Here is a 52,090-nt window from a genome sequence, read left to right as displayed (position 1 = left end):
AATGGTATCATTTGGCATATTTTGTGTGTTTAAGTATTTCAGGCTAGAAAAATAGCTTCAATATTATTCTAAATGCATCTTTTGTGCTTTGTATCTGTCTGAGCTAGGCTTCAAGGAAATAACAGGAACATTAACAACACAGACAAAGGAAATGTTACTCCTATTTGAGCCTTTCACGTTTGAAACCACATTTTCAGACAGATTTTTCACCTCTTCCAAAAATTCATCTAAGGTTTTTGAAATCAAAGTGACAATGAAATACAAAAGCATAAATGGTAAAGAGGATATTTATTTATCATCACAAATAAAAAGAACCATGCTTACTCATCACAGAAAGAAAAAAAGAGAGAGAAGCGCTCAGTCTTTGTATCTTTGCCGACCTTACTGTCGGATGGTTTTTTGAGAATGTGAGTAATAGCACTCTATGAAGTTTGAAATTCATTAAAAAAAAAAAAATCCAAGCCTATACCCATACATTAAAGCCCCCAACCCACACCTCCCATAGTCTGTGCCCCCCACCTCTGACACCCCAGAACAATAATCACAGCATTTTTTAAATCAGTCAGTCTGAGGGTCCTCAGTCTCCAGAAGTCTTAATAACCTGGAAGAGTGTGACATTGTACAGCACCTGGTGTCCGTTGTTCCAGGTATAAAGGACCCTCTCCCTGGGGTTATAGTCCATCATGGAAATATGGGAGTATTGATTGTGGAAGGGGATGTCTGTGTACTCATAGCTTGATGTGTTGGTGTAATAAGCAAAATAGATCTTGGCACCAGCCAGGTGGGAGTTGGTGACATATAGTGTGCCGCAGATCATAAAAGACTCTCCAGCACTGCGCTTAGGAAAGCCTGTGTCCCAAGTCTGCAGCACCTCCAGACTCTGAGGCTCCAGGCGGCTGATGACAATGTTTCCAGCATTAGGGATGGTGGTGTAAACAGCCCATAGGCCATTCTCGTCCGCCATCAGGTCGATGTCAGAGGAGCCACCCCAGGAGTAGGGAAAAGTGTTGTTATAGCCGGCCCCACTCAAACTGCGCTGCACCAGCACACTTCGAGAACGGAAGTGGTACTTGATGATAATGTTGCTCTGGTACTTGTTGTAGTACAGTGAACCATTGTAGACCACATGACCAGTGCCAGCCCAAGGGTGTGGCAGCAAGTGTTGCACAAAGTTCTGGCCCTTCATGAAATCATTCATTGTGCGATATTCCAAGACCCGACGTCCCTTGAAGTAACCGTCCATGGACCACACCTGTGGAAAAAGGAAAAATGAATAACATCGGAAAAAAAGGTCAGAAAAATAAGTTAATGAGAAGGTCTCGAGATTACTGGAGAAAAATATTGTTGTGTTAAACTTGACCTTTCTGTAAGAAAATGTAAGTCACAGTTCATTATCAGTAGCTGCAATGGCCTAAAATAAGAATGTTTAGTGTGCTTGTTTGAGTGTGTGTGTATATCGATTCTCTGAGTTGTGCATGCATCGATGTGTGTGCAGAGCTACTGATCTGCCAGGCATGTGGGAGTGAAGATGTTGCCTGCGCTTTGCAGTCAACCACTGCTTGTGCTCCTTGCCCTTTCCAGTCCAAATTTACAGAAAATCAATCCATTTAGCAACTCTATCTTTTTCCTCAAGCACTCTCAGCGGATCTCTCCACTGACATGGCCCCTCTCTGGCTGCATTTCCCATCTCATTCCCTCAGTGCTCTCACTGAGGCACAGTTCAGCTTTTAATTGATTCAATTAAACTGCAGTTGGCTTAGATGGTTATTTTTCTCTTGAACATTTGAAGGAAAGCTTTGCTACGATCTACTGCTTTTTCTGATTCTCTTTTTTTTTTTTTTTTTTTTTTTGGCCTGTCCCGTTTGGCTCTTTTGCCATCAGAATTGTTGTCTAAAGGCAAAGAAAGATGCCCAACGGATTTACTTTACCAAACTGACCATCCCAGCCTTGCCGTAATGGTCCATTTGATTCACCTTTTATTGTTTATTTTATTTTCACTTACTGAATACGGGACAGACTTGACTGGGGGAAAGAAGGGGAGAAAGAAAGAGGGAAAGAGAAACAGCTGAGAAGAGGGACAGGGGAGAAGGGCAAAAGACAAAAACCAACAGAACGGGCAGAGAAAAAAATGCATATATCAATCACCTGGATCACCTGCTGAGAAAGAAAAAAGAAAGCAAGCAGAAGAGAACAAGAGTAATAGAATAAACAACATCACAATGATATATGGGAATATGACAGTAAATACTAAATGTTAAACATTATTGTGCAGCACATAAGATCAACAGAACACAGTGTGCTTTGAGGTAGGAGCCAAAAAGGGTGTAGTTTGTGGGTGTGATCACCCGTGTGTACACCTGTGAGCATGGACGCGCTTGTTTTTTGTTTTTTTAAAAGGTTCCTTCATGTAATAATCTGCTAGAGGGTGTGGGGGGGGCACAGCCCCGTCCTCCAGGGCGTGAAGCAGGTGTGGAGGAGATCAAAACTCCAGACATCCAGAGGCCCCCAGAACACAAGAGACCAAGGAAGACCAACAGAGGGGCAGCTGCGCCACTGTCCCGGAAAGAGCTGAGGAGAGTCCCAGATGAGGGCTCACTCAGCAGCCGCGGAGCAGAAGCCAGGGGGAGTTGCAGTGACGCGCCCGTGAGCTCCGCCGGCAGCCAGCTGCGCCTGAGTGACCGAGCCCCAGGCCGAGAGGCCGGGGGCACCCCACCTCCGAAGTGGCCCGAGCGAGCCCCAGGCTCCAGGCCCCGATAAGCGGCCGCCAAGGAGTGAGCCGGTGTGTACCTGGACGCCCATCCCCGGACACAAAGAACCACCAACGCACCGATGTCTGAGGGGGTCCGCCACTGGCAGGGGAAGTGGTGGTAGGGGGAGATAGGCCTCCAAACCTTGGAGGGCCTGAGATGTCCCCAGAGAGGACTGATTCTCTTACTGCAATTTTTCTTTCTTGTCCCACTTTTGCTTGCTTCTCCATTGTAGAGTAAGTATTTTCAAATGCACAGAGGAGAAAGGAAGGGTATGGGAGGAGCTGATGGTGAAGAGACACAGCGGCTGAATTATGTAGGAGGGGAGATTATAGAGCATTAAGCGTTGTTTCTCCTATGCCTGCTAATTTGGGTCTCTAGAATAGAATAGGAGACAGAAATTGAGTAAAGCAAAGCTCTTGCACATTCCGATTTTTTCCTCCTTTGCCTTTGGCTCATGAGCAACAATGAAATTTCCCCAGAATGATTATGATTATTGCTGCGGATCTTAATGTGGCATTGCTGATGTATCTGCCTATTAATACTCGGAGAGATTGAAGTGATTGAGCCAGGTGATTAAAGACAAAGATCAGGACATTCAGTCACAAAAATTGACCTTTTCTGTCCACAACACCTATTTAGGCTGTTATGATTCATTGCAGGAAAGAAAAAGGCCAAGCTCATCTCTCCTCTTAAACTTAATCAGTTTCCCTTCTCTTCTACACATGGCTAATAATGCAGTCTTCCACTTTTCCAACACCACCATTTCATCTCAGTCACCATAGACCACCCTTAATCTTCTATATTATTCTTCCCTTGTCTCTTTCCTGCTGCTTCTTGCCATGTGCCTGGCCGTACAAAACTGCATGTCATGTCTGATCAGCTGAACCCATTACTATATCATTTGGGTCCAGAGCACACTCCTGGTAATTACCCAAGTGATTTGGAAAACTTTTGCCCAAACATCTCATTCATTTCTCCACTGATGATGAAGTGATTAATCAGCTGGAGTTGTAGTGACAGAGGAAGACAGGGAGGAGGGAAAGATACGCTATCCATCAGTGGCACAGCTTTGGATTCCCATTTTTCTCACTCTCTCTCCCCCTTGAAAGCTCATGAGAAGTCATTTTCATGGAAAACAGTGCATCAGTCACTGAAGTGCCGTATAGTGGCACTGCCCTGACACATATTTTCTTCTTTTTTTTCCTCACTGAGAAGGTTGACTGTGGTTATCCTCTTTGCTTGGTTATCCTAATAATAACAATAATAATAATAATAATAATAATCCTGTGTTCCTGTATTTGTGAAATGCAGCAGTTGAGAAACTCACTCTGTTGTCGGAACTGGGTATCATAGTATCTGTCATCCAGGAGCCGAACCTTGACCCTGATGCACGTACTGTGATGGGATTACTGACGCCAGTGAGCTTCCCACAGCCTGGAGGTCAAAGAGGCAGAAGAATTAAGAAAGCATGTATGCCTACATACCTAAGAGGCCACACAGACGCATATGCACTCAGGTGATTTCTCTATCAGATCACACTAGTTTTCTTTTATAATTCATCTGAAATATGGCATTTCATTTGTTTTGGTTCAGATTGTTCAGTTCAATTGTTTTCACTGTAGAAGTTTAAATTTTTGTACACTAAGAAAATGTACTATTTGTATCATTATCTCAGATAAATGCGTAGATAAATATTTTGTGCAGTCATCTTCTGTTGTCTTGTTTTCATTTGTGATTCTCCACAATGCGATCTTGTGTTTGCTTTTTGAAATCTGTAATACACAAAAACTGGTTCACCGACTGACTTTGCGGCATCATTTTTATATTTCCATTGTTGTTTTACTGTCCTGGTTTTTACCCAGTACTCAAAAAGTGAGCATTATTTTTTTTTTTTAATTCTCTTGGTTCATTTTCAAATGTAAAACTATAATAAAACGCAAATTAGCTAAGGGCTAAACTGTAACTGCAGTCTTTTTTGTTAACTCATCAGTTTATATGTGTGGGTTTTTGTAAAATCATCAGTTTAAGCTAACATATTACACACAAATGCAATCTATTATTCATTCCATTTTTCTAGGCCAGTTTTTCTCAATTTATGCAGATCATTTGAGATCAGAGCAACGTGGAAATGTTAACTACATGCTACAGAGTTTTGACCAGCGATGATCCTAGTGTAATCATTAATTCTGTTCTGTGCAACTGTTGTCAAATTGATTAAATGCTGCAATGATATATGGTAATACATTTTTAATTGGGTAACAATGACCACATACAAACACCCACAATCGTTTCCATATATACCAAGTTTCTGCATGCAGGAGTGGAGTCTGGTTTCAAGTAGCAGGACTCTCTGTCGCAGCTCCTCATAATCGTAGGCCCCCATCTCCTCTTGGATAGCCATAAGCACCAAGGACAGATTCCTTACTTCCTCCCGAAGACGCAGGATCATCTTGGCATCAGTCTTGTACTGTTCCAGCACTGGCAACAGGGGGAGCAGCTGGGTCACCTTGTCTTTTAACTCCTGTGATAGTTATCACAAAAAAGGGGGAAGAGGATTACACCCTTAGAGAATAGTCAAGATAGGGGACACAACTGCCCTGTGATAGTCAGTACATGGGAGTGAGTGCAATCTTCCCTTGGTGTTTGTGGTTCATAAAGCTTATGTCTCCATTAGGTTCTGGTTTATCTGTTCAAAACTATAGACCTTTGATTTTTAATGAGATGTACAACGTCTATTCTTAATATTTTATGTCAATACCCTGAAATTAGATGTCCTTTTATCTTCTTTCAAGGACAAAAGGAATATTTTATCTATTTAAAAAGCAAATATTTTGTTTTTCCATGTCTGTAAATACAGTTTTACTTCCTTTGAAAATATTTTGGATTGGAAAGCCACCTATATGAGAAACACTATTCAAATTGGCCAAACGCCTGTGATCTGTTTTGGGTGATGAAACTTGCAGAGCTAGTTGTAAATAAACTTGGACTGTGACTCATCGTGTGTTTAGAAGTTAAAAGAACAACATGTCCGTAGGAGTACAGGAAGCTGCAGGAGAACCTGGCTGCCTACGTGGAGAGAAGTGGGTTCAAGAGAGAATTGGGCGTATCAATAAAGTGTGGCCGCCACAGGAGGGACTGTTTCCTCCTTGTTAAGGTTTATCGTAAATCTGGTGATGGAGCAGCTCTCAGCCCTGTGGCGCCACATCATAAATCTCATTTTCACTTTTTCAAGAAGAGAAAATTCACTCTCGTTAATCTCCCGCACTCTGCCATCGGCAACTTTAAGCTGCACGCATTCATCAGCCAACCTGGTCTGGACAAATCCAGCTTTTTCCCCTCTTTGTTGAATTAAGATAGATCAGAAGATATAACTCATTTCGTTCTGCATATTTTAGTCATCTCAGGCAGTGCTGATGAATTGGTTAATTTTATAAACATCTTCATTACCTTCTTTGGAATGGCTTTCATAAAACACACTGAAAGCAAAACACAGGCATTCGTGCTTGTCCTTGTGCTGCAGTATGGACCCAGCAGTAAAGCACACTTATCATTTATCAAGCCATCTTTTAATCAAACTATTTTATGGTCCATCTAATATCTGTAAGAGTGTGAGAAATGTTAAAAAACCCCAGTAGGACAGCCTGCTGACAGGAAGACAAAAAGGCTTACTAATAATGGCAGCTAAGCCCTAGCTTGTAGACAGATAAGGTAGAGATAAATGTGAATGTATGTGCCTGTTATCTAAAGGCAGACAGCAGAATGTTAAGTATATCAAGTAGTAAGCTCACTGAAGATAGAGAACAAATGGATACAAAGAGACAAATGCAACCCCCCTCCCCCCCATAAAAAAACCCCATACTTTTTCTAGGTCCAAGAATTTAATCACTCATGAGTGTGCGATTTACTTGGATTTCTCTGTGCATGACAAAAGAACTCATATAAGACTGGAAATGAATTTGTGTACCTATGTTTATGCTGCAGTGCATCGCGAGTCATACAAAATTTTATTGTCTGTGAAGAGCAAAAGAGATTGCAATGCATAAGTTTGGCGAGCAGTGCCAAATCAACAGTGTCTGCATTCACTTGACAATAATATACACACATATAAACACCAACACACACACTGTACATGAGGAGACACAGAGCCAATTACCTGAAAGCCCTTTGGATTGAGGCTGCGGGGATTTTCAGAGGCCACCTTCAGCTTTCCATCTACCACTTTCATTAGACTCTCTGTGTTTCTGACATACTGTAGATCCCTGTACGTCCTTAGGTCCAGCACCTCCATTGACTGGCTGATGTTCTGAACCTGCGTCACAAAAACAAACCCACAATGACACTAATGATCGCGGGTTATCTTAGAGGAGGAGTTTTTTTTTCTCATTTTACACCTCAATCACAGATCATTTATTGTAAGTTTCATTTTTGCAGTTGTTCATTATTTAGTTTAAATTGCAGTAAATGAGTCAGGCAAGAAAAAAAGTCCTGCTGTAATCCTGCCTTCGTAGTTTGGGGTTGGCATGGGTTTTCCAGATACACAGGTGGGGTGAACTGAAAACTTTGTGGCCTCAGCTGTGAATGTGAAATGTCTATAAACTTGTCCTTTACTTGTCTGTAGGCATCTTTTTTGTAGTACTCGTGTGCAGATACTAAAAAAAAAAACTAAAAAAAAACTTCTGCTCCCATTTCGTTCATATTCCAAGTTAAATATTACAGCCAAAGAAGAATGTGGAGGTGGCTCTGTTTTTGAATTTAAATATGTTAAGTTAAAGAAGTTGGTTGAAACTACATAATCTGTACTGTTTCATTCATAAGCTGTAAAAATTACTGAAATAAAGAATGGGATTTAAAATGTACACTAATCACACTGAATATAGAATTAGGCATACAACTCTCAGTTTAAATAATTATGATGACAGGAATATTCAACAGTGATGACAATATTATTTCTATGGTTAAGAAATACAACTTCACAATCTATGAAATTTAAGAACATTCTTGAAGAGGTAGCTGCATCATTGTCACATTCTACAATCAAGAAATGCCTTCACGATAGGAAATACAGAGGGTTTACAAAATGTTACAAAATTGGTACAATCAAACACAGGAAGGCTCGACTTGGCTTTATCAGAAAACATTTCAAAGAGCCTACAAAGGTCTGCAAAGAAAAAGAAATCTACCTACCGTCTGTCAAACATGGTGGAGGCAATGTTGTGACATGGGTATGCGTGCTGACCAGTGGAACAAGGCAACTAGTGTTTATTGATGATGTGACTGCTGATAAAAGTAGTAGGATGTATTGCAAAATTTAAAGGGCTATATGCTCAGCTCAGATTCAACCAAATGGTGCAAAATTGTCAGATAGCACTTCCTAATGCAAGACCCAAAACATATTGGAAAAGAAACCCAGGAGTTTCTCCAGGTTAAGAAATAGGATATTCTTTACTGGCCAAATTATTAACCTGAAATCAATCCAACAGAGCTTGCTTTTCAGTTACTCAAGACAAGCCTGATTGCAGAAAGGCACATAAAGAAATGGCTAATGAAGGTGGCTGCAGTAAATGCCTAGTGGGGCATCTCAAGGGAGGGAATGTAGCTTTTCAGCTGAGTCTCTGAAAGTGGGGGACTATGTGCAGCTAATCTAATAAAACTAATCAAAATTAAAGCTGAATGTCTCTACTTTAATCACATTTTCACTATCTGGTCTATAATCCATGGCAATGGTGTGCAGAGGCAAAATTACATTAAAATGTGTCATTTTTCAAAAGAAGTGATATAGGGGTAGGATTTAGTCTATAACTGCTAACTGTGTGATTTGTGGACTTTAATACATTTAATGTGCTGCTAAACATTTTTAAATGTGCGTTTTGGCAATTTGAGCACCACAAGGTCTTTTCCATTTCTTTTATTTATTTTCAAGGGAAGGCAGGCATTTCTACAGCTGAAGGTGTGCAAATCGCACATAAAAAACACTACAGGTCAGAAGAAAGTTATATATGCTTTTATTTACTGTCAATCTATATATATATATATATATATATATATATATATATATATATATATATATATATATATATTAATAAAAATAAGTACGGTAATGAAAAAGAAAGTTGGCAGCATGGGGAGGTTAAAAAGCAGCACAGTCCTATCAAATCTGTCGAGATAATAAACAAACAACGCAGCTATACATGACTTTCAACATGCAATGAAAGTCAACAAGTTTCACTCATATAAAAATGCTACAGCTATGAAAATAAGGATAGTAAGCTCATGATCATGACAGCGTGCAAAAGGTAATGGATGCCTATGAAATGTTACTAAACGAACCTCGTGGAGGAGCAAACATGCTGTTAAGTAGGCGTTTATTGAACACTCAGTTTTGCACTATGTTTAATTTTTACTAAGTACTCAGCTTATTCACTTTTGACAGCCCACTCTGTTTCTGCATAACCAACCTACTGATTCATGCACCCCCTCATCTCCTGCACGATGCACTGAACTGGCCAGAAATCAGTTGAACATTGATAAATATTACTGGGCTGTCGTGTATACTGGAGGCGTATGGGTACATATGTACAACTCCCCACAGCAACAGACGCCCACCCACAATGACATGCGCAATCAAAACTCCAAGCAAGCAAAATATACTTATTCATATCACTCCTAACATAAACAAAAAACAGGCCAAGCTCTCAAAGGTCAGCGTTTGGAACAAATTCTACTTTGCACCAAATGCTTTGCTTGCCTACTCTCTGACAACCCACTCAATTACTTTGTGTCCCTTGTTTTCTACAACCAGTTCATTCCTCATGTGCTTCATGAACCGTTCTGGTTATATTTGGTCAGAAAATATATCCCTTCACTAATTAAAAGTTGCTTTACAGCACTACATGTGCATTAGATGGAAGAATGTGGAAGGGTAAAATGTTCCAGCAGGATGGACTCTAAACAAATGCAGTGTCACCACCCTCCAGGGCAGTTGACAGCTGGGACCACTCAGTCCTCTGAGTTGTGGCATTTCATGCTTACCTTTGGTCACATAAGATTCTCTCTACACTCACCAGCTCAGATGAATCAGTCACAGGTGTATCTGCTTCTTGTCCAGCGCGATGATTCACTTTGTAACAAATCCTAAAAACTGTCTTTATGTGTATGGCTGACTTTGGCCTCATATCACTTTTTTTTTTTTTTTTACCTCAACACAGTTACATAGAGAGGTTAAAAGAGTCCATAAGGTGTTTAAAAGTATGTTGTGAGCACTCTTGCACAGTATTCTTCAGGTCAGCTCTGCATTAAATGGCATTTTGTCTGGCTTTACAGAAAGCTGAATAGAGATTTTGCACAAGGCTACTTTAAATTCTTTGAACAGAGGGGCTGTTTTGACATTGTTATTGTATCCTTGGCTTTCTTTGTCAGAGAGAGATTTTGTGGATCTGGTCCAATCAAACATTTCACCCGCATGCTCTGAGTTCAAATGAGGATGCTTGGTGGGCATGGAACTATAATGTGCTTATACACAGAGAATAACACGTAGTCTTTAAACTAACGTCTTGTGTGCAGCTGAAACAGCATTGACCCCAGGTGTCCTCAAGCTGGGCTGTGGACAGTAGTAGATGGGAGTGTTTGGTTCTAATAACTAGTGTCTTACAAGTAGTGTGCATGCAAGAAATTTAGTTTTTTCTTTTTTTTCTTTTTACAATGTTGCATAATTCCATTTGAGCATTTCACCCACCACAGCAATTCAATCAGGTCGATGTCTGGACTTTGACTTGACCACTGCAAAACACTGATTCTTTCAGTTTTTAGTTGTTCTGCTGTAGATTTGCTGCTGGGTGTCTTGTTGCATGGACACATTTTGGACAAGGTTTAGCTTTCAGACAGGTGGCCTTACATGAGCGTTAATATTTAACATGCTAACTGATGCCTGTAGAGTCTGAAATGTAGCTCTCGGGTTTTTTTGCCATTTCACTGAACATCACATTGGGTGAATTTGTTGTGATATCCACTTGAGGGAAGATTGGCAACTATCTTTTCCACTCATGCATAATCTTTCTCATTGTAGAATAATGGACTTTAAATAGTTTAGAAAGAGCCTTAGAGCCATTCTCACCAATATTTGCTTCTTTGAGATCATTCCTTTGTCTTTTCTCCATGGCATTGTGTTAACACACACCTGGCCAGGAAACTACCTCTGCCGTTATAGAGGTGTCCACATTAGATGGTCAATTAATCAAGTGCATTTGATTAGAAGGACTTGTCTGCTACTTACCCTCTTCATTTCTAAAGAAGCAATGTACTTAGTTTTTCAGAAGACTGCATTTATATATGATTGTATGACTCATTTGAATCACTAAGGGGAAAAAAATGGCAAAGTACTGTAAGCCATTTATTTATTTTAATTTAATCAATCGCTTACTGTTAATCAATGCAGGCTGCTTTGTTACAACAGTGAAAAATAAAAATCTGGAGACGGGCAATAAACAAACTGACTTGATCAATCCATGCAACACTACTCCAGCCAGTCAGCAACAAAGGGGTGTTTGTACTTGTATGCAGGGCAGGAGGCCAGCGGGGAAAAAAGCTGACACCTTGCTTATACTGAACTCCAGGACATATTTGGAAACAATCAAAAAATAAAAGGTCAAAAGGGAAACCACTGAAAGAAACCACACTGGGATCTATGTCGGAAATGCTAATTATAATTTTACAATGGCATGCTACTGAAGAAAAAAAATGTATAAGAAACTACAAGCTTATTTTAATAAAATGTGTCATCCTCCAACCTGGATTAACAACACCGGTGCAACTGGCTGTGAGATAAGTGCTCAAGAACTGTATGCAAAGTACAACACCAAAAATTATATGTCGAAAATGACTTCACTTTCGTTAAATGGGTGGCACCAAAATCGAGCAGCCCTCTACATGCCGGAACATGGAATTAAAGGAATTAAAGGAAAAAACTCAGACAAAAGAGGGGGATGAGGAAATAGTATTAATGTGCACTTGCTTTGCATTCAGAATTAATCTAAAGTTTTCCAAATATAAACAGTATTTTATAATATGCACTTTTCATATACATTTTACCAGGTTATTTTTTTCCCAAAGGTTCAGAATGAAAATGAACTGAATCCTGTCAGTTCCCAAAGAATTATATTTACCAAAAATGAGGGGGAAAAAACATCAACATGCAAACAGACTAGTGCATTTTTATAGTGCATTATTATAAAACTGAACTTGCAGTCTTTTAATATATATAAAAATCTATTCTTTACACACACACACACACACTGTAAGAGCAAATATGGAGACTATAAAGGAATATATACTTTGCATCGCACAAATGTGTAGGTGAACTTCTCTCACCAGTTTTACTGAGTTTGTCTCTTTATGTTCAAGGCTCTTCCTTTTCTGTCGGAATATGCTTCGTTTCAAGTGTGGATGAGTGTGGATTTTGTTAGTGTGAACATGTGCTTTAAACAGGAGCAGACAGAGACTGTCAGGGGAAAAGGGAAACTTCAATGAGAATGAATGCAATATGTGAATTCAGGTGTCTCATTGATCCATCAGGGCCTCGGAGCTTATTCAGCATCTCAATTTACCACCACCTCTCCTCACAAGACCACATCAATGTCAACCCCTCCTGTCTTTCCTCTCCTCTATTCTGCTTCTTTGCTCCTAGGCTTTCAGTTACTCGGTGAAGCCAGCCTCTCTTTCACCTACTCACTGGTTTTGATTGTCCAAGAAAAAAAATCAACTGTACTATGAATGAACTGGAGAGCAGACCGGAGATACTCTGCCATAGCCCATCAAGTACTTGAAAGGTGTTTAACATCATTTCTCTGGTTTCTACTGTTTAAACAGACATGAATACAAATTAAATGAATTAAATAAATAAAAAGAGACAGGTGTGCTGCCTGTAGATCTGGATATTTAACAAGCCTCTGCGGGTCATTTATGAACCTACCTGTTGCCTGACCTTAGTTGTGTGTTTGTGTTTGTGCACTAGGTATTAGCATGCTCTACGTGTCAGTCAGTAATGCTTTACTGCATCTAAATAATGCCTAGATTTATTCTCTGCCTGTTGAAAACTGCATTCATAATACACACTACATCATTAAATGCTATCAATATCACAAGTAAGCACAAAAGCTCTAATGAAATGTCCTAATCAACCCAGATTTGGTGACACAGTATTTAATTTACAAGTCTCCACCTAAAGTACTTGTAATCTTCACTGACTTGTTAAAAGTTAATTTTATTAGTTTCTATCTCATAAATTTATATTTATAATAGAAACATTGTAAGGCTAAGGTTCAGTGAATTCAATTACATGGGTTGGTTTTTGGATATTTTTCATTAGCAATTCATAATTCATTAATTTTCAGGTACTCAGCTGCTCAACAACAGTCTTCTGACTGGTGTCGTGTTCATATGCACAACTGATCAACTGCGGCGTAAAGGAAAACCGTTCACTTCAGCAGCCTTTATGTGACAGACGGCGTCAGACACGAGCCCAGTGTGGCAGTTTGTGCTTGCATGTCTGTGTGGGTAATACTCGTGTCCCAGTGTGGGTGTGTTATTGACAGCTGTCACCTTCTCCATGAGCTGGCGAAGCTGCCTGCTGCGTGGGTCGCGGTTACACATGTTCTGGGCTGGTGCAACGACGGTACAGATACACTTCCCATCTGCGTCCTGCGCTGAACTGTAGATCTCCCAGCCCTCCTCTGGTCTTGGGTATAGAGCCTGCAGAAATACAGAGACACATATATCTTACAGGCATAAAATAAAAAATAAAATATGGTTGTTTATGTCTGCAGTTGTTTATCTGTGCTACTACCAAATTGGCTTTTCAAAATGCATGAGGGCAGACAAGATATTTTATTCTGCCAGCACGCATCAACGGTAATCTGAAAAGTGTTCCACCCTTATAAAACGTGTCTAAGACAATAAATTTATCTAATACTTAAAAGTGTTGCATAAAGCCTTTTGAAGAAAATAAAAGACTCTTTTATACATCCTATATCATGATTGGTTGAGCCTATTCTGTCACCATAAATTAGCTGCAAAGTCATAATTTCTCTATTACATTACTTTTTTCTTTGTGACTCTTTCAGAAATGAATCCTCTCCTAAGAAAATTAATGACAATTGCTCACCCCAACTATTCAAAACCATTTGCAGTTTAATTTCAGTTTTAACTGGAGATGAAGAGACTGACAGAGCTGGTAGTCACAGTAGTAAAAGACACCAGCAGGGAGAGATAGAGGATAGAAGAGTCATCTAGAAGATAATGGAGAGGGTGAAAGCTGAAATGGGTGTCGATTAAGATAAGACAAGACAGACTGGTGGAAAATACACAAATGGATGGAGAACACATTGACGTGACAAAGACAGAGCAAGAATTTTGTGGAGGATGAAGAAAGACAAAGATAAATTGGTGGAAAATGGGGATTTCAAAGAAAAGAGGAAGGAAAAGGGATCAGAACAGGCTGTACAAAAGCACAGCATCTAATAAGTTTGGACACAGAAAGGAAATGGAGCTGTTCACGATCGATAATGCAGCCCCTTACCAGTGAAGGAGGGGAGAGGCTAAAAGGATGGATGTTTCTCTCTCTGTCTAATCCAATCAAAAGCAGCGCTGTGCGCTTGCAATCACACATGTATGCATTACACAATTTACGCAAAGGTTTTTCTATTCTGATTTGCTCATTTACATTGCATCTAGCATAGCCAGCATATGACGCAAGCTGTAATAAGACAAGAAAGAGCCGTTTTGGAGATGCAATTAAGACCCATCCATATAAGAGGTCGGAAAAGTCTAGAAATAAAATGTTATGTCTCAGCTCTGTGCCTGTCTCCTGCTTTCCTCTGAGCAGTGTTATGCTGTGATCTCGTCTCCTTGGGTCGGGGGATCAGATTAAAATGTCTTGGGGGACAGGGGGACTGTGTGATTGGAGTGTAAAGTAGCAACCACCCTGCGAGCCAATGTGCTCACTGTCACATCTTGTCATTCCTGCCAATCCCTTGGCACGCCACCCCCTCTCCACTCGTTCTGTTCCCTCTTTCACTGCCTTCTTCTTCCCTTGCAGTTGCAGAAAGAGCGTATCTTAAATCTGACTTACTTTAAATCGAGGGATGGCAAACAGACTATAGCTATGTGAGAGACTTAAATATCCTGTGCCAATAGCAACAATAAAGTTCTACGCGTAATTCTTATCACATTTTCTCTTTTTCATTATATTCAATGCATATTAAATAGACTCATGAATTATTTATATGACTGCATCTAAATTTAATTAAGCTAAGTAAGGAGAAATATTCTATTCATATAGTATTAAATAGATATATTAGCTATATTTCAGGATGACTGAATTTCTACTTTCCATGTGAAAGACTCACCGTTGAACGTATTGGCACACTGGTTAAAATATCTTTACAGTATTATCAGTTTTGCTGCATATTTTCCAGTCCCTGCAGTGACTTGCACTTTTTTCTGTCACTCAGTGCCTTTCTTATCATTAGTCTTCCTTCTCCGAGGCAATCGACCATCAAAAGTCTATAATATGGTGATACAGAGGCACAATAGCCAAAGCCAGAGTTAAGACAAAAGAGCCAGTCGCCACAGCAGAACCTTTCATCTTTGTCTGATGGTCTGTTTCATTCTGCCATTGCCTTGGCATGAGGGAGTTTGTATGTATGTGTGTGGGTGTGTTTGGTGGGGGGTGCATCTTTTTCAGCATCTACTTCCCTGCTCACGTCTCACTCACTGTCAGGTTTCTGTATGTGCTGAAGTCTGTGGCTATTCTCGCGTGTGAGAGCGGTCATCTGTGCTAAAACTTGTTCTGTCATAATGTCTATGTATATCAGTATGAGTATGCTTCAACATACAGTACTTACATACATTCTTGTGGAATAATACATACATTGTGGGATCACACTGAAATGCAACTACACATCTGATCCACACCCTCAAGATGCTATGTTTGGAAATTCCTGCAGCTGTAATGCATGCTTACTTCACAACTATAGAGTCTATGTAATGGCTGATATAATACTGTGAATGTGTGTAAAATACTAGAATGTGAAGTCACAGCTGGTTACAAGCACTTTCATTAAAACTGGTACCCTGCAGTGTGAACAGGTGGAGGTTTTCTAGATACAAACGGCAAAATCTACTTAAGCTGCTAATTCTTAAGGTGTCTGCAGTCTTCGGTAAAATAATTCTGCATATCCACACACCTAGGGCTTGTCCGCTTATGCACGAGATATTCACTTTGGGCTTAGCTAGATTTTTGCCAGTGGATGCAGAAGTGTGCATTAATTTTTCATATTGCTATCAGCTTCAAAGGGAGCCACGGTCGGTGTCGCACCAACTTTTTTTTCTTTCCCAAATGAAATCTTACGTAGCGGGCAGTAGAAATTCAGCAAAATAAAATCAGAGGCACGTTGGGTTTCGTCAGAAAGGCATCTACTGTAAAAACTTTGCCAAATAAAACATGTGGAGCTACTTGCTGTGGCGACCCCTTGCGAGTAAGGGAGCAGCTGAAAGTAGCTTCTTTTAATATCAGAGCCATGTCAGCCTATTATCATGCTTTCTTCATTTTCCAACATGTTTAATATCACGCTGTGCTCTTCCTGTGCTTTTCCAAGCCAGAGAGCTTTCACAGCAACCAATCTTCTCTTCTGTTCATTAAAGTTTCATAAATGTTGAGCTGAAATGAAGAGCTTATTTGAATCACTTCCAGTTTCATTACCACCCACCTATCCGTTCAGCACTAACTTCACCGTTCTCATCACAGTGACAGTTTAGGGAGCAGGAGAGAAAAGGTAATTCTTAAATGCAAATGTGCCTTGTCCTTATATGCTTTGTGCCCAGACGGATCTTTATATCAGAGCTAGTGATCTCTCACATTGAACATAGCGTCATAAACTTAAATATGTTTTGGAATGTATTAATATGATATTAATATGAGGCATCTCTACAGAATGGGTCATTGACATTGGTTCATTTAAGACAGTCAAAACTATGTAGTCTAGCAAACATCTCATTAGTAATGAAAAAGGCTAATTTCTCAATATCTTCCTTTATCCATAATTATGTTCAAGATATGCAGAGTGAAAACGAGTGTGAGTAATGTTTGCATACTGTATGCAGCTCGTGTATTAGTTTGCTACACTTGAGTAGTGACGATAACATAACCTGAGCTGTCGCCGTGCTATCAGTGCGGCTATCTGGAGTACCTAAGGTTTAAAGGATGATCCTTTTCTCCCAGACACAGATGGTGGTTTCAGCAGAGGGAAGGCGTTTAGCTCCCTATACCAGAAATTTATCCATTAGATGTATGGGATGAAATAAAATATGTAATGGACAGGTTTGAAACTGTAACATGGCTGCTATGTAAAAGCCCATTAATGGCGAAGACAGCAGCAATGAAAACAACAGGAAACCACAAAGGGTTGGAGAAATTAAAAATCAATTGGGTTTGCTCACTAAAATGAAAATTACTCGTTAATATTTCTGGATTTCCCACTTTGTGCCAACTCAGAGTCTCCTCCATTTCCATGACCTCATATCAGATAGCCTGGATGCATGACGTCCCATCACCATCAGCTGCAAACATATCTTCAAACCACAAACTTCCATCCTCCCAAGGGAAAACTGATTAAAGGAGGAACTGCTTACTTTCATAAGCAGAAAAGGAGAAGTTGTGCTTTCAGAAAGGCTGACGGAGAAGAGAGAAGTGGCTCTAATTTCCTCTAGCTTGGTTTAAACGGTATTCAGTTACAATGCTGATTGACAACTTTAGGGGAATCTGTGCTGAGATAAGTGAAGATTAGATGCTTCTCCACTGTTTCCTGCTGCAGAGAAATCAGAGCTGATTCCACCAAAAAAAAACTTACTAAGTTAAACCATTATCTGAGTGATTCTCTGTAGCACAAAGAAACTAAGACTGCTTGGTTTTGTTAATGATTAGCAAAGTTTAGAGGTATTATCCAATTAGACATTTGAGCTGGTGGTATCACTGCTGATTTGCAGGATGGACTTCCTCTGGCGTTTCATTAAACCAACCCTGGAGCTTGCTGCTGTAAAGCCAGAGTTAAATGAGATCATAAATCTACAGCTCCCTACTTTATGAGCATGACGGGAAGTCTATTATAACTTTCATAAGCAGCAGGCAGAAGGGGCAAACAGGCAGAGGCAGGCACAAGTTGTGAGATATGGAAGAGAGCTGACCACTACACTGTGAACTGTCAACACGGCTGAGAAATTGCAACACTACCGAGGATGGACAGGTTAAGAAGAGGAGGAGAGGTCGAGCTGTACACGGAGAAAGACAGAAGACATAGAAGAAGATGAAATCTAGACGTCATTGAGAAGGGGAATTCTTATTCAGGAAATAAAATATGAAGTTCTACCTAAATAATCTTTTTCTTTCCTTCATTGTCATCCAGCAGTGCCAGCTTTCATAAAAAATGCTTTACTTTCCTTTCCTCTCTGTCAGCAGAATGATGCTTTATGCCAGGCATTAACATCCATCAGTACTTGTCCCCAAAAAACTAGACATCTGTCTCTGTTGCACAGTGTTCGATTTTATCTATATTATACCCAAACAATCGGTTCTCATTTTCAGATTTGCCAGTTATTGCTATAATTGAGTGTATATAGATAAACATGTCAATGCACACATTCACTCTTCAAATGAACAATCAGTAAATCCCTAATGCCAAAGCCAGCTGCTGGGCTTTAAAATAATAAAGACACCAAGTGAAGTCCCAGGTCTCCTCTGCTCCCAAGGAAAGTGATTAACACAATCAGCTCAGCATGGTTGCCAGTCAATAATATGAGTCATAAACTCATCATGGCCCTGTCCCTACTGCCTCATTTTGGCTCCCTACTGCCTTTCTCTCCGTCTTTCTCCATCACCCTCATGACTGCCGCCTTTCTCAGTGGCGTCCTGCTCGCTTTCCATCTGCACCCACAACCCGTTCCAATCCACCTCACACTTGAGTGACAGTGGGGGTGGGCATATGCATCAAGTGTTTTTTGAAGAGGGGGGGTTCTTGGAGAGGTTAAAGAAAATGACACTCGCTGGCACTCGGCATGAGTGCGCAACTGCAACTCTACACTTTTTCCAGCCAGCGCCGTGCCAGGTGCCGTAGTGAAAAGCATTTGGATTCTGCTCTTCTGTTGCAGCGATGCAAGATAGCTCTATCATGTCTGGTGCTAAACACAGGCAAGAGAGTGCCAGGGTGGCTTATGTGAGAAAACACTGTGTAAACTGTTATAACACAGTTAGTGTTTCATTGGTAGAAATATGGATTACAGAATTGCTTTTGAAAAATGGAGGAATTGCAACAGGCGTGAGTCCTGCAGGGTGGAATTATACTCTTATAATGACAAATGAACCATGTCAAAACCCTGATTCCCTTTTCTGGGATCAATGCTTTATGCTAGACGATCACATAATTAATTAAAGTTTAAAACAATTGAAAATGATCTTTTATAGATTGGCTGAGCTTGTCGCTGTTCCCACTGCATCCCATTAACCTGACGTTAGATTACACTTGTCAGAATCCCAACTGAGATAAATTTAATCGAAAGCAGCACAATGAATGTAAAAAATAAAGTGTGCAAATAAAAGCCTGCAGTCGTATTTAATTTTTAATCCATAGCTGAGAATCAATTTTTACAATACACTTTATTGGATTCCGCAGTGGAAGTGATAAAGTTTACGGTCTCACATCCTGACAGAGGCTGCGTGACCCCAATCAGTTTCTGTGTCCTGCCTCTTTGTACACTGACGTTTGTTGTTCCATTCTCTCCTCTGATGGTGAGAATATTTTATTCAGACTTCTTCCTCACAGCTTTCTTAATTTAGATATCAAAGGGAGCGTCACCACATGCATACACATCCAGGCACCCTGCTGCAGTTTTATTGAGAGGAACCTATCTATGCCAGTCTTGTGCACACATACATGTATTTATTTATTTATTTTTATCTATAATGAGACAGTTATCCTTGACTTATGCTGTGTTCACTGAAAGTGTTGAGAGATTCAGTGATTATTATTATTATGTAGAAAAGCAAGCATTTTTCATCTCAACAGATTTTCAGCTTTAACTTAGAGCACAGCAGGGTTCGATTCATGGACAAGCCTTTTTTTATTATGTGTCTTGCACTGTGAATGTGTCCTTTTATTTCTATAACTAAGGACAGACAGCTCTTTTTTTTTTTCAACGACAGTTTTTGTAGGTTGAACATACTAAGCTGAAGAACGCCAAACTGCATTAGAGACTTGGTGTATCTTGTGTCTCACAATTTATAGCAGGTAATGTTTGAATTGCAGTAGTTGTTTATGGTAATTACTCTTTTTGGAAGGCAAATTTGGAAGTCTCATTATTTCTCCTAAACCTCTGCCCGAGATAATAAGTGCTCTCCTTGACACTGTTTTCAGCTTTGAACATCGTGCTACTTCTTTTACTTGAGTAGCACTTGTCACTTGTTTGTCTTGCGGTCAGACAGAGAAGATATATATGCTATACTAAGAAATTAAAACTCATTTTTAATCCATGCCTTTATGTCTCATTGACCAGAACTTGATAAATAATTGGAAAAAAGTGCAGAAATTTATCAGATATACCCCTGGTATCTGCTGTGTGTCCACACAGCACTTTAAGAACATTTCTTTTTAAATGTATAACACTCTTTATAGATGAATAAATCATTTTGCTATCATAATAAAAAAGATGATTTAGTGTGTACACTCTGTCTGGCAGGTTTATAGCTTTAACTTGTCTTAGCAATTCTTTATAGCCACGCTTCTTCTGTGTAAGTGTTTCCAGGGTCTCGTCTGCTCATTAAGGAACATGGTTCTGCACTACACAGATGTGTACAAGCACCCAGGCAGTGTTGTGCTCAGTGCCATCACAGATAGGCCTACATGAATTCAGTCAGCTGTGTTCTTGGGTCAGCTGGTTAGAAGACAGGCACAGAAAGCAAGTGAAGCAGACTTGGAAAATAGCTCTGAGCTTAGAGAATATGCAATGCAGCATGCATGGGTGCCAGGGTGGAAAGCAGGCAGGCAACAGCTACTGGCATGTTAGCACCAGAGTGTCACAAGACCACAGCTAGATTGTCTTTGATTCAAACTCTAAACAATCTGTGAGTCATGACTGCTTCTAAGATCATCACAGGCAAAAGTCTCATTAATAGTGACGGGACTTTGAAGCAAGGTTTTACATTAAAGTTTTATTTGCTGCCATTGTTTATGAGCGGAGATTATCCCTGTCTCAAAGAGAAGACATTTCCCATCACAACAGACTGTTACACAGTAATAATTTGTGGCACCATCAAACGGGCTCATCAGTTTTGTTAAAACTTTGATGAAATGAACTTCAGTAGCAACATTTTTCCTCCTTTGGCAGTGAATTAGGGCTGCCTCAAAGAAAATATCCACTCATGACTATTTATTGTATTTTATTGTATCCAGTCTTTTGAAATGCAAATGATTAAGCTTCTGATCTCAAATCTTGTTTGGAAAGAGTTTATTGAAAATAAACATGGCGATGTTTATTTTTATCCCATCTGATCCTGAGCAGAATGAGTTGGTATAGAGAAGAAATCAGCGATTAACTAAGCCATAACCTCTAAGGAAAACTGGAATAATAGAATAATATAAAAGACTTATAATCCAAACATTTCTTACCTTGAGTTCTGCTCTAAATTACCCGACATATGCGCAAGTTGTTTGAAAGATTAACAGTTTGAAGCAATTTTCCAGGTGCTTGACATTTTCAAAAAAAGATATTACTGTCTGAAAGTGTTCTTTAAAGGGGAAACATTTCCACTGGCACACCACTGCTACATTAGGAAGACATAAAGTGGTAGATTTATGTTTTAACAAGCCACTTTACATCCTAAAACTCTTCTTACCACAGATGGACCTTCACCCCTGAGACAAGAATGTCTAAACATTCCGTGTGTACATGTCTGAACACACAAACACTGTCATGCACAATATGCATGCGAAACCACACATCCAGATGGTCACAGACCTCTTGGGACTTTCAATTTCATTCTGTCTTTTTGAACAGACCAGAACATTTACTTAATGGGTAAGCTGCCATAGAAAGACACTCAGGATAGAGGAAAAGCGATCACTTACTGCAGATGATCCGGAAAATATTACATTCATTTCTTTCTTTCTGTTTTTGTTTGTTCCCTGTCTGTCTCATTGTCTGTGTTACCTCATGAGAAAGAGAGTACAACATTATGCAAGCATTAACCACTAAAAAATATTCAAAATAAATAAATAAACTGCTGTTTTATTTATAAAACACCTTAATTGCCCTTATGACCTTTCAGGATGAGGCCAGTGTTTAATTTGAGGTGATAACAATCTAAAATGCTTAAAGATAGACATAGCAAGGGAGGAATAAGACATACTCAAAGCTGTAAAACTGTATTAACCTCTCGGTGTTCCTCATCACCTCCTTCCCACCCTGGAGGTGACTGACAGATAGGATCAGCCTGAGCATCAGTCAGGACAGCTCTCTACCTCCTGTCACCCTGGCAAAAACATATGGTCTCCTGCAAACATCCACACTTAGACTGTCCGCCACTCACCATCACTCACAATCACAAGCCAACAATTCTGCATCCTTATACTTATGACTCTCCCACAAACATATGCATCATTCATGCTTCACTGAAACCTTGTTCTCACATGCGTATCTGTCTCCATCGTCTCTCTGTTAACACAACGTGGGCTCTTTTATTCTTACTCGCGTCTTCACACGTCTCTCTGAAACCTCTCTTCTGCTTCTTCACTTTCTCCCTCTGTCTGCTGCTGTGTCACTCTCTTTAATCTGTCACATTCTCGCTTTCTTTCTCACATTCACAACAGCATGCTCAAACAAAAACACTGCACACGCACTTGCAAATAAGCAAAAAGAATTGATACGCACGCTGACAATCCTTTCTGATGTGCCCCCTCTGGAGATGGTGGTTCCGTTGAGTCCCACCAGAGAGGGCAGAGTCTGAGACATCCAGTTGGTCACCATGGCCATGGTGCTGAGAACTGCCCCGATCTTTAGCATAGGAACGCTCATGTTTGCTTCCTGTGGGGCCCTGGCACAAATGGCCCAACAGCCAGCCCTGCCCTGCCCTTCCCTAGACCTCAGCTCCAGTCAACCCCACTCTGCCTCAGACAACCTAGCCAGGGAACCAGCCAGTCAGCTTGTGCCTGAGCCTGAGCAGCAGCAGCACCCCCCACAGCTGGTACAGCACAATTACTAGACCCACACACCACTGTTTCAGTCAAAGGGATGGGCAGAGGCTGGTTAGAGGAGAGCAGCTCACATCCAAAAGCACCACACTGGAGCCTTCCCTCTCAGAGTGACTGCCTTAGCTTCACCCTCTCCCTCCCTCCCCCACATTCTCGCTCTCATCTCTCTCTCCCTCTCTTTCCACCTCTCTCACTTCCTTACTCTCCTCTTAGCTCTCTCCCTCTCTCTCCCCTCCTCTCTTCCTCAAGATGCAGAGCTCCGCATTGGCTGCCTCTCCGTCTCATCCCCTCCCAATCAGCCCTTCCTCTGTTCTTTCCAGCCCTGTTTTGCATGCATGTATCCATTCTTTTTCCTTCCCCTCTCGTTCGCTGACATTTGCCTGTTCTTTTATGACTCACATCTTGATGTGTGCGCGCGTGCACTTATTTCTTAAGCAGAGAGATCTGAGACTGATTTCATAGGACTGATCTGTGCTCTATGTTAAGTGACATGTGAATGCCCAGGGCAACTGAGTGCAATGTTAGGCACAGGAGACCATCCTGCAGTTTCATCATCGTGTTTGTACTAAAGACAGGACTGAGAATGTAGACCGGTGGGTGTTTAGATTAAAAGGTTGGCTAAGGGCTCATCAGTGAATATGGGCAGGTGGTTTGGCAAAGTGGGAGACATGATGTGGGAGAGATGCAGGTGCTCCAACCCACGGCTGCTTCTGACAGCTCATCTTTCATTCTGCTTCATGACATATCCTAAATTAGCCTGTAGCTTGTACTTTTAAAGAATCAATGTCGGAGTGATAAGAAAAGTATCTAATGACACTAACTTCTTGATGCTCACTGTGTTAATTTACTCTGATGTTACGTCGTGTAATTGCAAACATCTGCAAGAGGACTGCTTTTTTTTTCCAACTTGGAATTTTGGCTTAAAGTTATAATAAACCTGCGTTTTCTCACTCATCCTGGTGCTGTGAGATGACCTGCTGAAAAAATGATGCTTAGATTACTTTTCAAGTAGCAGAGTTTTATTGTTGTGATCAAACAGAAGGTACAGTGGGGCAAAAAAGTATTTAGTCAGCCACCGATTGTGCAAGTTCCCCCACCTAAAATGATGACAGAGGTCAGTAATTTGCACCAGAGGTACACTTCAACTGTGAGAGACAGAATGTGAAAAAAAAATCCATGAATCCACATGGTAGGATTTGTAAAGAATTTATTCGTAAATTAGGGTGGAAAATAAGTATTTGGTCAATAACAAAAATACAACTCAATACTTTGTAACATAACCTTTGTTGGCAATAACAGAGGTCAAACGTTTACTATAGGTCTTTACCAGGTTTGCACACACAGTAGCTGGTATTTTGGCCCATTCCTCCATGCAGATCTTCTCGAGAGCAGTGATGTTTTGGGGCTGTCGCCGAGCAACACGGACTTTCAACTCCCGCCACAGATTTTCTGTGGGGTTGAGGTCTGGAGACTGGCTAGGCCACTCCAGGACTTTCAAATGCTTCTTACGGAGCCACTCCTTTGTTGCCCAGGCGGTGTGTTTTGGATCATTGTCATGTTGGAAGACCCAGCCTCGTTTCATCTTCAAAGTTCTCACTGATGGAAGGAGGTTTTGGCTCAAAATCTCACGATACATGGCCCCATTCATTCTGTCCTTAACACGGATCAGTCGTCCTGTCCCCTTGGCAGAAAAACAGCCCCATAGCATGATGTTTCCACCCCCATGCTTCACAGTAGGTATGGTGTTCTTGGGATGCAACTCAGTATTCTTCTTCCTCCAAACACGACGAGTTGAGTTTATACCAAAAAGTTCTACTTTGGTTTCATCTGACCACATGACATTCTCCCAATCCTCTGCTGTATCATCCATGTGCTCTCTGGCAAACTTCAGACGGGCCTGGACATGCACTGGCTTCAGCAGCGGAACACGTCTGGCACTGCGGGATTTGATTCCCTGCCGTTGTAGTGTGTTACTGATGGTGACCTTTGTTACTTTGGTCCCAGCTCTCTGCAGGTCATTCACCAGGTCCCCCCGTGTGGTTCTGGGATCTTTGCTCACCGTTCTCATGATCATTTTGACCCCACGGGATGAGATCTTGCGTGGAGCCCCAGATCGAGGGAGATTATCAGTGGTCTTGTATGTCTTCCATTTTCTGATGATTGCTCCCACAGTTGATTTTTTTCACACCAAGCTGCTTGCCTATTGTAGATTCACTCTTCCCAGTCTGGTGCAGGTCTACAATACTTTTCCTGGTGTCCTTCGAAAGCTCTTTGGTCTTGGCCATGGCGGCGTTTGGAGTCTGACTGTTTGAGGCTGTGGACAGGTGTCTTTTATACAGATGATGGGTTCAAACAGGTGCCATTCATACAGGTAACGAGTGGGGGACAGAAAAGCTTCTTACAGAAGACGTTACAGGTCTGTGAGAGCCAGAGATTTTCCTTGTTTGAGGTGACCAAATACTTATTTTCCACCCTAATTTACGAATAAATTCTTTACAAATCCTACCATGTGAATTCATGGATTTTTTTTTCACATTCTGTCTCTCACAGTTGAAGTGTACCTCTGGTGCAAATTACTGACCTCTGTCATCATTTTAGGTGGGGGAACTTGCACAATCGGTGGCTGACTAAATACTTTTTTGCCCCACTGTAAATCAGTATCAGATAGCTTACCAACTGTTTCTGTCTCATTTTACTGTCATTTCCCTTGGTGAAAGTCTGGTTTGAGCCTGTGTCAGGCCAGACATCCAGCATGTTCTGAAGTCTAGACCGATTTCGTGGAAACATTTTGTCTTTGAGATCATAGCTGCTTGAATTTTCCGCTCACCTCTACAATGGACCAGATGGAGCGGTATGAAAATTGAACCATGTCTCAAGCCTCTGCTCACAGCAATTACTGGAAAGTTATTTGACGACTGGCCGTGTCATTTTATGCCCTAAATGATGACAGAATGGCTTGCTCAGGCAAAACGGCCAGGTCATCCCCTTTTCTTGCCTTCTTCCTGGTCTGCTGACTTATTCATTTTGTCTGCCATGGCTGGACTCCCTTTCTCAAGCAGTCACATTGGATGAATGATATGGGCTCTTCTGTGTGGGGTGTACAGTGAAGTGATAATCAGAAGAGACAGCTTTCTGAGCCCCATCCAAAACACGTCAGCCATCCTCAACTCACCTGCTATTGCCTAAGTCGTGCTTGTTTGTGCCCTACATGTGGCAACACTGACCCCTTGTGGTAGCCAGTGGAATTGTAAACAAGAGCCGTCAACATACAGCAGGTGATGGCCACTGCCTGTCGTTGTTATTGAGCAACACGGAATTTGTTGGCAGGTAGCTGTCACCTTATGAAAATTCTTCAAGGAGATATGAGGGTGAATGTGGCAGCACTGTTTAGAGTCACACTTTTCCATGTCTAACAGAGGTTTTAGTGAGAAAGGTAAAATGTAATGTGCATGATAGCACACGCACGCATTCACACGTGACCGCGCGCACATACACGTACATGCTTTCACCTGTTTCTTAAAAAGGTTATTCTAATGGAGCCCACGGGCATTTTAAAAATATACTCTTGTATTCATCTTTCATTATTAAATTAATAATATAACAGTTTGCTTCTTTTATGTTTTCTAACAAACCAGTTATATCTGTATATTTATCTCTGGATTATAATGTGCATATACAGGTCTCTAATGTAATTATATTTTTTAGAGCTGAGTCTTTTTGATTAGTTTCATTTTATTTCAGAAGGTTTTGTTCACATATGGAGGTTGAGGGAAGCAATATTTTACAAATTCCCTTACTGTTTGCTTCCTTGAACACATCATCTGTAAAGCATGCAGTATTGATCATATTCACAGGGTGGCAGCAAAGATTTAAGTATAGATACAGACATCTCTGCGTCTTTATTCCGTAATCAAATGAGCCAATCTTCTCAGGTTTCTCAAAGAAAAGCTGGTAACAAAGAAAGATGCCTGAGCGAAAAGGAAATTTAGGATGATGCTTAATATAGATATAGATATAGAGATCAAACATTCAATGTGCAGATGTGGCAACTAGAAGAAGTAAAATATATTTCACTTTGATTCGAAGAAAAAATCTATTTATTTGTTTTGTCCTAATTTTTTTTACTTGTTTTTTTTTGTTTGTTTTCTTTTTGTTTTTTTGTTTTTTTGTGGCTCCAATTTGTGCAGTTTGGCTGCTGAATAAGAGTTCAATAATGCATTATGCAATAGCAAGATAGCACAGAAAATGCTGAGAAAGTAAAAACACACACATTACTCTACACTTCCAAGGATGTTTTGACAGATTGCTGTTCCTAGCCCCTACTCAACAATTTCCATCATCAGAAAGACTGGCATCATGCCAATCTAAAGTAAAAACAAACTCTTATCCCCTCCTGTGAATGAAAATAAGGCAATACAGCTTCCGTTTTTCCACTATGTCATACTCAAAATTTCACAAAGCATAAAAGGACATACACAGATAAAAGTAGTTATAATTTGTCTTTTTTTTTAAATCACAGACGCATCTTTGCATCAAGCTCAAGCTCTGAACTTTCTATTTTCAGATCTCAAAATAAACCAAATTGGTATCATTTAGGTCAGTTCAAAGAAAACTGTTATTTCCATCAGCTGTAATTTATATTTGGCAGCATGGCTCTCGTCTGCAACCAGCAGAATGAGAAATGTGGCATTAGGTACGTCAGATATGCCATAAAAGTTGGAGCTGTGGTGGTGGGTGGGCTGCAGAGTGGCCTGCAAATGCAGTAATGGTGAGAAGGCTAAAGCAACCTAAAGACCATGTCCTTTCTGAGATTTGCCAATTAGATGAGTAGAAGGGTATCAACTGAGCCTTCCGCTGGTGTAGGCTGACACAGGTCTATGGCTGAGCTGGATTTAATGGCCTGCCTGAACTATTGCTATGCTCAATTAAATAAAATGACCAGAGTTTTGATATAACCATCTACAGTCAGCAGCCATGAAGTATTCTGTACTAGTTATGTACTGCTCCAGCAATTAAACAGAGCCCCAGACATTGTCATATAATGTTCTCAGAAGTAATAGTCCAAATAGGTCAAACTAGCCAAAAAATAGTGTAGTCCTGTAAGGTTATTGTGATGGCTGCTTTGGTGTGCAGAACGGTACGACTGAAGTAGATTTGATATACATAACCTCAAACAGAGAAATGATTCATTCTAAGGAGCATATTTTTTTAGATTAAAGATTATGGCTGAATAAAAATGCATCAAGTTTCACATGGGAGGAGTTTTCTTAGCCCTCTATTTTCTACTAGCAGTGTACACAATTATGTATTCTTCAGTCTGATTTTTTTAGTGCCAGTAACAAAACCACATTGATTCCGTGCCTGCTAATTGTGCTGGTTAACAATATTGAAGGAGGCTCATGTAAGATCCAGCCTCATATCTTTTCCCCGACGTTTGACTTTTGCACATTTATCTTGCTTTTTGAAGCATCACTCAATCAAAGTCCGCTGCTGATAAGTGGTGCTTTAGCGGTTGCTGTATAGATCATGTTTCCACTGAGCTCTTTAAAATTCCTTTCACAGACTATGGGTCATATGCCATCTTTTGTGACTAGATGGACTAAATAAATGATGGCAAAAATGGGCGATGAGGACAATCTGTTATACTTCAAAGAATTCCAGCCTCTGCCAATCAACTGTCTAATCACAAAGTCTGTTGGCGGAACAAGCTTTTATTAAATATTAGCCAGAGAGGAAGTCAGCCATTTAACCTGTATTAATTTAATCCTTTTTGATTAATTTTCACTGCCATTCCATTCCATATCATTTTGACTCGAATAATTGGCCAGCATAATTTTCTGCATAACTCTGCTGTGTCATTGTCTGCAGTTTTTTGTCCCTCCCTTTTGTACTTCTTCACTGTAAATGTTATATAGCCTCTAAGAACCCTCACTGTCTCCCTTTTGTTTCTCTTTGCTTTTTGGGCAATGAGAAAAGATGCACATGATGTTTAACTCTTGTTCTGGCAATACATACATTACTGTGGAGGGATGCATGTTGCGAAGCTTTGCAGCACAGTCACACCAACATGGCCTTGTGTTGTTATTATAAACATCTAAAAAAAAGGCCATTCTGCTCTTGCCTGTGGGTGTGGATATAAAGGGCATTTTTAATCAGTTCAAATGGTGAAGCTGCCCTCCAACTACAGAAATGGAAACACTTGTGCACACCCATGGGTGGCAGTAGAGCGCTACAAAGTCCAGAGGCTATAGGGACAAGCTTTGGGTGAGACTACAATACTAGGGAACAGAAAGCACCAAGCACAAGCAACATTGTCACCAAGCATAAATACACAGCCAGCTACAGATTCACAGCTAAAACACAGAACCAAATTACACCTCAGCTAATTACACAGACCTCTATCATCATGATGCAGAACTGTTATGACTGAAGTAGCAAGGCTTCGCAGAAATAAAGCCCCCGCCTGAGCGCTGAACGATAGCGGAGTCATCTGGCTCTAAGAATACTGGCTATTTTTCTGAGTCATAATTCATTAATTAGCTGATGGACACGGAGGCCCACTTCCTTCTAAATGTATCAAGATCAAAATCAGCTTAAACAAAGTGTGACCTCATTACCATGGCAACTATTTAAATCCCGTAAATAGGTTGTACCCCAAGGTTCAGGCCAACAGACACACTGGTATTTGCAACATGGAATGATTAATCTATTAATTGCTCCTGCAGGCCTCTGATTAAGGAAATTCATCTGGCGTTTTACATTTTACAGTAGTGGCAGAGACCATGTGAGGACTGTATACACAATTCAAGACTTGCGTGCATAAAGTACAGAGGACACGCCCTTTTCTGAAGAATATGGTCAATAATTCAAGTAGTGAACAATCATCTGACCGCAGAGATGACTGACGATGATGAGTATGAATAATGACAGGATATATGACGCTTGCATTCAGACCTTGCATGGGAGTCTGTTAATCTTGAACTTGCATCAGGGTAACTTTTAAGCTTAATTAATCTGATGACAATTAGGTAACCTTAGGTACATACTGCCCGTGAGAGCTACAGTACAGCCCATTTGTTATGTTCCTCCTACGTTTCGATTTAAGTGTGGGTGTGTTCACATATGCATGCCGAGTTTTGCCTGTGTATGTCAAGGCTTTTTCACATTTGTGTCCACTTCCATGAGCAACAGCACTTTTTCTCCACTGAGCTGTGAATTTTTCTGCATTACCCTTTTATGGTGCTTGCGTGACAGTCCTGGTTAAGCTGTGCAATGCGGGTTAAAGTAAAATAAAACAAGGAACGTGACAGCATTAGCGTCAGGCTAAAAGCGCTTAGCTAAAATAAAAGTCATGAACAGGTGAGAATTTGTTCTTCTCACCTGTGGTGTAGGAATATGTAGTAAAGGAAATTAATTTGGTTAGTGTGTCTGCATGGCTATATTGACACCAACACAATACCTTACTGCTGAGCTTATTTACTGTCTTTACAATATAGCCCATAAATCCCATCTAATCAAATCACAATGAAAGCAAGAAGATCCATCCACAGACAAAGCAAGACTGAAGATTGAATACACATATCAGGCTCCTGAACCTCTAATATTCTCGACTGAGCTCACAGAATGGTCAAACTTACAGTAAGATTTCAAGAACTATTGTGCAGAGAGTGAGTAAAGCATTTAAATCCAAGCCAAACTCGCAGACAGTATTTCTCTTTTACCCAGCACACATGACGTGAAAAAAAAACAATCTTGTATAATATACCGGGTAGCTTTCTGAATATACTGCTGGAACATGCATTCAAATTTATTCACAGAAGAACTGATTGCTCCCTTGATTACAATCCTAACTGTCTATGGGGGGTTGTACAGTATTATTTGTAGGATACGATAAGCTGTATGTGTTTGGTTGAATCTTAGATAGCTCAATCAGGCACAAGCAGGGTGCCACATTTTGCTTTGGGCTTGGAAAAAGAAAAGCCTTGATCAAACCAATACACAAGGACTACATGTGGCAATCAGCAGCAATGCATTCTGCAGCCCAGCATGGCTCTATGTTCTGCTCCTTCTCGTGCCCTCATCACCAGCTGAATGTGACTCAGTGCAGCCCTTCCTGAGGCTTGATACGCCCAGTTAAATTGCCCCCCTCCCCACCCAGACACACACACAGAGCCACTGCACATATGTAGATGCGTGCAGACATGCATTGACACTTACAGATACTGTAATACTGTAGTCATTTTCTGGATATGTGACCTGTTTACCAATGTCCCACACACCAGACCAACAGCAGAGCCCATGCCACATATTGACCTTTTCTCCCAGCTAATCATTGATTCTCTGTAACATAGCGAAAGCTATTACTGTAAATGGAGTAATTACTGACAGCAATTTGGAAGTCTTCTTCACAACAGAAAGGTAACAAAAGCTCAAAGAAATCCTCCTAATTGAGACAGCCCCCCCATAGCTACCTGCCTCTTCAAAACAGCCTTTACTGAACTTACAAAATGATTTTTTTCATCCAGATTTTAACTTGTCTTATTCCGAGTGTTAGAAACCCTCAGATATTGAATCACTTTAAGACATTTCAGTTGATAAAATACATGTAATTGACATAACATTTACAAATCTCTATATACAATTTTGCTGTTTAGTCTTAAGAGCATTTTCAAATCTGCTTTAGCATGCAGCATAAGTGCTATTCCACCATCTTATCACTTTACTTTCAAACTGCTTTGTTTCATTAATGTTCTGTTCATGTGTGTTTGCAGTAGAGCTGGTAGCTATTCTTAGATAGCATGTATCTAGTACCTTGTTAGATGACCAAAGAGACAGCCAGTGGACAAAGTGGCTGTGTTTGGTCTTTGTCTGAGTCATTATTTACAAATGTCACCAAGTCACAAAGTGAAGGTATCACAGTGATTAGCTAAGCACAGTGGTCGGTTACACAAAAGGAAAGTAAGCCAAAGATAACTCTGGAAACAGACAAAAAGGTTATAAAGGAAACTGTGATGCTAATAAGAGGCAGAGAGAAAGACAGCAAGACAAGGAGAAGGGTGTAAGATGTATTTTGAAGCTCCCTGAGGTAATGAATTTACATCTTTGTCGGTTTTCTGCCATGTCTGCAACAGTGAAACTAACAGGACCAGAGAGGAGTGGTGAGGTCTTGCCAATTGTACTTTGGTTTGCTGAGAGATTGCAACAGTCAGATACTAAAAAAAGAAAAAAACATGCTTGACATAGACAAGGAGCAAACAATGACCAGAACCTAACAGCTATGTACCGTATATTAGTAATTAAGGGACAGAACCAGCCTGCAGTCTTGTGTCCAACCTCTTTGTCAGAGCTCACATTGAAGCCTCCATTTGTATTCTCTGTCTTCAGGTCATTAATGCTCACAGAAGCTGTAACATTTAATTAGGGAGACATTATTAGTACAACACAGGCCCAGTGTGCAGCAGAGAGAAATCCCCAAACAGCCCCTAACTGAATATTACATTTACAGCCACATGGAATTATGAGGGTAAAGGTTAGCAGAAACTTGTAGATAAACAAATTAGCTTGTCACTTTATACTTTTTTGAGTTGGGAAGAAAAAGCCTGAAAAAAAAAGGCTTATTAGAATAAACAGTCCTGTAATAGCCTGTGTTCTTCCTTTGCCTTCCTCCAACTCCCTGCCGATTTCAGCCATATACTATAATCTGCAGTGTCTGTGCTGCACATCAAAATGAGGAGCCACTGATCCATTCAGTGATTACACAAACAAACAGACAGGAAAATATCAGCAAACTGCAATGCGGTGCAAAAATGAGAAGTTTGTACAAATATTATAAAGCGGTAATATTGTGTGGAGTTAGTCAAGTGTGAGATGAGAAGATTGGGTGAGTTAAGTGAGTGGGGAGGTGATAGTGGGAGGAGGGTGGATAGGCCCTAATGGTAAAGAGTAGTTATAACGTCTTCTGCTATACCACATGGGACATTAGTCTGGATCTCTCAGCAACAGATGTAATGTTTAGCAGTTACAAAGCCGTAAACTAATAACTGTAGTAGCATTTGCTATGTTACTGTCTCTAGTCAGTTCTTCTTCAAACATATGAATTACACTGCAGGATTTATGTGAGTTTGTCTGTGTGCTAAACAAAGACAAGCAGCTTTGTGGATTTGTCTGCAGAAATTCTGTTGATGCAAGATGTTGTACAGCCTGCGTTTCACAATGAAGGCACTGCAAGATCTGCAGTGCAACTCGTGAGCGAATGTCTGCGTTCAGATAAGATAAGAGAAAGGTCATTCTTTGCACTAATATTTCATGCAGCACCAAGCACCACCTTTCTTTGCTAATCAATAACATAATTACTTTCATTGGTGGTCTTTAGGACATGGCAGTCTCCTATACTGCTCGATCCTCATTGGACAAACCATTGTTGACTTTTAGCTGATTGCCATGGGTAAAATGCATTCAAAATAAGATCTACCCTTTAAACAAAGGAGTTTCTAATAACAGGGAAAAGAATTCTGGTGATATTTTTTCTCCTCATAGACTAAATCATTCATTTAAATTTTAACGACACCCGTGCAAGGACCCACATCTGAACAACAACTGAGTGTTTGTGTCATTTTGAAAAGGAAAGACTTATGATTAAAGATGGCCCTTCCGAGATGCAGTCAATAATAATTACATTTTCTAATTTCCTTGATAATTTCCACTTATAAGCAGTTACCAAAATCCAAATCCTTTATGCTTAGATTTTTTTTCCTCATTTTAAATGACCTCTTAATTCATCAAACTATGTATGGGCACAAATCGATTAGTTTTACTTTGAAAGGAGTCCCACAGTTCACACGTAATACCCTCCTTCTGGGCTGTTTGGAAAAGTTTAGCCCTGATTTTAAGTATGGCAGCTGCAGATATTGATCCTGACATGCCAAGTAGAAAAATGTGGATGACATGTGAGATGTATTCTTCTGTGAAGATACTTGCACCAGCTCATTGCAAGCTGTTACTCTCACTGAGAAGAGTAAGAGATGAGAGCTGGGCCGAGAGGGCCGGTAGCCTGAGGCACTAAGGCGTAAAGAGAGAGACCTCTCCTGAATACCTATTCATCACATCACCATTAGTGTGGCTAAAGCACTCAGCTCTGCTGCTCATACCATATAACAAGAAATACTGCATTAGATCCCATTTCATAGTTTGACATGACTATCACTGCTGCCTGATACACAGCAGTACTTCAACCCGCTTGCTTTTCTCACCTTGTTATGCAACGAGATACAGACATAGTTATCATGCAGCTCATCTACACACACACACACACACACACACACACATAAACTCAAAAGTAGACAAACAAGTGTGGACTCTAATCATCATGAGAGCAGGTTTTTATCAGAGCATGGCGCCTTTTTTTCCCTCCTCCAACAAAAATGCCACTCTACATCACATTCTTGTCGCATCTTGTCTGTCAACACTCATCCTGCTGCTTCCTGTGCCTCCCCCTCCCAAGCGACAGGATGCACATGTCATTGTTTTGTCATGGTCATGGCCGTATTGATTAAGCGATGTGAAGCTAATTAAAGACAATCTGCAAAAGAGTGTCGTTGCCAGTGAGGGGAATAAAATCACAATGACAAAGTGGTAGGCCTCTAATTATTATTCTCTTCTCGTTCAAGATGCGAGAGATAAAAACCCTGCAGACACAGTCGTAAGGCTCCCTCTGACTATTTCTCCTTCTGTCCCTGCTCACAATCTGAGTTTTCATTTTCAGTAACTCTACTCTGTCTTTCACTGTCTTTTCAGTTTCTCTCTCTCTCTTTCTATCACACACTCACTTACCAGCCATGCTGCCCTGCTCGGCTACTCCACTGGGCACTAATTCAAACTCAGTTCACATCCTTTCACTTTGTACTGATACTGCCCACCAACCCTGATCAACACAGCAGCTTTAGTTCACAGCATCTGTCCACAGTGTGTGTGCCTGTGTGGCAAAAACGTATGCATGCACACTATATGGTCTCGGTTATAGTGGATTAGCTTTTGGAACTACACTTTTTCCTACACACACACACACACACACACACACACACACACACACACACACACACACACACACAGAGTAGCTTTAATATAATTTAGATGCAATATGCATACGCATTTCCAAGAGTATTGCTAAGGGACAAGAGGGGGGAAAGGATGCTTTCTTTTCAGTACTTGAAGTACATTTTGTCCTTTGTGCAGGATATCTTCGTGTTTCTGAGACTTCCATTATTTTTTTTTTAAATAATAATAATAATAATGGATTGGATTTATATAGCGCTTTTCAAGGCACCCAAAGAAAAAGATGAAAACATTTTTGTTATGAAAAGTTGCTTTGCTCTAACAGGCTTATCTAAACCTGAGCTTTCTAATCTAGCATTGTGTTATCCATGACCCTACTTATTTCAGGACATTCAGCAGTGTCATGAAATAAGCCAATGTCCTGTGCATATCATAGTTCTTGGTTAATATATATTCATGTGTTGGTTTTTAGCTGCATCATGGTCTCTACTTCCAGATGTTGCATTCACATCCAGTACTGCGCACTAATGTGTCCATGTATGTTTTATAGAGTTGGAGAAATCCTGGGGGTTTAGGCTCAGCTATCATAATGTAATGCAAGCTGGAGTTCCTTCCACTGGATCATCTTGTTATCGCCCCCTCTCCGGCATGTAGTGTCTTTATCAAAGGACCTTTCTACCTTGCTCACCGTGGGGCTGCAAAGAGCAGCATTGCCAGCCTGCTTGATATGCAGCAGTGTCTGGTCGCTGCTGGGCTCCCACGCCTCCCTGACTGGAGCCTTTAAGCCCTGGCGCAGTCAGAGAAAGTGAGTCTCCCTCATCAATGGCCCTACTGAGTGGCTGTGACAGTGCCACGTGGAAAACACATCGATTAAATGGTTCCTCTTGCCTTCTACTTCCTCCTCTACTGTGCTGTATAGCTCTCATCCTTCATTACCCAAAATGATCACCCTGCAATTGAGTTAGCTTTCAACATGGGAGGCAATGCTGTCACAGTCACACATGGCGGCGAGCAGACGATTCGATGGAACAAAGGTAGCAGGGATCACGAGAAGTAGAAGCAGGAAGAGATGAAAAACTGAGGAGATGAAAGGGAAATGAGAGAGAAGACGAAGGATAGCACAGTTTGAGCAATTCAACCAACATTTACTCTGTCACTTGTTTATCACCCCTCATTTAGTGTCAGTTACTGCTACAGCTCTCTGCTTCATACGATGGATGTCAGCAATTAACTAGGACGTTGAAAAGGAAAACAAAATCCACGACTGAGAATCTGACGTGAAAACCAACCGCTTTTAAAAGAAACAAGTTTGTATGTTGTCTAACGATATGAGCGAGCAGGTAGGGGCACAATCTGTGACTGGTGTTTTTGAATGCACAACGCTCCTTGATGTGTTTCTTCCAATAAAAGTGAAGAAATGTAAAGAGCAACGTTCAAGTAGCAGCTTGCCCAATCTGCTCAGTCTTATGAAAGCTTTTGTATCAGAGCGGGAAGAGGAGCTCTAGGCGCAACAGCCATATTTATATTCCAATCTTCTACACAGAAACCCACATTGCCAGGCTCATAAAAGATTCATCGAGCAGGGGAAAGCAAGGTCGTACAGAGAGCTGGTCAGGAGGTGCCTACTGCAATGCAAAAAAATAAATAATTTTTTTTAAAAAAGAGCCGATTGGCACACACAAACCCACACTCACGTACACCCCAAAACACTGGGTCACTCCCATAGTGACTGTTACTAGGGCTACATGTGTTGTTATCCTTATTACAGGCAGCTGTGTGTTCAGCACTGACCAAATGATCAAGCACGTCTGTGCACTAATTCGCATCTGTCACTTAGACCATGCACTTCAGCAGCCTTAATAGCTTTAGCCACGTTTGTTTGAATCGATTCTGTGAATTGTCTGGCTCTTTGTCTACTGTGGATCCGATTGCTGACATGCTTGGAAACTAGAGCGCAAAGGCGAGAGAGAAAAGGAGACAAAGACAATGTGTATTTGCGAGAAGAAAGAGTGTGCGTAGAGGTGCATGTGTGTCTGTGCTGGGTGTTGTCAGAGAAATGTCACTCTTGCTTAGAGTCACAGACATAAACCTCTGGGAGTCCTGCACCCTCGAGCACACTCACACAGAAGGAAAGAGAGAAAGTGGGGTAGAGAATGCGATATAGGGATGATATTCATCCCACCAGTCAAGCCGATGCTTCTATACTCTGTCGACAGGAAGCATACAAATAACATCCTATGCGTTATATTAGCAGCCAGAATGTTTTGAGAAATTATTTATGCATGAGTCAAACATTGTAAATGCTATAGAAGAGAGATCAGGAGTCAAGGAGGGGGACATAATTTCAAAATATTTTTTAGGTCTCCTGTATGATTTTTTTTTTTAATCATCCAGTTATTGCTGGTTAAATGTCAGGTTAACCAACCATTTATGTAGAAATGACAAAGCTAAGCTTTCTAATAGTGATTGCAATCTGTCCTCCAGTCAGACAGCTTGGTCCATGTGAATTCTAATGGTTGTTATACGACAGCAGGCTGCTGGATTTTCAACACGACAGAAAACAGCAATAGAGGTCATTTAGGGCCCACACATGCCTTGAGCAAATGTAGTGGACAGTTTGTGACTCGGAATGAGTAAGCGGTCATTTAAAGTGAAACTAAACTGTAATGTTCTATTTGATGCTGGCAAGCCCCTTTTCAAGTAATATTTAAATGTCTGCCAAGTGTGTTGAAGGTTTTACAAAACCTATTTTTTGGTTTGGCAATTGCAAAAGCAAACAAAACAAACACATAACCTATGTAAAAAGGTTATTCCATATGAAGAGGTATGGCCAAGCTTGTGCTAGCTCTACCTCTGGAGGCAATCATGACAGGGAGGCAGTATTAGTCTGAGAGTCAGGCCACTGACCTCACATGCTTCTCTACTCAGCAGTGCACCCGTTAACCAATTACCATGCAGACCACTGCCTGCCTGTGAGGCTCATCCAAGGCACCGCAGTAGTAAAATCAGCTACCCGTTTCACTTTGTCATTGAGACACACCTCAAATAAACTCCCCAGCATCATCAGAACCTAAGTCACCCAGGAGTGAGTTGCGAACAAAGTGATGAAGAGCAGGTAAATCATCATTAAGAACTCAAAAAGCACAATAACCTTCCTTTATCTGTCCCTGCACAGTACTACTTGATCTAAATATAACCGGCATCATTCACAGCTGTCCCAACTTTCAACTTTAATTTTACAACTCATTTGCTCATAGTGGGGTCATCTAATTGCTGGGGTTTTTTATTGTGGGGTCTTTACCTTACAATGGAAACTGAGTCAAACTGAATTTAAGTTTTTTTTTTTTAAAAAAGTCTTACAGCAAAAAAAATAACCTCTTCAAGTCCTGATTTCCGTTCTTAGTCGTGAATCCATACAGTGTCGGTGCTTGTGAAGATTATTTGTCCCTGCAAACGCGATCACACACACATAAAAACGCCTCTGATGATTAAGCAGCAGGCTACATGAAAGCACATCAAACATTAAGATGAGGGAGTGAACAGTGGACAGCACAAAGGCTCGATAGCTCTCAGTGCATCAGCCCCTTTCTTAAGCAGTATCTCTTTTATAAAACAAATCTCTCACACAATGTGGTATCATTATCGTGCCCTAATTCAGGCCCTACCCTAATCAGTCATGACACAAGCACATACTACTCAATCTCTCCAAGCAGCAGTGAATCAGATATAACGCAACCTCATTATCTGTGGCTGATTGTGAAGCAGCACCTTTGTATATTGATGGGGAGCGCATGAAAGTGGATGCACAGAGGCTAATATAACCCTGCCTGCTCACTTACTCACCCACATCATGCTAAACATGATTGCTTCTGAGTCACAGGCAACACAGGTATTAGTTCACATAGGTAATTATGTGGTGTTTTATTCAAGAAACAGATGAAATTTACAGTAAACTTACATATTGTTGCCATGTAACGCAAAATATGTCTTTAAAACCACATTTTTTAGCAGTGAGTCAATTGACTCATCAGTTATGTGTAAGCTACACCAATACTATGTAATGCTCTTGGCGTATGAAGATATATCTTTGTTGCTGCTTGACCTTCTAATTACATGGGCTTGTGTGGTCATGCAGTGTTAATAATTCGTTCAAGCTCTGGAGCTGTCTAGTCCAGCAAGGTGATTTTATCAGCTGTGTCTTTGCCTCTCGCTGGCAGATTTACACCCATGCTCCTGCAGCTTTTCATTTGTTTAATTCTCTAGTTGGAGGTTATGATGCGGCTTGGCAGAGCACACTCAGTCCAGCGTGCTACTTAGTGTCCTTCTTCCTGGAAAACATAGATTCACATCTCTATTCTTAGAACATTATCCAGCTACACGTCTGTTTTCTCAACATTTATATAAACCGTTGCCTAGTGGGTTCTCTGATAATAATGGCAGTGGGAGAATTTCTATAAAGAAATATTTCTGACATACAATTTTTTTCTCTTAGATTTCTACTGTAATAGGCTTTTGGTGTGGAGACGAGGATGAAGATTTAACATGGCTCTGTCACGTTCGTGTCTAGGGAAGGGTTTTTATTATGATCATGTAGCTTTGCTCTCATTCAGCTGGCACCAGGCAAAGCCATTTTTTTCCAAAGGGTCAATGCCAGGGTGGTGGATTATTTAAAACTGTCTCATGTGGACATTCGCCAACCAAGCTTTTTGTCCTGTCTGACTCTGAATGAACAAAGGTCTGTCCTTTTTGTCCTCACATGTAGAAGCACTGTAAACAGCTTTACATTAGGTCAGCTTACAGCATTATCGTTACTGTTTTTTGCACTTGTGTTACTAAAAGCATCTAGATTCTCTGACACTTATGCTGCATCGCTAAACTACTGTATAATTAGCTGAATGTAAATAAACGGAATGTTTGTGCCAAATGATGTTTTAAACAGCAGCCTGATTTACAAGTGCTTGTTCTGTTACACTGCTCGCCTTTCAGCTATAAATTGGCCCTGGCTGGGCAAGTTCCTCCTACAATCATGACACCAAACTAGAATGAGGAAACAAAATTTAACAAGGTCTTACAGGGTAGTATTTTCAAATTGGTTGTTTATCATGATCACTGGCGACAGAAGGGATCAAGAAAATTACTGAAGAATCTAGCCAATTGCTTACACAGGCTCCTGTCTCCCTCTTTGAGAACAACAAGGATTTCTCCCCCAATGCACTTTGTGTCTCAACGGCAAAACACCAAAGCAAGTGTTCATTTCCATCAGTCTCAACCACACTATTATCGGCAGGCTTCAAGGTGAGGAATCTTAAACCAATAAAGGCATTTCTCTGGCACTCACTCACTCGTCTGGGATAGAAGCGTTTATATTTATTTATTTATTTATCAATTTATTTATTTTCCTTGCCCCCAAAGCCTAAGAGAGAAAGTACACGAACCAATCACTACGCCTTAACCAGTAATTGTGCCGCTCTAGAAAATGAAACAAATAAATCATTTGTTTAATTGGAACAAAATACACATTACATCCCCATCAGGCCCCTTGCATGCTTTTTAAAAGAGCTTGATTGTCGAGCAGGAATATAGTATTCTTCTCAAGTCTTTGATTGTAACATTAAAGTTATATCTATTGATGAAGAAGTCACCTTATTATTCATCTTTATTTCAATTCAATAATTCATTATTTTTAATGTATTACATTAGAGTAATTTTCCAAGCTGCAATACATTACACTCCCTATCTTGTTAATGATGAAACAAACAAAGTATACAATACATGCAGTATCACATATTGATGTAAATCCTAGCTCTTGATTGAGTTTACCTGCATTCTGTCATGCGTCACTTGGTGTGCACGTTATAGCAAGACATCTGTGCCAAGGTCAAACAGGTGCCCATTTATATCAGTGGCACTAAGGACCCCTGGGCTTTATGGGCACTTAACAAACACACGCAGTGAACGAACAAGTGCATCTGTCTCATTAAAGCTGTCTAAATATTTCATAAAAGCCTGTGTTGAAACTGTGACTGAAGCTTACTGTGGATATGAGCTCTGCTGGAGTGTTATCCCCGTTGCAGTACATATGCAAGAATTCATCAATACTTTATGTTTGCAATGCAATCTTAAGACGATGGGTGGTGTCATATTTTCTTTCAAACCTTTCAATATTTAATGTAAACACTTACAACAAATTGTCCCCCAAAGGCAGCTACTATATAAATCCACTGAAGAAGAGGTTGAGATATAAAACTGTATCATCAGTTACGTTGTCAGGATCACATTTGCAAGTGTTTACCATTTATTGAAGTGCATCTGTGATGCCGTGTGAGTATTTGTTGAACAGAGAAAGTTGTGTAATTTACAAATTTCCTCCAATTTTGGCCAAATATTTTGGTTTGGATTAGAATATATCAGTTTTTACTCCATAATTAAGCATCAGGGAAGTTTATTCATGCTGGGGTTGTGCTTGAAAATAAATTAGAGTTTTGCACGTTGTTACCACTCTAGGAGTTACACACAGTTCTCCTCTAATACCAGCTGTGCTGTACATGATTTATTTTAAATCTACCAAACAGGTGTATGGCACATCTACTCATCTCCTATAAATTGAAAACGCACAACAGCTTTCCCTCCTTTTACAGGTCAATTGTAATTGTTTACTCGGCTGGTAAACATAAATGAGTGATGTATGGCTAATGCAAATGCAATGCGAAATATTAGTGAATCTGAACAGTTCCAACAATATACTGCATTTTACAATGATAATCGACAGCTAAATGGAGTAACAGGCTGTGCTCATGTTTGAGATGAAAAGTCCATTAGTTTAACAGTATACATTTACTGCAAATACCTAAAGAGCCATTCTGAAAAAGAAATGCAATCGAAGACAATGTAATAGAGAGCTGATGCAATTCTATTGTCCATGAGTGACGGCCATATTATTCACTGTTATTTTTCATACCATTTTAACGTCGAGTATTTCACTGACCTTGTAAATGCACATATATTCCGTGTCATTTGATCTTTGGTGTTATATCTGCAAGACCCTGAGGCCTCTAGATGGCCTTTGCCAAATGGTGATACTCACCTCCAACGTATAAGGAGGCGCTGTCTTCGGTGCTAAATTGACTCAGGCGCGACACAGCGCTGTCCACGGTCCTGAATATAGCTTGGTTTGTTATTAAAGGTATAAACAGCGCTGACCTACAAGGACCATTGGCTAGTTTGTGTGATCCTAGTAAATGTGGAGAATTGTAGCTGGCTTCTCTGTAGACGTTACACTTTCTAATCCATCTGAGTTATGCTCATCACTGCACGTATGTTGACCAGCTGAACCCCTGCAAGTTCAAATGCTCTTGCCTTGGCCGAAAGCTTTTCTGGGTCAAATGATTTACCGTCCTTCACTTTAATTTACAACTGTCACATCAAAGCTCGTCATTTTTCCAAACGGGCACGGCTTTTCTCGAGTGTCATACACGAGAGCACGCCACACAAGCAGGCACACATCCCCAGAAACTACAACCATTTGTTGGCGCTGGTTTGGTACAGTATAGTAATTACTCATGTCTTGCATTCACGGCCACAAATCACACTTCGTTGCGTGACGCTTAAACAGCGCAATATCTGATTCTCGGTGAGCCCCGGGACCCCTCTGTCACTGATGTAGAGGTTGATAGGAAGATCTGTAAACAACGACCTCCAGGGCATCAAAAGCATCAGAGCGCCGACAAATCAATTACTATACTGTCAGAGGAAGATGGTACTTTATGTATTCTTACCATTCCCTTAAGGCAGTGACCATAAATTGCATGACGATATTCTTTTTTTTTAATGTGTAAGGGCTCTAGTTTACGTGGATATGCCATCGACTGTTACAGCCCTTCTTATTGTTATGCTTGAACTTTCTCTCTATGTTTCAGTAGCATGATAGATTGCAGACTGAACTGCGATATTTTCGGATTAATAGGTCTTCGCAGTCGTTTAACATATTTTACCTTCTTTGAAATTGCGATGTTGTTCCAATCAAAGCGTTGGTTCACAGGTATAATGTCAATTTTGAGATTCGTAAATAGGTCCTTCAGGAACTTTTGAGCAATGCTTATTCATCGTATACATGCGTCCTTACCTCACCGGGCATGACAGCTAACATCACAAGTAGGAACATGGCACTGAAGAGATGCATTCTTGTCGAAATGTTCGCGTCCCAGCCAACACCGGTTCCGGCAGCTGTTCCTCCGTGTTTTTTTTTTTTAATCGTTACTGGGGCGGTTTCTTCACATACAGAGGGATTCCTTCAATGCTGTATCGGCTGTGCGCCACCAGCCTCATCACCGGGACGCAAGGCAGCCCTATGTGGTTCGGTAAAGCAACCAGTCGCGTGTCTTTTGTGGAGCATAGACAGTTTTGCGCTGAACCTCCTATCTCTGAGAAGGAGAGAAAGGAGGTGAGAGAGAGAAAGAGAGAGAGCGAAATAGAGCGCAAACTCCTGAGATGCTGTAATGAGTCAAAGTGAACAGACAGCGGTCCCCTCCGTCCTGCAAAATAACTGCGACTGAGCGCCAGGAGCTTGGGGGGTGGGGGACCAGAGGTTGGAAGGTGACTGCTGTGCTTGCAAGGTGCCGACACTAGGAGCAGCACGTCTACGTGCCACGAGTCCAGAGAACGAAGTACCACTCTTTGATGCAGCCGAGGTTGGCTGTGCACCTGTGTGTGTGTGTGTGTGTGTGTGTGTGTGTGTGTGTGTGTGTGTGTGTGTGTGTGTAATAGATAGATAGATAGATAGATAGATAGATAGATAGATAGATAGATAGATAGATAGATAGATAGGTCCTTAAGAATCCGACATTTAGCATTAATGTCTTCCTGCTCATTATGATTGATAGGTAGAAAGGCTGTTAGATCAACATTAATACCATCAATTCAGCTCTGACGTATATCCAATTACAACATGCCAAAACAAAGGGTTTCTCTTGGGTTTAGGAAAATGATAAAGATTATTATTGTTCCGATTACAATTAAAATAATGAATGCTCCAAGCTTTATCCACTCAATTATCTAAGAGATAATTATCTAAGAGATAATTGAGTGATTCTGCTGACATTCATTTAATACCTATTGTCCGAGCCAGGTGAATATAGAATGGGTGTGCACACAGCTTCTTTGGTGTGTGTTCATGTAAGCTGTGACAGGCTGTGTTTGTGGTGATGGTGATGCTTTCTTGGGTATAAAAAAAAGTATATATTTCAGCCTCTGCTTCCATCTTGTCCTAACCTCTTAAGGATGTTCTGGCTTAAAAAGTCTTTGAGGTAAATGCAAAGTGTGTCATCTGTGGCTCTGGAATCTCTTGACTGACCAAAGACAGCTAAAGCTGCAAAGGCAGGACATGAAACGAAAGGTGTATTGCTACTGAATAAAACATGCCTGTTTATAATTTTCATTGTCAAATCCACACAATACGGCAGTGTTGTTGTGTTTCTTATTTATTTTTCTTCTAAGGACACAGTAGTTAATTCCATAAAACATTACTCTTGAAAACAAAACCCCGTGGCTGCAGTTCAAAGCTTTCCAAAGCTAGAATAGCATAGAATAGTTCAAATAAAGGATATCAACTGTGATGAGTTGTTTCTACTATCCCTTTTGCCCCTGTATGGTTCGCGAGAGGGTTGACTTTCTCCACCCCTGCTGCTGCCCTCAGTGACATAGTGCACACCCCTCTATTTTCCCAGCAGGAAAAACTACAAGGAGGTGAAATGAGTAGCTAGAGGAGGGCGAAAGGCAATGGTGATATCTGAGAAAGACAAACATAAGAATGCATGAAAGATTCCTCCTTCCAGTCATGCTCTTTTCACCAGTGTTATTGTATTTTAGTGTTTCATTCTGGATGCTGTCTTTGCTCATACATACAGTAAAGCATGAGAAGCTCAAGATTGCCATAGTGTGTAAAATTGGTGATAAGTCATTGGCCAGGGTGCCACTGTTATTACTGAGGAAATACTGTACACTCTACTAACAGACTCATCCCTTCTCCTGGTTGCTCTACTCCATCTCCATCCCCTGTCACACTTTGCAGTCCTGGGGCATTCGGAAAATTGTGGGACTGCTTCTTGGGTAAATGCAAACAAAGCATGACCCATTTGTCAAACAATTGCACTATTTTTCTCTTGTTATCCTCAAGTCAGGCCAAAAAGGCCAAGGGAAAGAAGAATGAGACCTCCAGAGCCACTATATGTCTTCTCAGGCAAGTAGGCATAATCTCTCTGTTTCTGTATAAGGCAGATGTAGCACTAAAACCATGATGATCCCAGGGTTACTCTCAGTGATGATCTTATTAGTTGACTGATTCAAGATTCGGGGATCAATTTGACTATGATCATGGAATATAGAATTGTGTAAGTTAAGTACAAACTTCTTTCATACTACTGACAAAAAACAAATAGATATATTTACATGGATGAATAAATAATTATTAAGAAATGTCGTGATATTGTTGTGGTGAAGGAATAATGTATTCTCACAGCCTGAGGAGAATACAGGCTGTGATAAAAGTTTGGTGGTATGACAGATAGCTCTATATTGCTTGCCAGATATTGTTTATAGCATCCTTTAGGCTTTGCTCAGACACCTCACATAACCAGAATAGCTGATTTAGCCATTTTTAGTTTTCTTAAAAAGAACTATGTGATCAGCATCACAGGTTTCTGTGATATTGATTGCCATGAACCTAAAGCTGTTGACCTACTCTCCCTCATCTTCATGGAGGGAAATGTGTCTTTACCTTCTTTGTTCTATAAAACCAGCAGTCAGCTCCTTAGTTTTGTTTACTGAACAGTCGATTGATCTGGTGTTGTATCTGTAAGAGTAGAGTTCTCTCCTTATTTGGACAGTGCGGTTGTACTTCTATAGTATGAATTTGGGGTGGTGAATACACAACTGTAGGGAGCTTCAATGCTGAGAAGATTTGATTTGCGATCTCAACTGTCCAGTATCCACGCCCAGGGAGGTTAATTTGTCAGTCAGTTTCATGGGGAATTTCTATTTAGGTGTTGTTATTTTCCAGACAGTATGAAGACAGGGAGGAGGGCATTCAACATGGCATCCTCTGTGGATGCAATGCAAACTGGTAGGAAGCTGTCTTTGATGTACTGGCGAACCAGCTTATCAAAACATTTCATCAGAATAGAGTTGATTGGTTGTGTGAATGCATTTCATGCTTTGTGGTTCAAGCTAGGATTACCTGAGGTGCTTTTCTCCGAGTTAGTGTGTGCATTGCTAAAATATTTGCAATAATGGAACACACTCAAAGTGGCCTAAGGACTATATTTAACAACCATGGCATCTTGGTGCTTAGGTGTATGTGTGTGCAAGTACGAGTTTGCACGAGTGTGTCTGACTGCCTGCAGGCATCTTGCTTGTCAAAGCATTCTTAAGCATTAAAACACAGCTGTGCAGATGGGGCCATTTATATTGAGCCACCGTTGCCAAGCCTATTATTATATAGATTTTCAATTTCCAAGACTTGACTCTCTTAAAACAATTGGAAAGCAAGAAGAATATTAAGAATACTCTGAGAATGAACTGTGGTATAGAAGCGCTAGAGAAAGAGTAACTACGCTTTGTTTGTGGTTCTAGTAAATCTAAGACAGGTGCATGGACCCAGGGAGTGACTAAATTGCAGAGCGCAGCACAGGCATACACAGACAGTCTAATTGGATTGTGTGACGTTGGAGTACATGAGTGGCTCCATCCATCTAGAAAACATTGGAGTCTGTCCCATAACAGAGCTTGTGGTTTTCATTGATCTTTGTAATGTTACTGCTGCTGCTACTGCAGCTGAGTTATTATGCAGTAGAACTGAAAGATCATGTGCTCCTTCAAAGTATCCAGATCTTTAGTCTATATATAGTATGTTCAGCTGGCATGTGGGAAAGTGTAGAGTTTATGGAGTTCTTAGTATCTGGCTTAGAATGTATGAGCAGACATTAATAACAATGTAAGATACTTCACTACAACATCAGCTTGTTGATAATAGTACAAATAGTGTAACCCTGGCATTCCAGAAAACATAACACAGATATCTAACAACAAAAAAGCAAAGTGCACAGCTTCCTAGAGCATGCATCTCACATTCATACTACCTAATGAATCTCTAATGCCTAAACAGCTTGAAACATCTTATTCAGCAGTCCCAAAAGTACAGTGTCTTTGTGCAACCGAAGACTGCCACTGCTAACACTCAGCTGCCTGCTGAGTTTTCCTTTTCACTTCACTAGGGGAAAATCGTTGTTAATCTGACTTTGAAATTTTCAAATATCTAGTTCCAGAAGTCTAGGCTTGGTGAAAAGGGCAACGTGAAGTCATAAAATCTATTATCCTGATGTTTAAAGATTAATAATACAACAATGACAGCTTACTAAATCTCATCTTTCTCTCATATCCTGATAAACCTAGGAGAGAGCCTGGGTTTATCAGGATATGTCAAATAATATAAGGAGAAACACGTAAATGATGGCAAAGTTAAAGCAGTCAGTAGGACAGAAGGTTAAGAATGCAATGTGCCCGACGCAATTCTCGGCTGAGTGCCCAAAGGGAGAGGTGTGAAACCTTCAGTGTCTGCCTGAAGATAGAATTTAACATGGCTTTTCACACTCATCTTAAGCTGCTTCACTTCACTACCTGATCATAACCAAGGCAACGAAGACAAGGACAGCTCAGGTTCAGTTGGATTTTTTGCAAAGAGGCCTTGCCATTCTTCCTGTCTGCGCCTCGCCATAAATCAGCAAACATCATCAATCACCATCTAGAAGAACTGTATGGCAGTGTGCTCATGTTGCAGAATCAAAACGGCGAGTTGCTGCCCAGCACAGACTCACAGCAACATAACAAATGAGAGGAGACGCTGGCTGACCTATCAAACATAGAAAGGGATTGTTTGCCAAGAATTCCATCCTTAAGTAAAGCTATGTACACGCACAATCTTCCTATTGTTTTATCTTGTACTATCCTTTTTGTTGTTCATTGTTTCATTGACAAGTCTTCCTCTGTTTTGCTCTGCTTTTCTCTCCCAGAGTGAATAGTAGTGAGATGCTCCCTGAGTTGTTCTGTTGCCTGTATTTGTGCTTAATTGGATGAAAAGATGATGCATAATGCGGGAGGAAAGAAACATGAGAGAACCAAAGTCCATGTCGCCTGTGGCAATAGAAACCAGCAGCTATTTGTTGTTGACATTTTTCTCTGCTGTTTTTTTTTTCTGCTCCATTGAAACTGTGGCAGCTTCCTGTTTTTTCATGCATTTAGGGTTTTTTCTCCCTTTGCAGCCTGTCTTGGCGGTAAAGTTCCCAAGCATCACAAGATTTCACTCTCCACTGCCACACTCTCAAGGGTGAGCATGTGTTTGTGTGCGTGGAGCTTGTACACTGCGATATGGTGATCTCTGATGTACTACCGAAGGGGAGCTTTGATGTGGGTCTATCTAAAAAAGAGTACAGTCAGGTTCTCTCTATTAGGGACAGAAAGAATGATGTTTACTTCATTGCAAATAACCCGCAGCAGCCAGCGCACATCTTCACTTCCATAAGTGTGAAGCAGGAAATGTGTACAAGTGAACTTGAAAGAAAGAAGATATGAAAATTGCATGCACATTTCTTTTGAGCTGTACTGTTCTTCTGATCAGTACTTAGGAGGGGTAACAATAAGCTCCTCCACCAATAAGTGGTCAGGGCTTTGTGCTCATTTTTAAAGTAGCTCCAGCTAGTATAAATCCTTCAGTGCCCATTTTTATTACTCATTTGCCACTGTACTCTATTTTCCAACATCCACTGTACTCTATTTTCCAGCATCCATTAAGACCCAAATATGTGCCTCAGGTTGATAAGTCCAAGGATGTGTGTCCTTTTCTACTGCATTTTTACGATTTTCTTGTACATTATTTTCAAAATATGAGGCAGAGATAGAGATTGAGAGGGAGAGAGGAAGAGATAAAGACCTAGACATTAGTAGGATAGAAAAATGGTTTTACATAATTAAGCAGATAGAAGTGATTACAGCAGCTTATCCACAGAGCACGAACTGCGCACATTCAGCCTCATTATGATGTCAAAGACTCCAAACTGTCGCTGATGACTTAATTACAGTTTCACAGTGGTGCAAATGTTGTAGAGCCATTGTGGCGATTCGCAAACCTTTCTCCTGAATGCAATCATCAGAGAAATCAGAGACGGCGCTTATATTCCACTCTATTTTTTGTAATCTTTTTCCTTCTTTTTGCTTTTCTCCTCCCACTGATATGTTTTATCATCTGATTCTGCTACATTTATGGTGAAAAATATAGAAATGAAGGGGATGGAAAGGTTCACTTTTTCCCTTCTGCTTGCATCACTAGGGCTCCTTGCAGTCCTCTGAGTGGTAGTTGTGGGCTGAAGTTGTCCCTCCAGCTTTTGCACTGCTTTGCCAAGCTCCATAGAGGAAGGCCGACAGGCAGCTGAGTGTGGATTCAGCACTTCTCCGGAGTTAGTTTCTAAAGCCAGTCACAGGGGTTCTTATTCTCCAGTCTGCTTCTGCAATATTGAATAAGTGAAGTGCCTGAAGCGTGGAACTGGACACAGCCGAGAGGCAAGATGCAGATTTGATTAATCATTATATTGCAGGGGAACACTGTGCAGAAACGACATGTAGAATATATACACTGGTAGAATGGATGGTATAGAACCAGAGCAAAGGATATCTTATATCTGCTACAATTGCTTATCTTTCCATTCTGCAGTTTTAAATGCCCACATATGTATATAGTCCTTGAGCGCGTACATTGCATATCACACCTGTACGTACATACAGTCACACACACATCCTCAAGCACACACATACAGATATAAAACACATAGTCCCGTGCTCCTTCCCCTGAAGGCCTTCATTAGATAAAAGGAAAACAGCTCTTTCCAGAGCTGCAGTGCAATTATTCAGTGTAGTCAAGCATGTCTCTGTGTGACAAAGCAAATTGCTTTTTCGGTTTGCTTTTCCTGATACAGATAGGGCTTTCAAAATCTGAGGGGAAGACTCGCGCCACTGCTCTCGATGCTGCAAGAGATACCGACAGTTATTTACCCCACTGTGTGTGCTCGTGTTTACAGATGACTTTATACATGCCTGTGTGCCACCTATTTGCGTGGAGATAGCAGTGTTTTGCGCTACATAGTGATGTGTGACAAATATCCTTACTGCATTTCACTGAAATCCACCTTGATTGATAGAGGTTTTGAGTGATATGGTCTGTTATAATCTGTGCAAAATAACTTCAGGCCCTGCACACTCCTTTGATAACATAAGATAAAACAGAGAGGCACCTGCTTTTTTCTGCTATGTAGTTTAGCATGCTCAGTACATTAAGGCTTATGTCCATAAACTTTGTAGCTGCAGTCTGTTTAATTTCAGTTTTAAAGAATAGACTTATAATGAGTTTCACTGACGAACTATAGTTCATACATAAAATATAATACGACTGAGTCGACAAGTTCTACCTTGAGTCTACAAGCCATTAAATTGTTGCTGAATCTAGTAGGTTTAGGAGCATGTTACAGTTGGCCCTGGGGATCCTTGTGGTGAAGGCAATAGTTGAGGCACTTTGCATGAAAGTAGCCTGAAAAAAATACATGACCACTTCTTCGAGCCTGGCAGATGATTATCCTTCCCTTCATGTTAGGGTGAGCGAGAGAGCTGTTCATGGCCACTGACTCTTTATTTATCTTATCCCTGCACCTTCCAGTAGGGTCCCAATCAATAACCTGGAACCTGAAGCGAGAGAGAGAGAGAGAGAGGGAGACAGAGGACAAGTCATCTGAAGAGAGGCAGAGAGAGGGAACAAGGACAGAGCAAAGCGTGGAGATTTATTTCTGCTGCCCGGTGGTTTGTGACCACACACAGGGAGACAAATGCATATGGGAAGCTTCAGGAATCTCCCCTGCAATTATGGAGACTGTCAATTGATTTTGTAGTGGTTTTCATCTCTGTACAATATTGACTAGCTGTATTTTATTCAGAGGTAATTTTAGTATATAATGAGACTTGCAAATAGGAAAACAGAACAATGAAAGTTTGGCATTTATTTGGAGGATTAATTATTGTTTTTGTCCAATAATCTTTTACAAAGACGTGTTAGATGGGAAGTCTTCATAGTGTGTTACTGTGGTGCTCAGTGTGTCTGTGAGAGGAGGAAAGGGCAGGTTAACCCCTTATGGCTCAGAAGGAGGTATTGATTATCATCTGCTCGCCTTTCACCATGTGACCAGGAAAACGCTTGAAACAACACGACATGTTCAAACAATAGTGATTATTGTTGCTGGCCAGCCTGTTGCCATAGGAACAGGTTGTTGTAATGCTGCCAAGTTAGGTAGCATATAAGGGACGGGGTGAGGGAGGAGACCATCTTTCAGGCTGTGAATGCACACAGCTCAGACAAGGAGGGCTTGGAGGTTACATCAGTATTAACATAGGATGAGAGACACATAGAAAAAGAGTCTCGAAGTCTGCTGAGGAAGATGTTACACACTTTGGAAAGCAAAGTAAAAGAAAGAAATTTGGCATGAAAATGGAGCTAGAAGAGGAGGATTTCATCCACTGGTTCCACAGAGCTTTGGCTGCTCACTATAAGCAGTCTGAAGAGCCCTGCATGGGCACTTCAAAATACTCATGATTTATGCCCATCAGTGCTGTCCATATGTGCCTGGAATATCTGATCAATTCTACTGATGTAGCTCCACGCCTGCTGGGTGGGGGAGGGATAGACGGATGGAGGGAGGCAGGAAGAGAGAGGGAGAGAAGGTTGAAAATGGTGGAAAGGGAAGTACACATAGAAAAGAACAGGACAGGATGAAAGAAATAACAAAGGAAGTGCAACAGTGAGAGAGAAAAGAAGCTTGGGCTCACATGAACATACTGACATTTGACTTAGAGATGCTAAAAAGAGGCTAAGAAATGGGAAGAGAGTGAGTGAATGCAGGGGAGATAGAGAAAGAG

The 52,090-nt window shown here is 40.7% G+C and overlaps 1 protein-coding gene across 2 annotated transcripts; it reads right to left on the bottom strand.

Annotated features, from left to right (window-relative positions):
• Positions 1-269: 269 nt before the first annotated feature.
• On the bottom strand, positions 270-43,488 carry olfm2a (olfactomedin 2a). 2 transcript variants are annotated; one of them, XM_085454509.1, is made up of 6 exons: positions 43,212-43,488; positions 13,344-13,493; positions 6,904-7,059; positions 5,052-5,271; positions 4,078-4,184; positions 270-1,252 (listed from the first exon to the last, which is right to left on the bottom strand). In XM_085454509.1, the coding sequence occupies exons 1-6, from the start codon at positions 43,266-43,268 to the stop codon at positions 578-580; spliced, it is 1,365 nt and encodes a 454-aa protein (XP_085310635.1). In that variant the 5' UTR covers positions 43,269-43,488; the 3' UTR covers positions 270-577. The 2 variants fall into 2 exon arrangements, with proteins under 2 accessions (XP_085310635.1, XP_085310634.1); XM_085454508.1 differs by lacking the exon at positions 43,212-43,488 and adding an exon at positions 22,719-23,162.
• Between the last annotated feature and the right edge of the window lie 8,602 nt (positions 43,489-52,090).

Source organism: Copadichromis virginalis, linkage group LG4, assembly GCF_057382275.1.
Source record: "Copadichromis virginalis isolate Kocher_CV1m ecotype Utaka linkage group LG4, C_Virginalis_male_GT1.1, whole genome shotgun sequence".
Classification (NCBI taxonomy): domain Eukaryota; kingdom Metazoa; phylum Chordata; class Actinopteri; order Cichliformes; family Cichlidae; genus Copadichromis; species Copadichromis virginalis.
The sequence above is the reverse complement of the archived record's forward strand: the minus strand, read 5'-3'. Positions and strand labels throughout refer to the sequence as shown.

Coding starts and splice junctions, on each gene's coding strand:
- olfm2a (XM_085454508.1), bottom strand. CDS start 22,862: ATGAGCGTTCCTATGCTAAAGATCGGGGCAGTTCTCAGCACCATGGCC. Junction 13,494..22,718: donor CATCAGAAAGGATTGTCAGC/GTGCGTATCAAT, acceptor GTATTTCTGCAG/GCTCTATACCCAAGACCAGA. Junction 1,253..4,077: donor TACCCAGTTCCGACAACAGA/GTGAGTTTCTCA, acceptor CTTTTTCCACAG/GTGTGGTCCATGGACGGTTA.